General features: G+C 37.6%; 1 pseudogene; it reads left to right on the top strand.

Annotated features, from left to right (window-relative positions):
- Positions 1 to 39944: 39944 nt before the first annotated feature.
- On the top strand, positions 39945 to 43473 carry LOC133814861 (kinesin-like protein KIN-UA; annotated as a pseudogene).
- The last annotated feature ends 28616 nt before the right edge of the window (positions 43474 to 72089 follow it).

The raw sequence follows: 72089 nt of genomic DNA, 5'->3' as shown, positions 1-72089 counted from the left end.
TATGGAAAACATGGACTTGAACCAAACCAATTTTTCCAAGTCTACGTTGTCTTGGCTCTCTCTGGCTAGCTTGACAACCTAAATAACCTTGCCAAATTCTCAGCATTTGACAACTTCCCAAGGAGTGCCTCTCTCTTCGATCAGACTGACTCAAGATCAAACTCCTCGGGGAAGGCGGCATAGTACTTGTTTAACTCCTCCAGTGCGATAGTTTTCTCCTGCTATACCTATGCGAGCACATCCTCAGTTTTCTTTAGGAGCTCCAAATAATGGAAGAGCTCTTGATGGAGATGCTTATTGTCCCGCATCAAGCCCATCACAGCCTCGGTCTTTTGGAGAGTTAAAAGGGTCATCTGCATATAGGAAATATAAAGATGTAAGATTAAGTAGTCAACATAGGGGAATCCCTCAGCAGAGGCAAGACCAAGGATGTTAATGTTACCTAATAGTCATCATTGATTGGCTGTGTGACAATGGGCTATGTTTTTCTTGCACAACTGGGCCAACCTACGAGCAGCGATGCAGCTCATAATATCTTTCACTATTTAGAGAAGTCCCAAGGCCAAGGGCTTGATCTCCTCCCCATGGTCTTGGAGGTAGTGGCTCCACTAATCAGAATAGGAAGACTGTAGACACCTCTAGTACCCCCAGCTCAGATAAGAGGTTCTGGGGTACTCAAGGCGGCTGTCAAGGTGGGAGCAAGACAATGTAGGAGACATCATTTAGCATGCTAAGGCATGTTTCCTCTGTGGATTGATGGCTCATCTACTAAAAGATTGCCCACATAGTATTTACACTGACCCAGCTTGAGTATTTACACTGACCCAAACAGAGGCTGAGGCTAGTCCCTCCGTAGATACAAGTCATATTTCTAATGATGACTCTATGTATTCAATTTTGATTGATTCTAGTGCTAGTCACTCATTTGTATCTATTAAAGTGATAAACAAGCTTAGTAGACCCTGTGATGTGTATATTGTGGGGTTTGGGACTTTGTTTCCTGCAAGGGAATTAATAATCTCTGGGAGGTGGATTAGGTCTTTACTAGTGAAAGTGGATAGTAGAGAATTATCTGTGGATTTGATCGAGTTAGAAATGAAGGATTTTGACATAATATTTGGCATGGATTGGTTAGCCAATTATGGGGCAACCATAGATTGTAAAAGGAAGATGATGAATTTTGAGCCTGAGGGAGAGGACTCATTTATGTTTGTGGGTGCTATGAATGTACCTCGCTTTCCAATGTTCTCAATGTTGAAGGCTAGAGGCTTATTAGAGGAAGGATGTATAGGAAGGCTAACACATTAGATACTATTGTCCGTATTTTCACCTCCCGACATGTAGCAACTAATAGTGACTGGCTCGGACATTTTTAGACACCTTCAGGGTATGTTACCCCCTGAGGTCTCTCTTCAAAGCGAGGGTTCTCACAGGTGAGGCCACCTATCTATGCCAGTTGGTGGGCCGTGAGTGCCTTAAAGGTAGATTATCCCTCTGAGGTCTGCCCTCAGAGCTGAGGGTTCTCCAGGTGGAGCAACGTCATAAATATCTTTCCTCCCTCAGTTGTCCCCCAGGTCCGAGGTTCTAGTTCTCGGACCTAAGATAGATGCCAGGTGTCAGCCAATGCGGGTTTCCAGTGCCAAAAGATCACCTGACACCCATTTTGGCGATCCGTCCACGACCTTCGGTTGTACGATTCGAAAATTCTCATTCCCACTATGTCGTCTGAGATGGAGAAGTGTGTGCACGCCCTGATAGTACATGGGGCATGTTCCCCATAAGGCAAGTAGCTTTCTGCGGTGGGCCCTGCATATCTCGCTTGGGTCATGGTTTCTATTCAATGCAGCCCAATGCATTAAAGTCGTATTAATCACCAAATAATAGGAAGAATGTGTATTAATTACAAATGATTAGTATTAAGGGGCTCAAAAATTTTTATAGAAAGAGAGCCTTGTCCTCATATTAATATAAACGCTGCCTAAGAAACTCCATTGGAGATAGCTTTAGCAAGCTTCCAATCCCCTTTATACCAGAGACTCGTGGACTAGGGCTTTTTTATAGCCTGAACCACGAAAAAATTGTTGTGATCCTGTTGTTTATTTCTTTAATCTCTCATCTATAAGTTGATAGCGAAAAAGGCAGTAAACAGATACCACTAAGGTTGTAACAGTTGGACCAGAGGAGACCAAATTATTCTGTGGATTCCTGGATGTGTTCCCAGAAGATTTTCCTAGATTGCCATGCATCGAGAGATTGAGTTTGTAATAGAATTGGCACCTAGAACACAATTGATATCCAAGGCACCCTACAGAATGGCACCGACAAAATTGAAGGAATTGAAGGTTTATTTACAAGAGTTTCTTTATTTGGGGTTTATTAGACCAAGCTTCTCTCCGTGGGGTGCACCATTGTTGTTTGTAAAGAAGAAGGATGGGTCGTTGAGAATGTGTATTGAAAATCGAGAGTTGAATAAGATGACATCAAGAATAAGTATCCATTGCCAAGGATTGATGACTTGTTGTTGGTTTTTATAGATCAAATCAAAGATTATACGCAGCGGAACAACAATCAAAATTGTTAATTTAACTCCACAAGATTTCTAGATCTACTTCTTCACATACATATATATATATATATTGAATCAAAGATACGAATAGAAAATTACCTCAAGTCCTTCCTTCCGGCTATCTTTTTGTATGGAAAAAATCATTGAGATCTCATACCAAGATCTTCCAAAATGTTCTCAGCACACAAAGAACGAGTGTGGGCTCGCTATACAAAAATAATAGGCAAGATCTGATAAAGTTTGGACCTAAGTTTGTGAAGAACAGTGACCTATGCTTGTATCACTGTTCTCTTTCTCTCAGAGAGATTTCACGATATATTTTCTATCCCTGAAAACTATCGTTCTGAAAACTGATATCCTATATTTAATATATCCAATATATAAAAAATAAAATATTAGTTATTTTTAACAATTTGAAAATAACTAATCAATTATCAGATTTTGTTTAAATAATAATATTTTAATCATATTACAATATCTCATTATTTATTTAATATTTAAATAACTAAAATTGTGGAACCAAGAAAATTCCATGAGCTTCTTATGCATGTAGCACAGTGACTGTGCACCGTGCTACACGTGTACCACATGCCAAGGAAGGCATGTGATTTTTCCTAATTTTTCTTATTATTTAAATACCAAAAATCCGAAAAATAAATTAATTATATTTTTTTAATAAAATAATTAATTAATTACACATAATTATACATTAATTATGTTTAGTGCATTATAAATATACTTTTACAGAAATCTTATTCTAAACTGTCCATTGATATAACCATCTTACAATAGTTCAACCCTCTAATTAATTAGTTCATAAATTACAATGGAATAATTACCATTTTACCTTTCTAATTTACTTCTTATTCCTTAAGTACCATTAATTCACTAATGAATAATTAATCTATATCTAATTATAGATTTGAGCTCAAAATCATTCAATTCCAGAACTAACCCATAAGGGAACTAATATACGATCTGTTAGGAAATATTAGATTTTGTATTGTTGATACATGTTCCTAGTCATCCATGATATTAAATCTCCAAAACAAAAGTCATTAGCCTCATTCTACGAAAAGACCTTGACGAATGAATCAAAAGATTTAATAAACATGAATAGGAGTTCAAGAACACTCAGGATTTAGGTTGATCTATAAATGATCATCAGTTATGATATGAATTACAAGTCTTTATTATTAAATAGTTTTTGCATAAATATTTTTATTCATATCGGCCCATGTCATATATAAACATATTATATAAAGCACCTTTACCGAGATGTCTTACAACATCAATAATCTGAATCTAGATTATTTGTATCAACATGATACTCAGCAAACCGTACTTACAACCCCAGTTAAAGAATTCCATAACTTCAATTTGTTGTTGTTAACTATTTTTATTCATTCAAGTGATCTTAATTCTCTCGTACTAATAAAAGATCACATCCTCAAAAATGAATATGGAATTTTTCTGATATTTACAAAATTATTCAAACAATAATTTAATAATCTAAATATAACAATAATAAACCATTGTATTTATTTATTCATCGAAATAATAAATGTCTTTTACATGATTTTAGGACATACTCCTAACAATCTCCCACTTGTTTTTAGAGCAAGTATCGCATTTCTCTCAATCTCATATTATGTACATGACCCTCGAATTGCTTTGCAGGAAGCGTCTTCGTAAACGGGTCTGCCAGGTTGTGTTTTGATGCGATTTTCATAATGGACACATCTCCTCTATTTACGATTTCTCTGACTAAGTGGTATTTGCGCTCTATATGCTTTCCTCTCTTGTGGATTCTTGGTTCTTTAGAATTAGCCATTGCTTCACTGTTGTCACAGTAAAGAACAAGTGGTTTCTCCACTTCTGGAACCACTTCCAGATTCGTGTAGAACTTTTTCAGCCAAACAGCTTCTTTAGCTGCTATGTATTCAGTTTCCACAGTTGAATCAGCTATACTGGATTCCTTAATGCTTCTCTAGACAACTGCTCCACTACCAAGAGTGAATACTGACCCAGAAGTAGACTTTCTACTATCCTTGTCAGATTGAAAATCTGAGTCAATGTATACAGTAGGTTCAAGGTCACTACCCGAATATACTAGTATATAGTTCCTCGTTCTCCTGAGATACTTGAGAATATGTTTCACCACAATTCAGTGTTCCAAACCTGGATTCGACTGATAACAACTCACAATCCCTACTGCATAACATATGTCAGGTCTAGTACATAACATTGCATGGATTAGGCTCCCTACAACTGATGCATAGGGATACTTTCTCATGTCCTCTTGCTCTTGTGGTGTCTTTGGACACTAATCTTTGCAAAGAGTAATTCCATGTTTGGTCGGCAATTGACCCTTTTTGGAATTTTCCATAGAGAATCTTTCAAGCACTTTATCAACATAATTTGCTTGTGAAAGTGCCAAGAACTTGTTCTTTCTATCTCTTAGAGTTTTAATGCCTAGAACATAGCTCGATTCTCCTAAATCTTTGATTTGGAATTTGTCAACCAACCATTTCTTTTCATTTGATAATGTCTCTACATCATTCCCAATGAGTAGGATATCATCAACGTAAAGAACTAAGAAATGACAACTTTCCCTTTGATGTATTTATAAGCACATGTTTCGTCAACATTTTGTTCGAAATCATATGTTTTAATAGTTTCATCAAATGTTAAGTTCCAAGATCTTGATGTTTGTTTCAATCCATAAATGGATTTCAACAACTTGCATACCTTTTAATCTTGATCCTTCTTAATAAACCCTTCTAGTTGTTCCATATATATCGTTTCATCAAGTTGGCCATTCAGAAAGGTTGTCTTGACGTCCATTTGCCATATCTCGTAATCATAGATGGCAGCTATGGATAAAAGTATGTGAATGGACTTAAGCATGGATACAGGAGAAAATGTTTATTCATAGTCTACACCTTCTCTTTGTGTGTAGCCTTTGGCCATAATCCTTGCTTTATAAGTCTCTACCTTTCCATCTGCACCCCTTTTCTTCTTGTAGATCCATTTACATCCAATGGCATTAACATTGTCAAGCAGATCTACAAGTTCCCAGACTGAATTGGAATACATTGATTCCATTTCTCAATTCATGGCAGCTTGCCACTTGTCAACATCAGGGTCTTCCATTGCTTCTTTACAAGTCAATGGATCGGCCTTTTCAGTATCTGATATAAGAACGTGTGCCTCATGTTCATAGCAAATAGGTTGTCTCACAGTCCTCCCACTACGACGTTGCAGTGGTTTTTTCTTTTTAGGAATTGTGGTTTCTTTGGTTGTTTTATCGTTAACTGATGAAGAAGATGTAGATGAAATTTTATCTGTCATTAGTTCCTCTAAAACTACTTTGCTCCGAGGCTTAAAATCATTCATGTAGTCATGTTCTAAAAAGGTTGCATTCATCGAAACAAATACCTTTTGATCACTTGGACTATAGAAATATCCACCTCTTGTTTCTGGAGCATAGCCCACAAATATACACACTTCATACCTTGAATCCAGTTTTCCAAATTTAGGTTTTAGCACATGAGCAGGACAACCCCAAATATGGAAATTTCGTAAACTAGGTTTATTTCCATTCCATAATTCTAGTGATGTCTTTGTCACAGATTTGAACGGAACTACATTCAAAATGTAATTAGCTGTTTGAAGTACATATCCCCAAAACGATAAGGGAAGTGAAGAGTAGCTTAACATAGACATGACCATGTCCAACAAGGTTTGGTTTCTTCTCTCTGAAACTCCATTTTGTTGTGGTGTTCCAGGTGCTATGAGTTGGGATAGAATACCATGCTCCAGCAAGAAATCTTTGAATTCAGAATCCAAATATTCATCACCACGGTCAGATCGGAGTGTCTTTAAAGATTTACCTAATTGCTTCTCAGCTAAGGCTTTGAAGTGTTTAAACCTATCAAAAGTTTCTGACTTCTTAAGCATTAGGTAAACATGACCATATCTAGAATAGTCGTCAGTAAATGTGATAAAATATTCACAACCACCTCGAGCTTGAATGTTAATTGGACCACATACATCACTATGTATAAGCTCTAGTGGTTCTTTGGCTCTATTTCCCTTCGAAGTGAAAGGTCGGTTAGTCAATTTTCCTTCTAAACAAGATTCAAAAACTGGTAGGGTTCCAAATGTTAGTTCCTTCAAGGGTCCATCTATAGCTAACCGGTTTATCTTATCTAGACTAATATGACCTAATCTTAAGTGCCAAAGATACGTGTCATTTTCTTTAGAAACCTTTTGTCTTCTGTTACTTTGTGGAATAGCTACTTTAAATAATTCAGAATTATTGAGCGATTTTTCAATTGGATTAAGCATGTACAGTCCGTCCTTTTGTTTTGCATGAAAAATATTGTTCCCATTCCTTGAAATAAAAATCATATTATTATTAAAAGAAATGCCAAATTTTTGTTCATGTAACAAAGATAAAGAATTAATGTTTCTAGTAATTTCAGGAATAAATAAAACATTATTCAAAACTAGAAAATTGTTCTTAAAACTTATACGGACTGTTCCACATGCTTTAGCTGAAACAAGCGCTCCACTTCCCACTCTCATAGTCATCTCTCCTTGCTCCAACTGCTTTGCTGACTCAAGCATCTGCAAACAAGAACAAACATGGTTAGTGGAACCAGAATCAACTATCCATGATAATTTATCTTGTTCAACCATACAAGCTTCGAGTACAAGTAAATCTAATTTACCTTTCTTTTTCTCTTTCAGCTCGGCGAGATACTTTGGACAGTTTCTCTTCCAATGACCTTCGACATTACAATGGAAACACTTTCCTTTAGGTGCCTTTTGTTTGGGGTCATTGTTCTTTTTGTTCTCGGGTGCCTTGGATGACTTCTTTGCCTTTTTCGGATTTTCCTTTTTAGGTTTGCAGTCATTGTTATTGCTTTTCCTTTTCTTCTTAGAAGAAGATAGTTTTGCTTCAGCTTGATTTGAGATTGTCTTGTTCAAAGACTCAAAAGTTTTTAATTCATTTAACAATTGTGACATGTTAAATTCTAATTTATTCATGACATAATTTGTTGTGAATGTAGAAAAAGCAGGAGTTAAAGACTCAAGTATAATGCTTACTTGTGTCTTTTCGTCCATGAATGCTCCGTGCGTCTCAGCTTCATGGAGTACACTGATCATGTTCAAAACATGCTCACGCACAGATTGTCCTTTCTTCATCTTAGCATTCATGTAGGTTCTAGTAGCCTCATGACGACTTTGATCAGATGGACGCCCAAACATTTCCTTAAGAGATTTTAGTATCTCAAAAGTGAGTTTCCATGGATTCATGCTTTGTTCGTAAGACATCACTCATGCTTACAAGCATATAGCACTTAGCTTTGTTTTTGGATTGAATCCATGCATCGAATTTATCCCGAACATGTTTCGGGGCATTGGCGCCAGGTTCTTCAGGACATTCCTCATTTAGGACAAACTTGTGGTTTTCGCTAACCAACAACAGATTCATATTTGATTTCCATTTTATGAAGTTATCACCAGTTAATTTTTCTTATGCGATTAAAGCAATGATGAGATTACCAGAGATAGACATATTCTGAATAAATAAATAAAATACAAATATTATTATTATATTTAGAAAAATAAAAATCAAAGTTTCAGAAATTAAACGTCACAATTAAAACACATAAAAAAAATTAATTTCCACGATAAAACCTTCTAACAATTAAAGTGCCGCCTTAGGGTCAGTCAAATTAATCTTCGAGAATTTATAAGATGTTCTTATCTTTATTGTTTAAAACTTAAAATAACTCATTATTTTCTCATTTAAACAATAAAGTACCACTTAGTTTGTCAAGTTATGATTATCCACTGCAAAAGATTAATCATAACTTTGTGAGTGTAACCCATTATTTCGGAGTTCATGACTTAACTTAGGACATGCCGCCTTAGGGTCGATCAAACCTAAAATACATCATTAGTTCCTATCTTTGTAAGAAATATAACCTTGCTATTGACATGTCTAGACACCTTCCTTAGGGAGACGAAAACAAAGTCGTCGCGAGGCGCTATTCACATCTCACGGTGTTATATTAATAACGGAGACCATGGGTTATGTTTGAGATATCAACCCTCTCCCACTCACTATTTTGAAATAAGTGTTTTAACCTAATTAATTCCAAATTAATTATAGATTCTTCAAACTTTATGAAGATAATTAAAATTGGAAAGAAAGCGAGTTTCTAGGTCCATATCCAATTTTAAATTACCAATTATGTTCATCTAAACTTTACTAAAAAATAATTTTAAAATAAAGTTGGTTTAAAGAAATTAAGTCATAAAGACTTAAAATCGGTGTGATATTTTACCAAGTTTTTAAAGAATAAAACTAAGTAATTTATATGCAATTGGTTTCGCAAAAAAATTCATATAAACATAGGACAATCCTAATAATCATATTTCTACCAATGCGATGCATGATAATGATTGTGTGAGTTTTTTATGTATGGCACAAAATGCATGAACAGTTATCAATCACATGAAAACAATTATTTAAATAAATAAATAACCAATAAATGTTCAACCAGGTGCTTTTGGGTATTTCTAATTTTACAACCTCTTTATAAAATTAAATTAAAATAAAATAAAAATGCCTTGATCTCCATCGGGCTTCTTTACTTTACTTTCGGTAGGATATGTGTCGTTGTTGGTCCAGAATAATAATAAGAAATCAATTTTCTAATTATCTTGATTAATTAAAACAAAACTTTTAAATAATCAATATTTTATTTTCCATTTTATTAAAACAACTTTTAATTAAAAAATTGAAATAAATTTAATTAAAATATGTTATTTAGAAAAATAAATTTTTAAATGAAATTTTCAAAAAATTTTGTTAGGATAACAAAATTATCTCATTATTTAAATATAAAATTTCTAATAAATAGGATATTTAATATTTAAAAATTTAAAAATAACATAATAATTTCAGAAAATTAACGAAAAATTCTGGACCAGCAAGACAAGGACATGTGACACCATTTAGTGTTGCTGGGGCCCATTTGTACGGACCTTTCCGTATGGTCCCTACGAACGTCCGTACGACATCCTCGGCAGCGGCTCGGAGGGTGGCCTCGAAGGAACAGTGGCTGAATTCTGAATCCCGGGCCTCGTTTCGACTTTGTGTGATTGGAATTACAATTTTATGGTGTCAAAAACCAAATAAAATTACATAAATCCTATGCCCTTTAATGGCTTACACAATGATCTAATCATAAACAAATCCTAACCCAAAAACACCATACAATTAACGATTCAACATTCCCATGCTTCAATCATATTAAGCCATCCATTCATTCATCAAAAATAAATAAATGCATAAAACTAAACCCACACAGATTAAACATATATATATGTGAAGATTGCTCTAGTACTATTTGTTAGTTTTTATAGATCAAATCAGAGATTATACGCAGCGGAACAACAATCAAAATTGTTAATTTGACCCCACAAGATTTCTAGATCTACTTCTTCACATACATATATATATATTGAATCAAAGTTACGAATAGAAAACTACCTCAAGTCCTTCCTTGCTGCTATCTTTTTGTATGGCAAAAATCATTGAGATCTCACACCAAGATCTTCCAAAATGTTCTCAGCACACAAAGAACGAGTGTGGGCTCGCTATACAAAATTAATAGGCAAAATCTATTTATCAGATGTTCTGAACACATGATATCTGATAAAGTTTGGACCTAAGTTTGTGAAGAATAGTGACCTATGCTTGTATCACTGTTCTCTTTCTCTCAGAGAGATTTCACGATATATTTTCTATCCCTGAAAAGTATCGTTCTGAAAAAATGATATCCTATATTTAATATATCCAATATATTAAAAATAAAATATTAGTTATTTTTAACAATTTGAAAATAACTAATCAGTTGTCAGATTTTGTTTAAATAATAATATTTTAATCATATTACAATATCTCATTATTTATTTAATATTTAAATAACTAAAATTGTGGAACCAAGAAAATTCCATGAGCTTCTTATGCGTGTAGCACAGTGACTGTGCGCCGTGCTACACGTGTACCACATGCCAAGGAAGAGATGTGATTTTTCCCAAATTTTCTTATTATTTAAATACCAAAAATCCCAAAAATAAATTAATTATATTTTTTAAATCAAATAATTAATTAATTACACATAATTATACATTAATTATGCTTAGTGCATAGAAAAATATTTTATTTATCAAATAAGTCATTTTGCCTATTCTTATATTTATCTTTGTCAGTGTTTGTTTGAGTCATTTCGGGGACCATGGACCTATAATATTAGGCTCCAATAAATTGAAACTGAATAATTAAACTCTTTAATTATAATAGTTAATTTATTAATTATGATATTTCTCCACTATAAATTCAGAATTGCACTCTTTATGTTATAAATATACTTTTACAGAAATCTTATTCTAAGATGTCCATTGATATAACCATCTTACAATAATTCAACACTCTAATTAATTAGTTCATAAATTAGAATGGAATAATGACCATTTTACCTTTCTAATTTACTTCTTATTCTTTAAGTACCATTAATTCACTAGTGAATAATTAGTCTATAATCTAATTATAAATTTGAGCTCAAAATCATTCAGTTCTAGAATTAACCCTTAAGGGAACTAATATACGATTCATTAGGAAAGATTAGATTCTGTATTGTTGATACATGTTCCCAGCCATCCATGATATTAAATCTCCAAAACAAAAGTCAATAGCCTCATTCTATGAAGAAACCTTAACGAATGAATCAAAAGATTTAATAAACATGAATAGGAGTTCATGAACACTCAGGATTTAGGTTGATCTATAAATGATCATCAGTTATGATATGAATTACAAGTCTTTATTATTAAATGGGTTTTGGATAAATACTTTTATTCATATCGGTCCATGTCATATATAATCATATTATATAAAGCACCTTTACCGAGATGTCTTACCACATCAATAATCCGAATCTATATTATTTGTATCAACATGATACTCTGAAAACCGTACTTACAACCCTAATGAAAGAATTCCATAACTTCAATTTGTTGTTGTTGACTATTTTTATTCATTCATGTGATCTTAATTCTCTAGTACTAATACAAGATCACATCCTCAATAATGAATATGGAATTTTTCTGATATTTACAAAATTAGTCAAACAATAATTTAATAATCTAAATATAACAATAATAAACCATTGTATTTATTTATTCATCGATATAATAAATGTCTTTTACATGCTTTTATGACATATTCCTAACACTTGTTTGATCAGTTGCAAGACAAGACAGTGTTCTCATAGTTTGTTCTTTGTTCTTGTTATCCAAAAAACTGGCATAGATGACGTGGCAGGTGATTCCTGGACACGTGGCTGACACTTGGAGGAACTCTGCTAGGATATCGACCAGAAGACACATTATAAGCAGTGAGCGGCCTAGTCTTACCTGTGACCAATCTGGTCAATGGTTCCGCATGCAACATGATGTTTCCGTAAAGATTTTTGTAAATCTCAAAATTGACTCCCACAATCTCTTGAGTATCTGATTATATAGGAGAGAATATCTGTAACAAATTCATGTAATCCCCCTTGAGCCTATAAATAGAAAAAGATAGCTCAAGGAGGGGACTTCTCTTTTGGCTTTCGAATCATTTGAGACTAGAGTAATCATATTTGAGATATTGTATTGTTCTTCAGAGGTTAGTGAAACTCATTGAACCCTAGTTCTTTGATCACTCCTTTGATACTCACATCAATTACAATCTAAGTGGACGTAGGTTATTACCAGTTCCTGGGGCCGAACCACTATAAAATATCGTGTTCTTATTACTTTCATCATCACGTTCTTTTCAACGCATTCATCCACGTCAAGCGCATTTTGACTCCGTGTCAGTCAACCAAAATCAGGGTCAACATTCTGGTGCTTTCATTGAGAGCTTGATATATCACCGTTGAAAAAACCAATGGCAAAAACTGCAAGGAAAACTGGACAGGGGTCTGCCACTGCACCATCAAACCCGCCTCCTCCTCCTCCTCCTGCAAGCGTGGCTGAGGATGAGCCACATTTGGACTTTGAGGAAGAGGAAATGGATGACGCGACGCTAAAGAGTACTCTGGGGGCGTTGCATGAAGAGCTGGCCAGCCTGAGGGCCAATCAAGAAAGTACTGCCGAAATCATGGCGCTGCAGCAGCAAGAGATTGAACGGCAGCACGCAGAGTTAAGTGAAAGGCAGGCGGAGATGGACCGACGCCAGAGCGAAGCCATGGCAGCCCTCAAGGCAGCCTTGCAATTGGCTAGGAATCAGGCCGCACCTGTCTCGCAGCCTGATCAACCTGCGAATGGGCCACCCCACAGGGGTCCCAATCCTAGTCCGCCTATCCAACCCTCGAGCCCACAAAGGGCTGAGCACCCTCGGGTGCCTCATGACGATGTCCCACAGGACCCTGAGGCACAACCTCCATCCCAAGTTGGTCGCGACAATCCCCCGCATCAGAGGCAGAATAGGACCGAGCATCTGACTCGCAGTCCTAGAAGCCATAGGGGCGATGAGCCGAACCTTCCGAACATAGCTCAAAATCCTCCTGGCAACAGGAGGAACTTAGAGTTAGGCTCTGCGGTCCGGGGTCCCCCACGGCATGATAATGCACGGGGACATAACGACCAGCGCAGGCCACCCTCTAACGCTCGGGACGCTTCAACCCGGGATGGAAATCGAGGGAACAGCCGATCCCACCATAGCCAATCAAGATTCAGAGATGGCCATGGGTATAATGAAGCTGACTCAGGCAAAGGAAATGCCAGTTGAAGGAATGAAGAAAGAGGTGGAGGCAGGAGCCAGATACCTCACGATGACCAACCCAATAGACGGGATGCTGGGGGGCAATCCAGGCAAAATAATGTCTTCAACCGGCTCGGAGCTAGCGAGCAGCGGATAAGAGACGAGGACTTGAGAGATGTACTTAACGATTGTCATGAGCGGCATGGCGAGAACATCCCCCCAGCAACAGAAGCCACGGCGATTCCTGTCGCTGTGCAGGCCCAGATAGATGCCCCAACTAGGCGGTACAACAGTTGGTCTGGGGAAGAACATCTCATATCGACCACGACAGGAGGAAAGGCACTCCTTTCGTCCAGAGGATAGCAATGGCAGAGACTCCTAGCAAGTTTAAAATGCCTACGCTTCTGAACTTTGATGGGTACGGTGACCCGGTATCTCACGTCAATAAGTTTGAGATACAAATGGACATTCAGAAAGTGTCTGAAGATGCTTGGTGCAGGATCTTCCTTGCAACACTTTCTGATGCCGCACAGGAGTGGTTTTTTAAATTCCCTCCTGCAAGCATAGTTTCCTGGGCGATGTTCGTAAGGGAGTTTTACGGACAATTCTACGCCGGTCGTGTGCATCCGACCGAGGCAAACCAGCTGGTTGAAATTCGCCAGTAGGATAGAGAATCGCTGAAGGACTACATCCAGCGCTTTATGCGAGCAGCAGCTAGAGCAAAAATAGTGGGGGACGAAGGCAAAATGATGGCCATAACCGCAGGGGTTAGGCGTCGCTCCCCCCTCTAGAAGAGCCTCCGCAAAGATGGGGTTAGAACTACCCAGGAATTCTTGGATCGGGCTGATCGTTACATCAAGCTCGAAGATGCCATAGCCGACGATGGAAAGCCTACAAGAAAGGATAAGAAGGCTGTCAAGGCCACCAAAGTTGCCAATAGGTCTAAACCTAACGGCAACGACAAAGGCAACGGGAACGGTAACAACAATGGCAAGAGTGGTGGAAAACGGCCGCACAATGAGCCTTCCACCTCCGACAATAAACGAGCCAAGGGTAACCGTTATGAACCTTGGTTCACTAACTACACTACCCTTATTGAGTCTCGGGGAGAGGTTTATCAGGCCACGAGTTCCAGTGTGCCTTATAAGAAGCCTGCCGTCATTCGAAAGGATATTTCGAAAAGAGACACTACCAGGTTCTGTCGTTATCATAACAACTACGAACATGACACCAATGAATGGAACCATCTGAAAGACGAAATCGAGTTCCTTATTAGACAAGGACACTTGAGAAAATACATACGGGCCTCAGGAAATTCCCAACGAGAAGCTCCAGGTGTCAACGAGCAAGCGCCCGCACGCCAACGCTCGCCACCTTTGCAGCCTGCCCCTATGACTGGCACACTCTTAATCATTTGTGGAGGCCCGCACCTCGCAGAAAATAGCAGAAAGGCCAGGGAACGATACACTCGGACTCTACGCCACGACCAGGACATCGAGATGATGACTGTGGAGGACCGTGCGCCAAAAAAGGCTCGGTCAGAAGAGGGTGAAATAACCTTCTCTGATAGCGATGCCCAGGATGTCCGGTTTCCACATTCCGATCCGCTGGTCGTGGATATCCAAATGGCCAACATGATGGTGAAAAGGGTGCTGGTCGATACAGGAAGTTCAGTGAATATCCTGTATAAGTCTTCACTGGAACGCATGAAATTGTCCGTTAAGGACCTGGAGCCTTGCAACCAAACAATATACAGCTTCTCTGGTGAGGGACTCGCCCACGCCGGATCAATCAGACTACCAGTGACGACAGGTACAGCGCCTGCTACCAGGACATTACTCGCTACTTTCGTAGTAGTCGATTGTCCTTCAGCGTACAATGCCGTCATTGGGAGGCCTATACTGGTTGATCTACGGGCCGTCATCTCTATGTGGCACTTAGCCATTAAGTTCTCGACAGACGCAGGGGTAGGATGCGTGTTGGGAAACCAGAGGGAAGCAAAAGAGTGCTACAATGCCTCAGTCACAAAGGCGAAAAAGGGAACATCAAAGAGCACTACCTCAAATAGGTTGCAAATGGCAATTGATACATAATCCCAATCTGGTGATGAGGTCACCAAATAGGGTGTTGCCCAAAGGGAGGATAGTGATCTAGATCCTCGCTTTGGGGTTTTTGAAGAGAACGTTGGACCCGTCGAGGACCTGGAAGAGGTCCAACTCGACGAAAATGACCCGACCAGAGTCGTGAAGGTCAGGAAAAACCTAGAACCAACCACGAATAATGCACTGGTTGAATTTTTGCGAAAAAAACTAGGAAATCTTCTCCTGGTCGCATAAAGACATGGCTGGGATAGACCCTGCAGTTATCAGCCATGTCCTAAACATAGACAAGACTTTTCCACCCATGCAACAAAAAAGAAGGCTGCTCGATAAGGATCGATCGAGAGCCTTAAAAGAAGAAGTTGAAAGATTAAAGGAGAATGGGGTTCATCAGGGTGGCATTTTATCCATCGTGGGTCTCCAATCCAGTGCTGGTTCCCAAGCCTAACGGCAAATGGCGAACCTGTGTCGATTTTACAGACCTCAATAAAGCCTGCCCAAAGGATTGCTTCCCACTCCCAAGAATCGACCAGCTGGTCGATGCTACCGCAGGACACGAGATCCTCTCGTTCATGGATTCATATTCAGGCTACAATCAGATTAGCATGCATCCCCCTGATGAGGATCACACCAGCATTCAGACCGATACGGGCTTATACTGTTATAAAGTAATGTCCTTCGGACTGAAAAACGCAGGTGCGACTTACCAGCGACTAGTCAACCACATGTTTAAAGAGCTGATGGGAGTAAACATGGAGGTATACGTGGACGACATGCTGGTAAAGTCTAAAAAGGCATAAGGACATGTGAAGGATTTACAAGAATGTTTTGATGTATTGAACAAGTACCAGATGAAACTAAAACCTCTCAAAAGTTCCTTCGGAGTTGGATCAGGGAAGTTTTTGGGGTTCATTGTAAATTCAAGAGGAATCGAGGCCAACCCCAACAAGATAAAAGCCCTAATCGACATGAAATCGCCAGAGAGAATCAAAGATGTACAAAGTCTAACTGGGAGAATCGCAGCCCTGAGTAGATTTATTTCGAAGTCAACGGACAAATGTGTCCCTTTTTTCAATCTACTTAGGGGCAATAAGAAGTTTGAATGGACATGAGACTGCGAGCAAGCTTTTCAAGCCTTGAAAGCACATATGGCACAGCCTCCCGTTTTATCCAAGCCAATCGAAGGAGAAGCTTTGTTCATTTACCTGGCGATCATGGAAGTTGCTGCGAGTGTAGTACTAGTACGAGAGGAAGAAGGCGTACAAAAAGCGGTGTACTATGTGAGCAAGAGGCTGATCGGGGCAGAACTGAGATATCCACCCATCGAAAGGTTAGCATATTGCTTAATCCTGGCCTCAAGGAAACTACGCCCTTACTTCCAAGCCCATCCCATCACAGTTTTAACCGACCAGCCCCTTCGGTAAGTCCTCCAAAAACCAGAGGCGGCTGGGCACTTATTAAAATGGGCAGTCGAACTAGGGCAGTTCAATATCACATATTCACCGTGAGAAATAGTAAAAGGACAAGTCTTGGCTGATCTTATTGCAGAGTTCACCGAACTCCCAGACAGCGAACAGTGCGCATGAGCCTCAAGAGAAAGCTCCTTCGTGGAAGTTATTCACGGATGGGTCGTCCAATGAATCCCACGCAGGAGTGGGAGTGATATTGATAACGCCGGAAGGGCATCGATTTCACTACGCCATTAGGTTCTACTTCACCGCGTCAAATAATGAAGCCGAATACGAAGCCCTCCTCGCTGGACTGAGAATGGCCAAAGACATGGGCATAAAGACGCTTGATATTTACAGCAATTCACAGTTGGTGGTGAATCAAGTTCTAGGGAAATATCAAGCATGGGGCTTAAAAATGGTGGCATACTTGAATAAAACCAAAGACCTGCTAGCCCAGCTCACGAAGTATACCCTCCAGCAAATACCACGGGATCAAAATTCAAACGCAGACGCCTTAGCCAAACTCGCGAGCGCGAAAGATGCTGACACTTTGAACATTGTGCCAGTAGAAAGATTGAGTGAGCCAAGCATACAAGTGGTTGAAGCCAGTATGGAAATTCGAATGGAGGATACGTGGATGGCACCTTACTTGGAGTATCTGACAAACAGTGTGTTACCAACAGATAGAAACAAAGCCAGAACTCTACAAAGGCAGGCCGCTAGGTACATACTGGTCGATGGTGTTATGTACCAAAGAGGATATTCAATGCCACTACTCAGATGCATTACACCAGAAAAGGCTAAGGAACTAATGAAAGAGGTGCATGAAGGCTTCTGTGGAGATCACACTGGGGGGCAGAGTTTGGCAAAGAAAATTCTAAGGCAAGGCTACTTCTGGCCAACTATGAATGAAGATCCGATGGAGTTTGTTCGAAGATGCGATAAATGTCAAAGGTTCTCCAAAATTCCACGAGCAGCTCCAAATGAGTTGAAACAGATGCAGAGTCCGTGGCCTTTTGCAGTATGGGGGATAGATTTTATTGGATCCTTACCCACGGGAAAAGGTGGAGTGAAGTACGCAGTTGTGGCAGTTGATTACTTCACCAAATGAGCCGAAGCTGAACCACTCGCTACCATAACGACCAAGAAAGTTCTTGATTTTGTCATTAAGAACATTGTTTGTCGGTATGGTTTGCCTCGAAAGATCGTTTCAGACAACGGAACCCAATTTGACAGTGACTTATTCACCGACTTCTGCGAAAGGCACAGAGTTATTAAAAGCTTTTCTTCAGTTGCGCATCCCCAAGCAAACGGGCAGGTCGAGGCCGTGAATAAAACTCTTAAGGACACCCTGAAGAAGAGGCTTGAAGACGCTAAAGGAGCATGGCCAGAGCAGCTGCCTGAAGTCCTCTGGTCGTATAGAACGTCTCACTGAATAGCGACAGGTCATACCCCATTTTCCTTAGCCTACGGATATGAGGCTATGTTACCTATCGAGTTAGATCCCCCCTCACATCGACGCATAACATACGACCAGGACCAGAATAGCCAACTGATGATGGAGTCCCTAGACTCGATTGATGAGATACAGGAGAAAGCCCAACTCCGAGTTGCTGCATACCAGCAAAAGGTCGCCCGGTACTTCAACTCAAAAGTAAAAGAAAGAAAATTCAACGTCGGTGACTTGGTGCTACGACGAGTTTTCTTAAATACCCACGACCCCAATGCTGGAGTACTCGGACCTAATTGGGAAGGACCTTACCAGATTGAAGAAGTCCTTTATCCGGGCACCTACAAACTTGCACGCCTAAACGGAGATCTCGTTCCATGTTATTGGAATGGAGAACACCTGTGCAAGTATTATCAGTGAACAGTCCTTTTTAAAGGACTGGCTTGTATTAATTTTACTTTTTACAAGTTTCGCAGAAAGGGTTAGCCACGTTGTATGGCTAATCGCTTATATATGTAAGATCCTTTTTTTTAGGATCACTCGTAAAGACATGTTCAGTCCATTTTTAATACGAGATTATAAGGGACTGTGCGCAGCCAGTCATTCTTGCCAACCTATGTAAATTTATTTTTACAAGTATTTGTTCATTACGTGTGTTGTTTTGCTGTATTACAAGTATTACGTTTCCTACCGAGCAGAAATGTTCGAATAGGTCGTGGTCAAGGCAAGTGACCCAGGACCTAAAGCTCCTCGATCACTTGGAGGGCATATAAGGCACATCGATAGCAAAGCGTACCATGAGGTATGTAAACACATGAACAAAATAAGTGAAAGCATGCTAGGGTACTTAGAGTATTTTTCAAAATTCATATTTTGTTAAATCAAACCAAAGTACTATGCTAAGTTCGGTCATACGGACAGATGTTATAGTAAATGAAAATATTATAACATTATAATGCAATCTTTTACACCGCAAGCATTACTGCTTGGATGTAATTGTTCGAATAAAAGGAAAGTTTGCTGCCCATACAACAAATCCAAAAAAGATAGTCTTTACATCACGACCCGTGGGTCGTGTAATTGAAGAAAAATAAAAAGAAAATAAGTTTAAGGAGCAGTACGAGCAGGAGGGTCTTGCTTAGCAGTCTGGTTGGCCTCATCCTCAACAACTCCTCCTTCCTCTACGCCAGCGGCCGGTTGGATTCTTGTGGAAGCAGGGATCCTTGCTCTTTCCTCTTCTTCAGCCAATCGAGCAGTGCAGCGGGCCAGCTCAGCATTCCTGATATCTTCTTAAAGCTAGTCAAAGTTAGCGCCCTGGTTGTGTTTCCAGAAGTTATAGAAACACCGAAGCGTCGCATTCTTATACCTTTCCAGATTCTTGGCGTTGGCAAGCTTCAACTGCTCTATTTGGCTCTCAATATCAGCCATGGCCTTGTCCTTGGCAAGACTCTCATCTTTGAGTCTCTTACATTCGCGATATTGGACTCGGCTGGCCTCCTGGTACTCCTCCCTCTGCTTCCTCAAAGCTGCCTTCGAAGCTTCGACCTTCGCCAGCTTTGCCACCGTAGCGTCCTTCTGCTGGGTGACCACCTCCAACTCCCTAGCATGCCTGGCTTCTGCAGCCTGAAGCTCCTCCACAGCTTTTGCCTGGTACCTCTCGATGGCCTTTGCCCGAACTTGGTCGATGGTAGCCTGGGCACGGGTATGAGCAGCAGTTGCAGTCAGCAAAGCCTGTGGACAAAGGATAAAGTTAGAATCTGTTGCAAAAAATAAAAGACTAAGGCTAAAGAGATAAGAAGCACTTACGCTGGCCATTTCATTTAGGGCCCTGTTCAGAATCTGGTCGACCCCCATTTTCTCTGCCTCAGCCATCGCATCCTTACAATGATCGTACTTCACGATGTGTGCGAGGCGGTCCTTGGCTGCTCGCAAGGCACGTTTCGAGAGTTTGGCCCCAAGAGCTTCGTCCCGCTGGGTTTGTTCTTTGGCGGCTGCAGGTGGAGGGTTCGTCATAGCAGGCGGGGTTTCCTTCTTGACAGGAACCGAAGGCTGGGAAAAAGTTTGCCCAGTGGGCGCATCCTTGGGAGGATCTTCTATTCGACTCTTTTTGGCAGGAGATCCTTGGCTCGATTCGCCGTTATGCCTCCTGGACGTCTTTCGCCGAACCAGAGGGACCTCTACTTCCTCCTCAGTCTGGTATAAGTCAAAGACATTGGGAGTGGCCATATCTACATACAAATGAACATATGCAAATGATAAGATAAAGGCAGATAAGAACTCTTTATAAAACAGAAAAGAGGTCACAAAGTTTAATACCCGAGCTACAACTAATGGTCGCTATACTATTGACTCTATTAGTCACACACTCACTATCTGGCACGAAGAAGTCTGGCCCTAGATTTGGAGCATACGTAAAGTTGCCCTCCCCGTCAAACAAGTGACAGGGAATTGGCAAGCTATTTAAAAGCAAAATAACTGTACCATTTTCATCAGAGGATTCCGCCAAGTTCACAACAGATTCTGTTGCCTTTTGTTTCCCCTTGCCTTGGGTTGCAAAAGGCCTTTCTGCGGAAGGATTGCCCGTGGATTCCCTGATGGTAACCCCCGTCGGCCTCCTTCGCAGAGGGGACGCAGGGGGTTGCTGCTCGAGAACCCCCTCGGCAGTGGCATCTGCAACCATGGGTCCTCTTGTTTCATGGTGAGGAGCCAGGAGGCCAGATAGACTCAACTTTTCATCAGTAACCAGGGACTTAACGCTTTTTTCTGCGTCTGTCATCCTGGCCAATGCGGTGGACCTCAACACCATGTCTGGTGTTGGGGTCAGACGTAACCATGGGCCTGAAAGACATAGTGTACTTTAGGAAAAATGAAGGAAAATTCGCTGATGAAAAGTATCGACCAGTAAAAACAATACTTACATCCTCGGGCGAAGCCCAGGTTGTTGCTGATCATGTCCGGCGTAAGGAAGTACTCCTTGATGTACTGCCCCACGTTGGATATGTGCGTGGTGTCACTCAGGAACGTCCAGTTTGTCTCCTGGTGACAAAGATGGAAGAAGCCCGTCCCATACTGTTGAGGGTTGGACTTGAGGTCGAAGAGATAATTGACCTCATGGGGGGTAGGTTCTCGCCATTTTTTAAGTTTGTATAGGATATAGAGTGCAGCCAGCATTCTATATCCATTCAGAGTAATTTGGAAGGGGGCGACACCAAAATAGTCGGCCACCCCCTGATAAAAAGGATGTAGAGGGAGGGTAGCCCCCGCCTCTATATGATACCTAGACCAAGCACTATAAACACCTCCGAGAAGGTTAGCCCTTTGGTCTGCAGCAGGAATCTTGAGATTGACCCCTGTGAGAGGATACTTCCTAAGGTAGTTGGCAAGCATCCGAGGAGTCACTTGGCTGGTCGGGGAGAGATACCACTCGACATCAGGCAGATTCTGATGACGAGGACGGGCTCTAGTTTGGATATTAGGGTCAGGAGCGGGATTTTCTCGACCGCTGGTCGAAGGAACCCTAGCCTGTGAATCAGGCTAGGCAGGAGAGTTTGGGCTATCTTCGGAGTCAGGTCTTTTCTTGCCTAAGGATTTAGAACGAGCCATTTGAGGAGGAGATGGGCGAGGTCTAGGAGAAGATCGTGAAAAAGGGATCTCGTGAATTCTGTCAGTCAGTTATTCTTTGCCTTCGAGCAGCTAGGCAAGAAGATCGTCATCGATGGGCCGTTCACCTCCCCACAAATCTAGCATTAAATTCTGCAAACAAAAGAATGGGGAGGTGAGGATAGAGAATTTTTAAGACTTTTTAGAATAACGCTGTTCGAGTATAAAAGTTAAGCTTTTATATAGCAGCATTCTAACAAAAGCTAAAAAAATTTCACACGAACAGTTTGAGAAATGGATCAAAGGGTGAAAGCAAAAAGTTTTTCGTAAAAGCTTTTTCAACTCCCCTTAGGGCGGGAAAAACCTATTTTTCGGCTGGCCTTAAAATCGAATTTTTACTTCGGTTTTACGTCCTAAAAAGTATGATCCCAACTATCAAACTAACTCGTAACTTTTTTCACCCACAAGACATTCTACTGACAAGCATCTCAACCCAGAAGTAGATAAACTCAAAAACATACAGAAACATGCATTACAAGAATATGAAGCATAAAGGGTCAAAGACTTACCAGAAAGAAGGTCGAGAAAATTAGTAAGAGTTTTCGGAGATCAGGGAACTCTCGAGCTGAGTCTTGAGAACACAGAAGGACGGTCTCTGGAAGAAAATGGAACCTCTGGTTTTAGGGTTTCTTGAAAGAGTAATGGCGTGTGTAAAAAGAAAAAGGGAAATTTGGAGATGTTATATATAAGTTCGTCTGTGGCATTAAAAGGGAGTAATCATTAGTTTCCCCTTTCTCGAAGTATGGGGAAGCGAGATAGCCGTCGAATTATTACTGGGGAAGCGAAAAGACATGATTAGACAAGAGTAGGTTGCTTTTTCCAAGAACACATGAAGGGTTCTGACACGTATGGCGGGGTCACCGAAGGGTCGTTGCCACAAAAGTTTATTTATTGCTCGTAATAAATAAACTTGGGGGGCAAATGTTATCCAAAAAACTGGCATAGATGATGTGGCAGGTGATTCCTGGACACGTGGCTGACACTTGGAGGAACTCTGCTAGCATATCGACCAGAAGACACATTATAAGCAGTAGGCGGCCTAGTCTTACCTGCGACCAGTCTGGTCAATGGTTCCGCATGCAACATGATGTTTCCGTAAAGATTTTTGTAAATCTCAAAATTGACTCCCACAATCTCTTGAGTATCTGATTATTTAGGAGAGAATATCTGTAACCAATTCATGTAATCTCCCTTGAGCCTATAAATAGAAAAAGATAGCTCAAGGAGGGGACTTCACTTTTGGCTTTCGAATCATTTGAGACTAGAGTAATCATATTTGAGATATTGTATTGTTCTTCAGAGGTTAGTGCAACTCATTGAACCCTAGTTCTTTTATCACTCCTTTGATACTCACATCAATAAAAATCTAAGTGGACGTAGGTTATTACCAGTTCCTGGGGCCGAACCACTATAAAATATCGTGTTCTTATTACTTTCGTCATCACGTTCTTTTCAACGCATTCATCCACGTCAAGCGTATTTTGACTCCGTGTCAACAGTTCTGGTTATCACCAAGTGAGGATAAAGGAAGAAGATATTCCATAAATAGCCTTTCTCATGAGGTATGGGCATTATGAATTCTTGGTGATTTCTTTTGGACTAACCAATACCCTAGCGAATTTCATGGATCTGATGAATAGAGTGTTCAAAGATTATCTGCACAAGTTTTTGATTGTGTTTATTGATGACATACTGTTCTACTCCCAGCCAAAATTAGAACGTGAAGAACTCCTCATTTTGGTATTGTAGAGATTGAGAGAACATAAGTTGTATGCAAAGTTCAAGAAGTGCGAGTTCTAGATTCCTTATGTACGTTTCTGGGTCACATTGTGAGTAAGGATGGGATTATGGTTGATCCAGCCAAGACAAAAGTAGTGAAAGATTGGACAAGGCCGAAGAATGCTTCGAAAGTTAGAAGTTTCTTTAGTTTGGCAGGATACTATTGACGCTTCATTGAGGGATTCTCAAGGATCGTAACACCCTTGACTGAACTAACGCATAAGAATTCGATGTTGGTGTGGACTGATAGAAGTGAAAACATGTAACGCCCTGGATAGCCAAGACCGCTACACTGTGTATTTATAAGGTGCAGGACTTGCTAATCAAGTCAATTAGTTAAAAACGTGTCACTAAAACCATTAAGGTGTGAGGGTTAAAAAAATTTGGTTTCAAAAGATATTTACCATATAATTAAATATTTACATATGGGATCCCAAAAGAAAGTGTTTAAAAGTCTAATTACAAAACTTCCAGTGTACAGACAACTACCAGCCTTTCTAAAGGCAAAATAGAAGTTTATGGTATTCTTGTCCCTGTCTCCCCTTAATCGTGGTAGCTGAGTAGCTGATCATGTACATTCTGCTCTCAGAGCTCTCCAAATCAGGGTTGATCAAGCTTGCCCTTGCCTTTACCTGCACCAAGTAGCACCCGTGAGCCAAGGCCCGGCAAGAAAACATATCATATTACATAACACGAAATAATCATATTTGGATACCCCTTTAAGCACGTTCATACACTTAACATATCACAATATTCACAAAGCATGGAGGTTCAACCAAAGATTCAGATAATCACCACCCAACTATTCAGCATAACAATCCACCAAACAACAATAACAAACAAATCATATATTAGCCAGGGTTGACACCTAAAGTCGTACCCTCTGCTTACCCCACTGGCTCCGGCCCGCTTAAACCGAGCTCAGTGCATAACAAGCTGTCCTCAGCTACCAGTGGCCGAGCTGCGCCCTATGCGCTAGTGTAAACTTTTGCACTCTTAGGCTGTTGGTTTATTGTTTACATGGAATAATACTATCCTTTGCAAAGCATACAAGAAAGGGAACCCTTAGTCCCATTATAATTCCACAACTGGGTGCAATTTTCTTACCTTTAATTTCCAAGTTCACTGATTACGAGCGATGCCTCTCGAGCACGATCTGCTTCCCGATCCCTAGCTTAATACCTAGCCACAACCAAGATAGGGAGTACTATTAATAATCGCGTTAATATTTCTGGATGGAGTTCTAGCTTCCGGTACATCGAATTCCACTAAACACGGTGGTGGAATCGATCCCGAGCACCCTAGGCTAGGTCCCTGCCCTTGAAACCTCCAAAAGATCAAAGATGCCCTTAAGGGCTGCGGCCCTTGAAACCTAGCCACAGCCCGCCCCTAAAATAGAGGCTAAGCCTCTCTGAAGATAGACACGCGTCGTGGCCCTGCTCTGAGGCGCCGCGGCGCTTCCCCACTGCAGAGCCTCCTTGGCTCTTCCTTGCTTCGCAGGGCCGCAGCGCTCTAGAACAGAGTCGCGACCCTACCCTTCGTGCCTAGAAAATCCACCATTTCTAACATCCCAACCTTATTCAAAACCACCCCAAAGCACCCTAATTCCAAAACCCATTAATCACAAGACTTTTGACATGATTCTAACAGCATAATCCAACAGAAATCCTGCTTAAGAACCCATTAAAATCCCATTTCGATTTATGAAACCCAGCAACTAAAGAACTCAAAAACCAATCATGCAAACTTAGAATTTAAGCTCTAGACTACAAATTGAAGCTTACCTCCTTTGATGAACCACTTCCTTAACAGATTCCTGAGCCAAAATCCAAGCTTCTCAGCTTTAATTCAATCCTTAACATCAAACCATAAACACTTTTAATACTCAGTCAAAACTCAAAATTATAGTAATCAAGAGTATATTTCAGTCCTTACCTTAGTCATGGTGAAGTTTCCTTAGCTAGAGCTGAGCTAATCCCTCAAACTTCAGCTCAAATCACAAGATTTCCAACTGAATTCCCTTAGGTTTCTATAGCCTTCTTGAGAGAAAAAAGAGAAGAGAGGAGAAGAAATGTTAAAGGGTCGGTTTGGGTTTTTGTTCCACTGACTTCTATTTTTCTTAGTCTAATCTTAGTCAATTAAATCAATCCTGACGCTCGGGGTACCGAAAACGTCCCCGAGGGCAAAATGGTAAAATTCCCCAATATCCCCGCCTAAGCTTCCTAACCTCAAATATATCTCCATATATTTATTTCCATAACCCGAGAACCCAAATAATCATCTAGTACCCAAAACACCCCTTGACTTGCCACAAGTCAAACATTAAGCCCCATTGTGACTTCCCGCTAACTAGCTCCCTAGGATTGCCTCGAGTCGCATGCTGCAGACTTACCCACATAATAATGTGGTTCTCACAGATATAACATATAACCACATTTTCATACACATAGCCATATAAACATGTTTATCATATAATCACATGTTAATCTAATAAATTCACACATAAGCCAATTATGCCCTCTCGGCACATTAACCAAGGCCCTTAAGCCATATTAGTGAATTTGGGTCTTTACTAAAAAACTTCCAGGAGTTGAAACAATGGTTGATCATTGCACCAGTACTCAGTCTTCCTCAAACCAGAAAATTTTTGTAGTTTATTGTGTTCCTCGAAGCAGGGGCTAGGTTGTGTTCTGCTGCATGCTGGAAAGATGATAGCATATGCCTCAAGACAATTGAAAGAGTGCAAGCAGCTGTATCCTACCCATGACCTGGATTTGGCAACAATGGTATTTTCACTTAAGGTGTGGCGACACTAATTTTACGGAGAGAAGTGTGAGATATGCAATTACCATAATAGTTTGAAGTATATCTTCACATAGAAAGATTTGAACATGAGGCAGAGACGTTGGTTAGAACTATTGAAGGATTATTCTTGTGAAATCCTCTATCATCCAGGAAAAGCAAATGTGGTGGTAGATGCCCTAAGTCGAAATGGTCCGGGACAAGTATTTAGCTCGAAGCCGATTTTAGAAAATTGGCTGAGGATATTTCCAGAGCTTGGATAAAGTTTGTCATGGGTCAATTGGAGAATATAACTCTTCAGTCTACACATATTAAGAGGATCAAGGAAGCCCAAATAAATGATCCTCAATTGATAAAGCAGCGGGATTAAGTTTTAGCAAGAAAGCTAAGGACTTTGTTATTTCTGATAATGGTATGTTACGTTATAAGAACCGAGTATGTGTTCCTATGGACAGTGAAATTAGAAAGGATATTCTTGATGAGTCTCATACCACTCCATATTCATTACATCCAGGCACCACAAAGATGTATTAGGATTTGAAATCTTTATATTGGTGGCCAGAAATGAAGAAATAAGTAGTTGAATATATGGCTAAGTGCCTAACTTGTCAGCAATGGGAGGCCAGCGAGGCTATCACAACCTTTGGGAAGCCATTGAGAAAATTAGGACTCAAATTATTACTTCACAGAGTAGACAGAAAAGCTACGCAAATCCAACGTATAGAAACGTGGAGTTCCAAGTTGGGGACTAAGTTTTTCTTCGAGTTTCGTCGATGAAAGGAGTAAAACATTTTGGAAAGAAAGAGAAATGGAGCCTAGGTTTGTTTCACCTTTTGAGATCTTAGAAAGAGTAGGGCAAGTGTCTTATAGATTAGCCTTGCCTCCAGCGTTGTCGGGGATTCACATTGTGTTTCACATTTTGATGTTAAGGAATTATGTTTCAGATGCTCCACATGTGTTGAGTTATGAAACCCTAGAGTTACAGCAGGATCTATCTTATGAAGAGAAAGCAGTACAAATTATGTACATGAAAGATAAAGTCTTACGAAATAAGACTATTTCCTTAGTGAAAGTATTATGGAGGAACAACCAAGTAGAGGAAGCAACTTGGGAGCTAGAGTTGGATATGTGGGACCAGTATCCTGAGCTATTCAGGAAAATTTCAATGACAAAATTTCTATTAAGAGACGATAGTTGTAGTGTCCAAAACTCCTAATGAGGCTTAGTACCTTAATAGCGTGGAGGGCATGAGTGGAATTAATTGATGAATTTTGTTATTATATAATTAAATATGCTTGATTATGTGTATTAATTGTGTTTGAAGACCCGACTTTAAAAAAAATGGTCATTTTTATAATTTTGACCCCTTGAGGGTATATTTGTAAATTATGTGTTATGCGTGTTGTGACCACATTATTATGTGGATATATGTCACTTTCGGCAAGAGTGGCTCCTTTCAAGAGGTAGTAGCGGAAATGTCACAACGAGGTAAATATCCAGCTAAAGTCGAGTCTAGGGGTAATATTGAATTTTTTTCATTTTATGTATACTAGTGGAATAAAATTAATTCATAGAGTATTTATTTTTTATGGTCATTATTTGAAAAATTGGAGATTAGTGGTATAATTAGGAGAATGGGTGAGATTACCGAAATTCCCTTGGAGTTATTTAAGTGTACAATTAAATAAATGGTGCATTTTAGTCATTTTGTCATATAGTTAGTGAAATATGACCATATTCCTTTTATTTCTCATTTTCATGTTATTTCCCCTTCTCCCTCTTCATTCCCCTCCATCAAACACTACACCATAAGCTCTCAAGCTAGGACCAAGTTCTTCAAATTTTCTTTGAGTAGAAAAATGAATTCAAGCTTCAAGAATGAATTTGCAGCAACTAGCTCCATCTTTTCCAATAGAAATCAAGACATAAAAGTGAGGTAAGAGATCCTCACTTTGTTTTTCATTTTTTCTTGAATGGGATTTGGGGGTTTGTTTAATTTTCTAAAGTTTGATGATCCTACGATGTTAGATGGATGTGTGTGTGGTAGAAATGTATTGAGCAACAGATTTAAGCTTTGGAATTAAATAAAAAACCAGATATTTGTTTAGTTTTCTAATTTGGGGATTTTTGGCCTAAATCTGTAACTCTTGTTAGAGATCAAAATTTAAGTGTTTGGAGGGTTCTTAGATAGTTTATTTGTTGTTGTATGTCTATTTTGGGGTCAAAACCTTGCCTAGTTTTTTGTGAAAGCAAGTTTGGGTCGATTTGGAGTTAAGAAAATCACAAGGAAATTCTAGAATTTTGGGTCGTGATTCAAGTTTCTAGGGAACTTGCACGACCGCGCCCAAGGTTGGCGCGACTGCACTAGTGCCTAATTCCTCTAAACTTTTAGTGGGCGCGACCGGGTCTGGTGCCCTGAAATGCCAGTTTTTTATTTTTTTTAAAAAAATTGTTTTGTATGAGATTTATATAGCCTGTTTTGAGGACTTGTTCAGAGGTCCGAGGGATGATTCCACTGCATGTGAGATTGGTTTAGAGGTCTCAAAAGTTAGGTTTCACTATTGAGTACAAAATTAGATTTGATTTATAATGGGCGTACATTGTTTGTTGTGATTAGGAGTCTGAAAGGCTTGAGAAGGGATTGCACTCGAGGTCATCTCATTTCTATCCCTGGACACAAGGTAAGAAAATTTGGCATTTTCACATAGAGCGAGCATTGGCCCTATTATGACCGTGAACGGTTATGACTGTATAATTTAACTTGGTTTAGGGTTGTGTACCCTTATTGAATATTGGTATTTTTTATGCCTAATTGTACTGGGTTTGTTTGTGATTTATCGATATGGACCATATTTGGCTATGATCATGATGAATGTAGGTCGTGATGGCAGGGCCAATATTGGAGTGCGGTATACATTACTCAGCATAGGTCGTAAGCATGGTGCTTAGTAATGCACCTTGTTTGGCATAGGTCGTGTGAAATGTTTATATGGCTAAACTGAATGCATTTATGATCTATGAATCATGTGACTTGTTATATAGGCATATTGTGATTATTGTGTATGCCTTGTGGGACTTTTCTTGTTGGGTCTTGGCTCACGAATGCTCTATAATGTATGTAAGAGAAAAGGGAAGGTAGATCAACCATGAGTTGGAGAGCTTGGTGACGATGCATACATGTTTGGCCTGTTGCACCTAGAGGGTTGAGTCATCTAAGGGACTTGAGTCAAAAAGTTTGATTTGGTCACTTAGGTCGACTCTTTTTTAGGACAATGAGCTGTAAATATGTTTTGTTTAAACGAAATGAGATACCATGTAAACTTTTATGAATGTAATGAAATAGTTTATATCTTTTAATCAAATTTTTCCATTTAACATCCTGTTTAGTTTTAAAACACACTTTTGAGTCCAAACCTCTTGCTTAGCAAGTTAAGCACCAGTTAAACACATAATGTGACAGTCTTGGATTAGTAGGGTATCACACTACTTGTCGATAACAACATGAAGTTGCTCCCAAAAAAAATGGATGCAAGACCTAAGCATCATCAACAACCTTAATGTTGACAACACACCATGAAAAAACTTAAGTGCGAACTAAAAGCGTTTAGACAAAAGTTCAATGTGTAAAAGATAAAATACCAACGTGGCTTGAGGCCTTAAAACCACGAAACCCTCCAACAAGGAAGCCCTTAACGAATGTTAACGTACCATGCCCTTGATCATATACAACGAAATCAAACCCTAACCTACACTATAATCTGGCCATGTAAGCGAGGAAATAGAATCACCAAGAAAATAGTTTGAACAAAAAAAGCATGTACACATGAAAAAAAAAAGCCATATAAAATTACGCAGTAGCATAGGTAAATAAATGTATTTTTTTATATAACAAAATGGGGTGTAAGGGGTTTTCAGTGTGGCTCCCCTCTCTTGGCATTCCCATGAGAGCTCCAACCCCGCCTAGGACTATATGCCAAGACCCTATTTGATGGGTCACCTCCACCTACGATGGGGTGCGTCACCTGAGCCCCATCAACCAACTAGTTCTAAAGGGTGACTAGGTTGGCACACAAAGTGATAAATAAATGTCTTTGCTCCATTAGAAGGCACTTAAAAATGAAAAGTATAAAAAGAGGCCAAAAACTAATCACAGCTCGATAGAGGGGCGGTCTACAACAATAGAAGGGTGGCCCACATCGTTTCCAAGAATGTCTTAAGTAAACACAATAACATTCTAGGGATCAAAGTGGCAAGGAGTAGTCATGACACTATTCTCATGGCCATCCAATGAAGTCGACCCTTGCAAGTAGCCCAAAATTTCAGCTCTTACTCTCCCTAGATAGCTAAGATCTAGGTCATGACATGTCAACCACTTGGAAAATGTGTACTCAAACCCAACCAATTTGACTAAGTCTAAGTTGTCTTGACTCTTGTTTGCTAGCATTATAACCTGAATATCCTGGTGAACGATGCGGGCCTGAAGCTCTGATTCCTAACGCATGATTTTCTTCTTAGCCTTGTAAAAGAAACCAGCATCTTCTCTCCATCCAAAAACTTCCCAGGGAGCATGTCCCTCTTGTACCGGACCAACTCAATTTCAAACTCCTCGGCGACGTCAGCAAGCAGCCTATATAACTCCTCTAGAGGGATAGGTTTCTCCAACTAGCCTACACGAGCACATCCTAAATTTTCTTCAATAGCTCCATATGTAGGTGCTTGGTGTCCCACATCAAGCCATTCACTGCCTCGGTCTTTCATACAGTTAAAAGGATCATTTGCACAGAGGAAAGATAAACATGTAAAATTAAATAGTCAATGTAGGGGAATCCCCTCAGCGAAGGCAAGCCAAAGGAAGTAAATATTACCATAATAGTTGTCACCAATTGGTTGTGTTACAAATGGGCGATGTTTTTCTCACGTAGCTGGGCCTACCTATGAGAGGCGATGCAGCTCATAATATCCCCCAACATTAAGAGATGTCCTGAGGCCAAGAGTGTGATCTCCTCCCCATGGTCTCAGAGGCACTTTTAGAACTCCTCTAGGCCGGAGGGATTCGATGAATTGAGCAAGGGGTTGTGCCTTATCATCTCCATTAGTGCGGAGATCGTAGCATCTGCATGAGCTTTTCCCTTCTAAACCAACTAGATGTGGCCAACATCCAAGAGATGAAGTGGCGCCCAAGCCTATAACGACCCAAAAATACCAACACAAAATGTAATGACACAAAAATACCAACACAACACGTTGCGAAATATAAATTATTTTCATTTAAATAAAAAGACTCAAAAATCCATATAAATGTTTTTTTAGAAAGATGTGTGCGCACACTAAAAATATTAGCAATAATCCTGTAAAAATTGAAAGTGAACAAATAGAGTTTTAAACTTAAAATGAATAGTAATTCAAAGTGCATGTTTTCCCAAAGGTCGGGCCACATGTACATTCTGGAGGTCAATGGCCAAGTCATTGGTTGAGAATAAGATAACTTACCTCTTAAGCATCCTAACAATATCAAAACTAACCCAGATAATGGAAACAAAATTAGTTACAACTCTGCAAAATACCAAACTAGGGAACATATATAGAATAATATTTCTAACCCTAGAAACTGACATAGGAGTTCTCAAATTAATAGTGGAGACCTAAGTCTCAACACTAGTATCACAGGCATAAATCCTGGTCAAAGGTAACTAATGGGTTACGAAGGGCATTAATTCTATCACGGGGTAGCATACTTATCTACTGGCCAAATGTCACAGACTTTAACTGGACAAAAAATAATCATTGTAACGAACTTGAACCAAACCGAATAATGGCCAAATGTCACAGACTTGAAATAGATTGTAAAATATCGCAGGTGGAGCATTAAAACCCCTAGTTATTGTCCCTAAATGAGCCTTTTAACCCTAGTGTAAAAGTCTTATTTCTAGCCAACAGTACACTTGTTAATTTCATGTTCTAGTCCCGTAAATCAAAGATTGACTTACAAGTTGTCCTTAGCTGCGTGTGAGAAAAATCCTTCCACTGACAATCCCGTCCTGTTTAGCCAATATTGTATTTAGCATACAATATACCCAAATTAATTATGAAAATTATAGTAGATTAAACTACTTTGGGCGTTAAGGTCATTCTAGAATAACTAGTACAGGTATAAAAGTTCTTACTCGATTTAAACCATAAAGCAGTATTCTAAGTTCCCATAAATATTCCAACCCTAGGGCTAGTTTTTAAACATCGAACTTCAAGTTTATTTTCTTGACCCATTTCCACTATTGACCTAGCCGGATTAAATATCTTGGAAACGTGTCAACTTTACAAAATTAACCTTTTTTGATAATTTACTAAGAAACTTATTAATTTTTATTAGATTAATTAATTTGTAACCCTTTAAGGAATAAGTTAATTTTATTTGATTGATAATGAAAAAGATGATTATATAGTTAAATGCTTTTTTTAAAAGTCCTAGAGAAGATTTAATTTGAATAGAAAGTAAATTATCCTTAATTTCTTAAAAATTAGGGCTTTCGACTCTTTTTATTTTCTTTAAATAAAATTATTAAATTTATAAAAATATTATTTCTTATATCCATACTAACCCATTTAATTATTAAGAATAAAAATAAATGTAAACTTAACTTTTGCTTCAAAATCCCTGATTTTACTAAGTGTCAAAACTGTTTTGTTTTGTGATAATTTCATAAATTTGAGAGGTTATATCTTGAAAACCTTATCACTAAAAATTATCATCTTCTGCAGAATCAAACTTGGCTATACTAAGAAGTCCCGTGTTCATTTTTATACAAAAATATACATTTTTACTTTGTGAAAATTATTGTCAAAAAGTGTTGAATGAAACTGTCGACTACAAGAAAAAATGCTTTTAATAACACCAAAAATTTGTTATCAAAACATACCATAACACTTTTTGATGTGTTAAGACCGACTATGTTATCGTAGGTCGGGGTACTTTACATAACACTTTATCATTGTTATATAGATGTGTTATCATACTGTCAACGATAACACACTTTCTGTGTTATTTTAATAAATAGATAAGTGTTTAATTATAATATTTATAGTCGATTATATAACAAATTTCAATACTTATAAATTTGTGTTATACTACACTTTAGTATAACACATTTTTTGTGTTATAATACACTTTAGTATAACACATTATTTGTGTTATATAATGAAGTTTGCATAACAAAATTCTTTACTTATAAAAAGTGTTATTGTAATAGATATTATAACACATTTTTTGTATTATTTTAATATTTAGATAAGTTTAAATTCTCATTATATATTCATTTATATAACACTAATTTATTCTATTATATTTTTATTTTTTATTTATATAATTAAAATTAGCTTTCTAATATATACTAGCATCATCAAATAAGCTTGATTTTCAAATAACAAAAAGTAAAAACATTCAACATTGTATTAACAATCCACAAATTAGTTTAAAATAGTCAACATTATCATCAACAACAAAATGTTCTGTAAGTATTCAAGTAGTCTTAAATATTCAACATATTGAAAAGTTACTACTTTCAGCACAAAATATTCTACAGCTGCCCAACACAAAGCCTTCAAAATTAAGTATCATTTTCTATTTTGCTTGTCACATCTGCAAAATAAACAAAGAAATATTTTATTGTTATTATCTAGCATCACAAATTACTTCAAGAAAAATGCTATGGAAATTATTTCCAAGAGAGGACACCAAATACAAAAGACAATCACAAATGAAAAGCCAAGGAAAATAAAAAATGTGAATACAAAAGAAATGGAAATTCCCTCTGATTTTTCTTTTCCCAAAAAAGAAAAATTTCTATCAAACTTTATAATGTATTTCCAAACTAAAAAAAGTCAAGGACCTAATTTAATTGAACACAGAAATCAAATCCCTTTTATAAAGAATAAACTAAGCAACATTGATGATATAATTGTTCCACAAGTACTATTTTTCTCTACTGTATGCACACAAAACTTGATTAATTAATAGTAAGAAATCAATTATATAGAAAGCTCATTCAATAGAAAAATCAGAACAGTAATTTAAATGCAGATAATACTAACATACATGAATGATCTTGATTATTGTTTTTGAAATCTTAATAGTATAAGCTTAAAATAGATGGATGGCTTTTTTTAAAAGAAATAGAAGGCAATCTTGCATTCCAACCCAAAACAAGCCTACCTAGTGCTTGTTTCATAGGATCTTTCAACCCAAAACAAAAATAATGCAAAATGAGTTGATTATTAATGGAATATAAAGCCAATCATCAATGATGTAATCTGAAGAATATAAAGCTATAATACCTGCAGAAATCTGATTCAGAAACTCATTTCGGCCAAGTTGAGCGGTATCTGATTTTAAACAAGAAACTTGGAGAGTATTGTCTACTATAACATCCTCCAACTCTCACTCTTGCTTTGGCTCGTTCTTTCCATTTCCCATTCCAACTGTTTCATATAGCTTCATAGTTTCTTCATAGGAAATAAGCAACCACAAAAGTCTTTTTTAAAAAATACTTCAAGAAACTATGCTACAAAAAAAAGTTATGCAAAATAATACAACTTCACATATATTCCTGGTGAGAAACCCACCGATTATTCTAATGGCTGAACTCCAAAACTCTGGTAGTGATTCAACATCCCTAGATAGAGTATCTTGTAATTTACAATCTGAAGTAAAGTTTTCAGGCAAGCCATCTGGCAGAGCAGATTCTACAGTGTCCAAAATAACTTTTCACGATTGAGCAGCTTCTGCAAGAAGTACAGGAAGAAAGATTGGGAGTTTGTGAGGATCATAAAAGTTTGCTATTTTAGTAATCTTAAACTTTTTAGATATCTAAGAAATGAAAATCAACAACTAATAATCCAATCATCTTTTCTATCATTTTACTAAATACAATAAAAATATCAGGAAAAGAAAAACTACTTTGACTAGTACTAGACAGCAGCAGCAATAATGTGAAATAGAATTCCAAAGCTATGAACTAAGAATGAAATTACAGTTAGGTAAAGGAAATACCTTCATATCGTCCAAGGCCTTGCAATGATTTTGCTTTGAGAAGAACAACTTCAAGGAGCAGACTAACAGCGTGCATGGACATAGGTGGGACAGAATCACTCTGTGAACGCCGTCTATTTTGTTCACATCTTCTAGAAATGGATCCTTTCATCCTAGGAGTCACTGCAACAATGTCTATTCCTTCAAATACATGAAGTACAGCTTCTATGTTACCCTTTTGATACTCAAGTCTTCCTAGTATAGCTCTTGCTTCCTATAAACCATGAAACCAAAATAAATCATCATCCAAACTGATTTGCCAAAATAAATAAGTTTAAAAACAACTCCTTAGTAATTTGCCTCAACTTTATGACATTGTAAACTGTACCATCCCAAGACTAAAAAAACTCAAAAACAATAATGCTATTTTTGTAACAGTATACCAATATTTTAATCAAACTGATTTCTTGACTCTTCCTTTCGATATAAAATTATACACAGGAACAATGTTAGAACAAAAAAGTAAAAAGCCAAGGATTTCTCCCATTTTTATTTCTTAATAAAATATCTCTCATATAACATATAAGAGACTCCAAGTCAAGTGTGAAGTCAGATACCCCATGTCTAATTACACCCGAATTTATTACTGCTCATTAACACACATCTTTCACACACAACCTCAAAAGGTTTTCAGTCTCGACACACCCAAATTTATTATTTTCATTAGTTTATTTTATAAACTTAGACTATATAATTTTTAGTTTATAAATATTATTCATAAATGTATATTAATTATTAATGATATCTAACTCCAACCATTTAATACTATTACTATAAAATACAAAAAAAAAGAGTTTATTATATATTTATACTATTACTATTACTATATAATATATTTATACTATTATTATATATTCATGTATTGATATATGCAACAAGGACTACTTGAAGAACACTTGGGAAAAGGAACAAACACTTTCTAACAGTAACAGAGTAAGAAGAATCAAATGTAATATATTAACAAAGAGATTTCAAACTCAAATTTCTTACTCAAGATTCAAACAAAAAAAAATTCGATAGATATTACTTGCTTGTCAACTTTAGGCAAACATATATTGGCAAAACTAGCTCACAAGAATAACAGTAACACAGTAAGAAGATTCAAATGTAATAATGCACAAGAATCTGAGATTACACCATTAGTCTTTATTAAGCATCAACAATATGAGATTACACCCTATACACACTTGAGAAGAACTAGCACACTCAAATTATAACAATTCACACATAATAGAAGTCCTGAAGAAACTCTCTCACAAAGCTAGTTCTCTCTTTCTTAAAGTCTAATCTCTAAAAAATAATATATTATAGAATGAGGTATATGCCATTCTCTTTGGTTTTCCTTTGTTAAGATTTTTAGAGAACTTTTCATCCTCTGAAAAACAACTATCAGTGTAATTTACTATTAATACAGTTAGAAGAATAGTCTATCAAAAAACTTGATCTTGAACAAATTTCCATAAAACAATATGTATTAGAATAGTGAAAATAAAATATTATCAGTCAAAAGTTCTTAATTACAAGTGCCAAATGTACAACCACACATATTCTTTATCAATAATATTAACCACTTGTCAATTGAAAACATGCCAACAAATAATGTCATATTCTAGTTGTTGTATTATAAACCCCTGCAAAAACAGATTACAAACACACAGAAAAATGGCTAACAATATCAAAGAAAAAGTCAGCTGAGAGGAATTTAATCAAACACACCAGAAACGCCCAAGTTTTCTTGGTTCGGACTTAACCAAATCAGGTTAGTCCTACAACCAAGCCAACAGAGGTCCTTAGTCAAATTCACTATCAAACATGAGATTACACACTCAAGGCACACAATGACAAGAAGTTTTCTCAAGTAAGTCATATTCTGTTATATTCCACACTAGTAGGTAACACTATAGTCAAGTAAGTCAACTAGTCATCTCAACAAGTTTAATATCACTTGTATCAGCATACATAAAATAATTTCTATTTAAGAAAGCCACTTTGTGGAATAATTAGAGTAAACATATCTTTCTAGTGTTGTTAGAAAGCTGGCTTATAAAGTTAGTTATGGTAGTTATATCCTACACTTTGTATAAATGTTCCAGCTGTCTTATAAAGCTAGTTGGGTATTGTGAGGAAGAAAAAAAACTCAAGAGAAGAAGAGTGAAAACAGAGAAAAAAAGCTGAGATGTGATATTCATTCTTGCAAGGTTGAGTTCTGTAATGGTGTGTGTGCTTTCTTACTTTCTTTTCTGGTTTCTTACAGTGATCATAAGGTGTTTGTGTGTGTTGTTTAATTCTTTAACTGAGCTTTTTGTTTCTTATTGAAAACATTTGAGGGCTTGGAATTGGTGAAGTGATATCTAAACAAATGCATCAAGTTCATTAAATTTTTAAATGTAGAACATCATATTGCAGCTTAGATGTAGTAAATCTTAGAAGAGAAATAGAAGAAGCAACACTTTTAATAACCCATGCTGCTAAACAAGCTCATTATCCAAATTCATCTCTACAGAGTTTAAAGGTTCTAAAAAGCTTGTCTCTCTGATATGAAAGCTTCTGCAGTTCACAAATGTCATTTTCAAGCATATCTTCATTACAATATTTTGCCATTCAGAACAGGTGTTATACATTCTCAATGTGCATAGAAGTGCCAAAAAAAAAGCTTCAAACCAACTTTTTAAATATGTTTTAGGGACAGTAAAAATAGAAAGTGGAAGTATACATTCCAAAAAAAAAATCACCATATTCCATTACACCAGTTGATTATATATTTAGATAGGAAATAACTTGGCTTAAAATACACACTATGTAATGCATAATACATCAAATTATAACATAGACAGAGTATCCTTAGAACACTTGAAACTATTTGCTAACTAAATTATGGTTTGGTTTTACAATTCTCAACCTAACTTGCTTATTCCCACCATCATAATTAGGATGCAAGTTAATGATATAGCAACTAAAAAAACAATAACCTTTTCAAGCAAAAGTTTGTGCAACCTGTTTGACATTACTATCAAGGTACTCGGTGCATTCAGTACTTCATATTGAAAGATTAAAATTTTAAATATAAATGTAAACATAAATCTAAAAGGGATTAAATAGACCTTGTTAAACTAATATTCTAGAGGCAAACACAAGTGCAAAACTAAGAAACAAACCTAAGAAAAAGAAAAGACACAATAATTATTAGATTTCAATTTATAATCTAGCTATTCGATAGTCAATTACAAACTAAAATGACATTTTGTTAATAAAATAATCAAGAAAAACTATGTGCAATATATATATATCTTTATTTTTTAAAAAAAATTATATCTCAAACCCAAAATAAAATACTTTTTTTAATTTATTTTTCTTAAACAGTTGCTCATTTCCTAGTCTAAATGGCCCCTGGTTTTGCCTCATTCCCTTTGACAAACACAATATTTATAAATATGTTATCTCTCATTCCCCACCTTCCTCCAACACTGTTACTTCCAATCCAAACCAAAAAAATACTCATTCTTTCTTTCTTTTACCAAATACCCAGAATTTTTCTTCATCAAATCTCATCTGGGTCTGTCCTAAATTGACCAAAAAAAGCATGGAGTTTGAGCAAGGGAGGGGTGAGGTTAGGCCTATGGTGTGGCACGTGAGTTGGGTATGTGAAAAAGGGGATAGTGAAGAGGGAAAATGGGCGCGTGAAGAGGCATATGATGAAGACCCCAAATTGCTGCCCAAAGGTTCCTGTGGCTGCTCTTCAGGAATTGTTCCTTTCTTACTGTGAAGCTTTCAAAGGACCAAACACCATTCCTTTTGGGGTGTACTTGATAGAGCATCATAAACAGTCCATATAAAACAAGACTTCCAGTTTAGAAAGAAAAGAACACAGCATCATAAACAGTCCAAACAGAGAATTCCCATTTTAGAAAGAAAAGAAAAAACAAGACTTCTAGTTTCTCAAAAAGTCCATAAAAAATATCATCACAGCAGAGAACCAAACAAAATGCATCATGGATAAGAACCCAACACCAAAAAATTATAACTGAAATAAAGCATTAAAAAAGAATAGTACACAATTTGGGTACTTGTCTTACTGAGCTGATTTATAAGCTGAAACCATGCATAACTCCTATAGATCCTATAAGGTATAAGGCAAGGTTAGTTGCCAAGGGTTACTCACAATCTGAGGGAATTGATTGTTCATAAATTTTTTCACCTGTTATCAAGCTTAAAAATGTAAGAATGATGCTTGCTTTAGCTGTGAAATTTGATTGGGAGGTAGAACAAATGAATGTTAAAACAGCCTTCTTGAATGGAAAGTTGGAAGAGACTATTTTAATGGAGCAACCCGAAGGATTCAAAGCTGAATCTAAGTTGGAAAATTTGGTGTGTTCACTTAAGAGGTCCTTGTATGGCCTTAAACAATCACCAAGGCAATGGTACAAAAGATTTGATGAAGTGATGTCTAAAATTGGTTTCAAAAGGTTAGCCAATGATACATGTCTCTATGTTCGCTTAAGACTCTGATACATTCGAGTTTGATGAGGTGCTAACTGAGTTTGCATCACAAAAACGTGTTTATGAAGTTGTGGAAAAACCTGTTGCGGAGATGCATCTACATCAAATTTTCTTTCATTATTAGTGTTGTACTTATGCATAGCACTTTAATAATACAAACTATATTTTTGTAGATATTTCATTAAGTAACATGGAACTTTGCAATTCTCTTTTCCCAGAGTGTCCTAGATGGTTATAATGGGACAGTCATGGCATATAGGCAGACTGGTACAAGTAAAACATATACTCTTGGAAGACTTGGAGAAGAAGGCACAACTGCTCGTGGTATAATGATGCGCGCAATGGAGGACATTTTAGCAGATATTTCTCTAGAGATTGATTCTGTGTCAGTTTCATATTTGCAGGTTGTTATATTTTGAGGCAAATTCTTTTCTTTTTTTTTTATATATATATACATAGTCATAATCTTATGTATATTCCTTGTCAGATATTTGATTTCATAAACAATCAAACTTGTTTTGTGCTTTGATTAATTTGTAATATTTTCCAAATGATCCTAGTTTTTTTTCTTTCCATCTATGCTTGCAGCTTTATATGGAAACTATACAGGACCTTCTTGATCCTGCAAATGATAACATTTCCATAGTGGAAGACCCCAAAACTGGAGATGTTTCTCTACCAGGGGCTACAATAATTGAAATTTGGGACCATATGAGTTTTATGGAACTATTAAGACTTGGAGAGGCTCACTGTTTTGCTGCAAATACAAAATTGAACACAAAATCTTCTCTATTTTGATGGTAATACTTAATGTGTAATTTTTGGTACTTCAATGGATCCGAATTTTAAAAGTTTTAAATTGTTTAAGGTGGAGCATTAACAATCGCATAAACTACTCATGTAAATGTGAAGAGGCACGTGAAAGGAAGAGATTCAACTCTTTTGAATGAAAATGGTAACATCTCCTACATAAGTAAAACTCTAAAGGCTCCTTTAGTTTGGAAGGGCAAGTTAGTTGTAGTCGATCTAGCTGGTTCAAAGCTTATTGATAAGTTAGGTATGAGTGTTTGAATTTCTTATAACAAAATGAGTCTTTTTGTATTGTTTTCTTTGTTGACTAGCCTTTATTCATAGGAACAACTTACATTTAGCAACATTTATACCAACTTAAGAAGGAATTTGATTACAAATATTTATCCAGAAGGCTAGATATACAATTAGATAAACTTATTATGGAACATGAAAGGTAGCATAAAGCATTTAAGGATGAAATTGAGAGAATAATCAGAGGCACAAAATCATATTTTTGAGACTGAAAGGAATTATGCAGAAGCCTTGGAAGTAAATATTTGTGTTAATATTATCCAAAAGCATCATGTTCCTTTGAAAATTTTGGCATGTTTATTTGTCTCTTCAAGTGTGTTCCTTCATGTGTTAAATTTTCTTAAAAGCTAATTGGTCTTAATAGCTTTTCATTTTATTATTTTTTATAAGCAAAAAAAGTAGCTCAGGTTTCCTTGTTTTTTTTAATACATGAACTTTTGATCTGATAAGTGCCTATAGTAGTTTTAATTGTTGTAATCCTCATTTTTTGTATTTGGAGAAGGAAATATTAAAGTATCAGAAAGATTACATGGAATCCATAAAGAAGCTTGAAGAGCAATTGATGATGAATCAGTGAAACCTTGGCAGTGACAAAATCGCAAATGGAGAGAATGATAATGGCACTGATGTGACATCTAACAAAGAGGTAATTATATCAAATGAGAAAAAGAGCTTCCTATATAATTGTTTCTGAATGATACCTCTATTATCATCACAGAAGTTTGAAAAATAAAGCATCAAATCAAACAACACATTTTGCTTATTCTGTACTCTGATTCACCATAAAGCGTGTTTGGCACACTGATGTCTTTAAGGATGTAATAATTATACATGTCTAATTCAACTAGAACAAAAACAAACACTGAAATAAATGGTGGGAATTTATTAAATATAAAGTATTCACTATTGCTTTTGATCATCTCAATATCTCAATCATTAAAAAATTGGCTTATATAGTGATGAATATGTTGCTTTATTATAACGTCTTAAACTTAATATTTGGAATAATAGATAACTGTAGCAGATCTATTTAGAAATGGATGTGTGGCCTATCTTAAATTATCACTTAGGCTTTTGATTTTCATGCCATATCTGGTCTCTTCTTTCACTCTCCAATTCAACTAACATTTTAAATTATGTTGTAATGTGTCTCTGGAAGTTTGTTTCACAGAATTTGTCTGCTCTAGAGGAAGTTGTTGAACTCAAAAAAATGCTTTAGAAAGAAACTCTTCTAAGGAAGAATGTTGAAGAGGAAATTAATATTCTAAAATATCAACTTTCTCAATGGATAAGGTCAAAGGTATGTTTCTTCCTCTCTTCTTATAACTCTAATTCGTTAATGCCTTCATGGTATCAGTTATTTCAAGTTACTCTCCTTATTATTCTTAGGATATCAGTTAGTTCAATAAGACTATAACAAACTATATTCTTAGGTATTAAATACTTGAAGTAGTTAATATATATATATCTCTGATATCTATTAAATCACTACTTATGGAATAAAATTTCAGATTTTGGGAACCATTGAAGCTTCTGATGATCATTCAGTCTACAAGAAAAAGAGAAAACACTGGCAAAACTCTGGCAAAATGATAAAGATAAGGTGTATTATCTATCCATATATAATATCAACTATTTATTTCTATGTTGCATGTTGGTATTTAATGCATTATATGACAGGTAAAGTGCAAGTTTTTACTGTTTGCCCTGAAACAAGCTATAGCTAGTAATAAATTTATAGTTATGATGAAACTTAGTCTGAGCCTCAATTGGTGATTTTATTGGAAATCTTGCACTGGCTGAATACAATGAGATGTATTGGTTATACTTAGTGACTCTATAAGAAGCTAGCAAGAAAATTTTCCTTGGCTCGATTCTTTTTTTTTTTTATGACTTAATTTGCATTATGAGTACATATCAGTTTCTACCGGCTTCAGTCATCATTTCTTATATAATTAATATGATTTATTTCTCTCTTTTTCAGGAAAAAGTTTGTGAAATATATGGTGGTGGTAATAATCCTCGTTACAAACTTTTGCTTGTAACTTGTTCTGTATGTAACTTGTTGTTGTGTTGCAAGTCTTAATAGTTGAACACTTTTCTTTTGTTTGACTTATAGATCAAGACAGAGCTATGTGAATCTGTTTGAACACAAGCCTTAATGGGAATACATACACGTGCAAGATTTCCCTTGTATTTTGCGAGAATATTTTGTCCTCAGATATTGTTGGCTTGCTTTAGTAGTATAAATCATGTATGAATATAATATTTATGTCCTTTAATATTAGTAGTGCTTTAATATTGTTGTTGGGCTCCACAAACAAGCTTTCAAATAAAATACAAAGAACAAAGCTGTAACGACCCCAAATTCACTAATAAGGCTTAAGGGCCTTGATTAGTGTGCCAGGAGGGCGTAAATGGGATTAGAGTGAATAATATTTATTTGAATGTGATATCATGTGATTGATAGTGCTTAAATGATATTATGTGATAATATGAAATAAATATGTTGTATATGTGGGAACCACATTATTATGTGGATACTTCTGTAGCCGGCGACTCGAGGCGATCCTAGGGCTAGATAGCGGGAAAAGTCACAACGGGGCATTATAATTGACTTTGGACAAGTCAGAGGTATTTTAGGTATCGGGTAGCGATTTAGACTATCGGGTGATGGAAATAAATATATGGAGATATATTTAAGGTTAGAGAGTTTAGGCAAGAATATTGGGGAAATTTACTATTTTGCCCTCGGGGATGTCTTCGGTACCCTGAGCTTTGGGATTAGTCTAATAACCTAAGGATGTACTTGGAAAGACTTAGAAAATACTAGACAGAAAGTGTAAACCAACCCTCTCAGCCTTCTCTCTCTTCTCTCTCTTAAGGAAGAAGAACAACTCTGAATTTTCAAGAGAATCAAGGTGAATATTTGGGGAATTGAGGGGAATAATCTGGAGGATTAGCTCAGGAACTGATCAAGGATTGAAATAGAGCCAAGGTAAGCTTTGAATTTTCGTTTCTATGGTTGGGAATTTTGAGAAAATGGCTGAGATTTTAATTGTTGTGGTTTTGGTATTCAAGGTTGGATTTGAGGCTGGAATCTTTGAAGTTAGGTCAGGGAACTCTTGGAGAAGTGATTTTGCAGCTGAGGTAAGCTCTAATCCAAGGTTTGATGGTTGAATTCTAGTATCTCCATGGCTGGTTTTGTGTTCTTGGGTTAGAAGGTTTCAGTAATTGAAATGGGTTTTTTATGGGTTTCTAGCCTAGGATTCATCTTGTGGGATGTTTGTGGATAGTTGAGTTAAGGATTTGGGGTGGTTTTGAGTGAGTTTGCATGAGGTTTGAAAGCTAAAAATGGTGATTTTTCTGGGTTCGAAGGGTCGGGCCGCGGCATGGTTCTTGGTGAGCCGCGGCCCTTGGAAGTTGAGTTGTGCTGAGGAAGGAGGGCGGGCCGCGGCATGGCATAAGGAATGTCATGCCCCTTACTTGTTGTTGTGCCTTAAGTGGGCTCTGTTTGGGGCCATGCCGTGGCATGGATGGCCCATGCCGGGGCTCTTAAGGGATTTTGAGATTTTAGGCTTGGGAATTTAACCTAGGGTGCTCGGGATTCAATCTTTTACCATATTTGATGAAGTTCAATGTTCCGAGGACTAGAACTTGGTTTAGAAACTCATTTAAGATTGTTAATGGTATCATTCATCATGGTTGTGACTAGGTGCTAAGCTAGGGCTCGGGGATTAGATCGCGCTCAAGGAGTATCGCCCGTAACTAATTCATCTAGAAGCCAAAGGTAAGAAAACTACACCCAGTTGAATATTTGAATGGGACTAAGGGCTCCCTGATATATATATGATTGAAAGAATGGTATTATGCCATGTAAATTGTAAACCAACGGCCTAACTGTGCCACGGTTAACTTGTGCAATTGGCACGGCTTGGACACTGGTATCCGAGGACAGCTTATTATGCACTGAGCTCGGTTTAAGCGGGCCGGAGTCAGTGGGTTAAACAGAGGGTGCGACCTAAGGTGTCGACCCTAGTATTTGTGTTAATTGATTATTATATTTGGCTATGAATGTGATTAATGAGAGTGTTGAATAATCTAAGTATAGATGAAGTTATTTGTACCTTGAAGTATGCTTATATGCTATGGATTGAATATTTGAACATGCTTATTAGAATACTTGTTTGATAATATTGTATATGCTGTGTATGTTGTTTTCTTGCTGGGCCTTGGTTCACGGGTGCTGCGTGGTGCAGGTAAAGGCAAGGGCAGGATTGTTCAACCCTAAATGGAGAGCTCTGTAGGGTGACTGTACATGTCAGGCCGCTCATCTGCCACGGTTGAGGAGATTACAGGGACGAGAGGACCAGAACCTTGTATTTTGCCTTAGTGTGGCTAATGGTTACTCCCAACTGCTGAATTTTGTAAACCTTTCAACGTTGTACTTTTGGGGTTCCCTTCTGTAAATTGTTTATAATCTATAAAATGTTTCTTTTGCGGCCAAAATGTTTTTTAGCCCTAGAACACTTTAGCTAATGACACGTTTTGACTAAACGACTTGGTTAGCAAGTCTCACACCTTTATTAACACACAGTGTAATGGTCTTGGCTATCCAGAGCGTTACAAAAGCATCATAATATGTTTAGATTTTTTTGTTCACTTTTTAAGTGAAACATGGAGGTTTTTTCAAATTTTAACTAAAACTTTTAACTAAAAGTTTATTTTGATACCAAGTAAAAAAATTCACACACCACACAATAAGTTTTCTTCCTTATGTCACCGCAACACACAAACAAATTTTCTAGAACCTACTTCTTTAAGACACACAAGTTTTCAACATTCCGTTATCACCGCAGCACACAATTTTCATCTCAGAACCTACTTCTCTACGAATGAATATTTAAGATATTCAAACTCCTCTAACATTTGTATGATATTAATAATAGAGTTAAGAGAACATAATTTCGTACCTCTTGCAATTAATAATCAAGTTAATTAACTTTGCAATACTCCTTGCCAATTCGATCCACGACCTAAAGAATATAATCAATACCTAAAAGATTAATACAAAATTAAAATTAAATGATACAATAAGTAAAAAATTCTTTTATATATTAATTTTTGGGTATATATGGTTATCATATTATTATAAGGACTAAAGAAAAGAATTTTAAAAAACTTAACTAACGAATTATTTATATATATATAAACTGAAACTGCAAGTGTAGAAGACTTACATTCACAACAACTGCAAGTGAAAGTGATATAAATATAAATTATTTGTCATGATCTTACAACATTCATACTAGTTTCTCTATCTTTTAAAATACTTTACAAAAATTCTATTTTTTTTTCACTTTAACATTTTACATTACACTATACATCAGATTCATTTTTTTCTCTACATCATTTAAATATTATAATTTTTTCAAAATTTCTAATTCATAAAATAAAAAAAATAAAAACATATAATATAAGAAAGAGATGAGTGAGTAATTAATTAAAAATTATATAGCTAATGAATAGTGCATATGTAAAATACATATGCATTTTACTTTCATCCGATAGAGTTAAGTTTTAGCTCTTTTTTAGCTATATTTTAGCTATTCTAATGTGAGTGTTCCTAGTAATTTTACGTAAGAGCTTTGATAATCTGTTAGTTAAATGGGCTTCACTTTGAATGGCCCAGATAGATTGCATTTCCTTTTGGTTTTATTTCCATATTGAATCTCTAAGCATTATAGATAAGTACACAAAAAGATACACCTTGTTTTTCAAATATTCAAGATTTGTAGACAGGGCCTGAATCAAAGCATTTCTATCCTATTGTGAAGAATTTAAACCAGTCAGTCATAATGGATTGGTAAATAACATGTACCAGAATGCATGGAAAATCAAACTTGCTACTGTTAGAAGCCATTTTTGTGGATTAATGGTACTCACATACCTTGATCCAGAGTGAAGAACAATCAAAGTTTGTCAGAAGCCATTTATGTGCATTCATGATAAATGAGTCAGCTTCTTCAACACCATCAATGAAGTGGCAATATTCTAGACATATACAATCACTTCCAGCATATGCAGCATCCATATGGAACTATATTCCATGGCTCTAAAATGGCCACATTACAACTACTGTAAGATTGTGTAAACATTTAGTTTTCTTTAGTCTAATTATCTGAACTTTTCAATTGTCCCAAGTGACCTAAGTTGCCATTATCCATGTTTTGTTTTAGATGTTAGGAAATGAAATATATATACTCAGTTAGTTGCAGAGGAAAACAAACGAAATTACCAACAAAAATAGAAAAAGCAAATATACTTACCAAAAAATTATCGAGGTCTTGACGGTCATGGTGGGAAAGGTTAGAAGAATGAGCAAGCGAAGCTAAGAGCGGAGCAAGTGGTGGGACTGAGAATGCTGTGCATTGATCAACGACAGCTGATCGATCAGTGTAGCCACATGGAGACAAGACACGTGAGCTGCCAAGATCCGTTCATACAAAGGGTGAGTCGCGATCTCCGCCTTCAAGTGACCGTCTTGGTCGCTGGAGATCGAAACATCGCCGCCTCCACCTCCGTTCAGACCACCACCTGAACTAATGTTCATGTTGCCAACACCACTCAACATTCCCAGCCCTGCTTCTTGCATTGGTACACCCTCTTCAAATTTGAAGAAAAAAAATCGAAGGAGAGAGGGAGAGAAGAACAAAGAAGGGTTTTATGGATATTCAACCTTATTATGTGTATGTGTATATATATTGGGATCTGAGACGCAAAACTTTCTGCACCAATTCTGAGAGATACAAAGATTTTTCATACATAGAGAAAGATAGGGTTTTTTTTTCTTCTCACTTTTTCTTTTTGTTTTTGTTGGGTTCTGTTTCGTTTGATGTTTTTGAGAAAAGTGAGTTCAGAGAGTTGAGAAGAGAAGGGAGCAAAATGGAGAAGCCGAACGACTAGAAACAGAGTGAATGAGAGATAGAGAAAGACGACAAAGAGAGAGGAGATTTGAGGGATGGAGGAGATTTGAAGCCGAACGACTGAAAACGAAGCAGGGATTGACTTCGGAGACACCGTAGCCAAAGAAGAAAGCGTGGGAGTTCGAACAATGTAATTAAAAAGGAATTAGCTAGGAAAAAAATATAACTTTTACAAGTTATAGGCGAGCTCCCAAAATAAATTACCTCCTTTTTTTTCTTTTACCATATATATACATATATATAAGTCTATCATAATACTTTTTCAGAAGTATTATTTTCTTATGTTATGAAAAGGGGTATTTGGTGTAGTCCAAGTTAAAATCATGACTTTCTTAAACTTAAGTAAAACAGAAAATCCAATTTGCTTTACTATTTTGGTTTGATTTTTCTTAGGTCCATATTAGGATATGTTAAGAATGTCCATGATATAAATTAAGTCAAAAAGAAAATTTTTACTTGGTGAAAATGTTCACAAAAGTAACTGCCGAGAGAGCATTATTTTTTAAAAACCTTAATTTTTCTAAACTTTGGAAAAACAAAACTCCTAGCCTTTTCATTATTTTACATGAAACTTAACTAGTTTCATTAAAAATATAGCAAGAGTGTTTAGTTCAAAAATCAGTCAAAAATACTTTATTTTGCATATAGAACTCGTTGTCCAAAGTTGGTTACATGCAAAGTTTTTAAAACCACTTCCACATATTACACCACATTTTTGGATGTTTTTATACACTATGAGCATTTTTATACACAAAATTTGTAGACTTTGTTTATATATAAAAAAAAACTCCATATTTATTATCATGCCACTTAGTATTTTTGCAATTTTTTCCACATTTCGTATTTTTAGTATTTTTTTTTTAAAAAAAATCTTACGTATTTTTGTGAATTTTCTGAAATTAAATGTGTAACACTCCTATATTTTATAGTTTATGGAATTAATTTCCAAGATTTCCATTTTTGGCTAAATAAGCATTTTTTTTAACAAAAATGGACATTTAAAATTATTTTTACAGAAATTTTACTTTCAATACCATTTTATTCGAGAATTTACCCGATTAGGGTTTCTATTTTGGTCTGAGACCAAAATTCTAAGTTTGGCCAAAACCACGCATTTCACACATTGGCTACTAGTAGGTACTCTAAAAGTGGGGTGTTACAAAGCCTTCGTCCTGACGCCAGCAGCTCCAGATACCGAAGAAGTTAGGTGTTGCAATAGGTACTCTAAAAGTGGGGTGTTAAAAGTGGGGTGTTGCAGTAAGGGTGCAAGGAGAATATTCACTTAAGAACTCCCTGGAAGGTCTCTTACACTATCGGGCATCGAGAGCGGCACACCTAGCCGACTGCAGGCTCCCCACCATGTTCATTTCTTCTGCAACCCATGGAAAAAACAATAATTAGTAATGGCAAGTGTAATAGACAAACAAAAATAAGCAATAAGAAATTGAGCCCCACCATCGAGGACTTACTTGGGCTTAGAGATTCCCTCGTTAGGTGAGGGGATTTCAGAAAATTCTTAATTCGTCGCTTGCTAGGTCTATGAATACATTGCCCTCCTCTGAGGATAATATCTCATTAACCATAGCCACCATGGTATTGAGGAGAATCATGAAGTCCAATCCTTCTTCAACATTTGTCTGTAGGAATCATTGGAGTTGTATTGGTGGAACTATCCTGCCATCATTCCCATAGTCTCATTCACAACTACGATTCCTGCGAGAGATCTGGGCTCGTAATGATCTAGAACATCGTCGATCCGATCAAGGTAATCAATATGTTGCTTCTCTCACTATCGACGGGGAAGGTACCGGGTGTAACGTCTTGCGTTTTCGGGTACCTTCTCGGGTCTGGATTTTTTCTCTGAGTTTTATTTTAAATAATATTATATTTTTTTGGAAATTATTCCATGAGTTATTGTTAGCCAAATTATGAATTTTGTTATGTAAAAGTCAAGATAAGATTTTCAGTCTTGGACCGACACGAAAACCATGATCGGGTAAAAATCTCGGAAAATAAAATGAAAAACTATGGCAAATATATTTTGGGCATAAAATACATTCATAAAAATTAATGTTTGGTAAAAAAATAATAAACATAAAGGAAAATGGAAATTTTAGGGCATTTTGTGTTAAATGCTTAATTTTACCGAAATGGGGAATTTTATTCCATGAATGGACCTTAGGTTAAATTTTATTGTATGATTAATTAAATAAATGTGAGAGACATTTAATTTAATTATTATGTGTTAAGTTTTGTGATAAAAACTTAATAAGAGTGAAAACGGTTATAGGAAGTCAAATTGAATTTTTCTTCTTGGAAAATATTTATTAACCTTTATATAAAAAAAATATGATTACATATATAACAAAAGGGGTGGCCAGCCATGTGATATAGTTTAATTAGGTGGACCAAATTTTCTAAGATTAATCCCAATTTAAATATAAGAGTTAAGGCTTCAAGTGGATGGTAAAAAACAAACACTCAAGTGTTTAGATATTTTCATGATATACTCTTCTAACCTTCCCCAACCGACCCCACTCTCTCTCACTATCATTTTTTTGAAAACTCTCTCAAGTTTTCTCTCCATCTTCAACCTCAAGAACACTAAGGAGGCTTGGAAGCATTTAAGCTTTTGTCTAGGAAGGGTTTTCCCTAAGGTAAAGTTTCAATAAACTATACTTTTGTAAAGTTTTAATCATAGATTTTCAAATACCTAATTATCTATGTTGTTGGGGGAAGTTGGTTAAGGTTTTGAAAGGTTTTTTAAGGAGCCAAAACTAATAGGAAGATCCAAACCCTAAGCAAACAACAAAGAGGTAAAAAATTTACTTTTTATGGTTGTTATTGTATGGTTTTTAGTTTTAAGAATTATTTTGTATAGTTAATGCTTAAAGTTTCTTTTTGGTGATGTAATAAGGTTATGGTAGTTGTTTTATAATTTTTATGATGCTTATGTGTTGATTTTTGAAAATAGAGACCAAAACCCCCAAGGGTTTTGTTAGAAACTTTAAAACAAAATACATGTTTTGAGCTATGACTTCCACGGGGTCAAGCACCCACATTATATTGATTTTGTAAAATTTAATTATACTGTGATGTTTTTGATATTGAGTACATAAAATTGAGCTTTTGAAAAACTCAAAAATGTTTAAAAATTAGTGAGTTATGCTATTTCAAAGTTTAGGTAAAAAACTGTTTTTTTCGTATTCTTAATTTTGGGACTAAGTTTGGACAGCCACTGTATAGGGAAAATGAATCCAGCCTTTTCTAAAATTTGGTGGACATATTATTGGACTAACCTAGTATTGCACTGTAAAATTTTGTAAGAAATACTAAACGGTTTGAAAATTATTAAGCGTCAAAGTTTGGAAAAAATAAGGACGTGAAAATAAGGTCATTTTTACCACATTGTTGGAAAATAATTTCACCAATAAAAAATGCTCCTTTTGATCCAAGATTTTACAAAGACATAAATGGCATACCAAAAATAGAATTGGGAAATTTTGGTAACAATTGGGTAAGTAAATTTCAAGTTATGACCTAACAAAGTATGTAGTTAAAAATGTGAAAAATAGGGTTTTCACACTTAGTGGAAAAATGAGATTTTGGAACTTAAGGTAAAAAGTAATATTTTGTTTATTGCAATACAAAAACTTGGTGAGTCTTGAAAATATATTTTGACCTAAAATACCACTTTGAGTTTAGTGGAAATTATTTTTATTAAAGAATTTTTATTCTTTCTAAAAATAAAAGAATTTATTTATTAATAAGTTAATAAATTAAAAGAGGGTTTAAAACCCTATATTTTTAGAAAATAATTGGGTGAATTATTTTCTAGTAAGTAAACTTGATTAATTGACTTAGAAAAGATTAACTAGTCAAGATGAGAAATTTTTAACAGGTTTTCCTAATTAAGACAAATTAGGAAATTTTCTTAAAACGGTTTTTAGAGATTAAAACCTTAAGAAAAATAAGAGGAAAATTAAGAATTTATTTTCTTTAAAAATAATTAAGGAATTTAATTAGTATTTTCTGGATATAACACCGGCTGAAATCTTCCATATATTTAACTGACTTGTTGAAAGTACTGGTTAATAGCGATGCATTTAAAGAACAAGATTTTTAGCCGGTTGTGCGAAAATATTATTGTGATACCTGAGCCTAGGTATCGAGACTGTTATACCCAAAAATTGGAGATCAATAACGTGGAAATAAAGGTGACAAGTGGCAGTGCATGATCAGTAAAAGACACATTAATAGTTAATAAATACATTGACTCCTCAGAGTTGTGAAAAAGCGACCCGGTAGACTGACGGAGAATTTGGACTGCTTGAAAGATGTCATAGCCAAGCCAAGTGCATCCTAGGAGGCTAAGGAGAATGCATCCTAGGAGAGCTAAGGAAAGTGCATCCTAGGAGGCTAAGGAGAATGCATCCTAGGAGAGCTAAGGAGAGTGCATCCTAGGAGAGCTAAGGAGAGTGCATCCTAGGAGGCTAAGGAGAATGCATCCTAGGAGAGCTAAGGAGAGTGCATCTGAGGAGAACTCAAGAGAGTGGTCCTAGGAGACCCCAAGAGAGTGGTCCGAGGAGAAACATGGCATGCTAGAGTAGAGTGCCATGTTAGAGGAGAGAAGTGCATGTCCACCATGCACAAGTCCTACCACCATGCACGTCCGACCCACAAAAACATGTCCTACCACCATGCACATGTCCGACCAGCACTTGCATGGGTGGTCAGTAGGAGGTGGATCAAATAGCTAGAGGAGGACTAAGTCAAGATTCCTAGAAACAACTTCAACAAGATATGCGGGAATCTCTCATTCTTCCCACAAATGGGGGGTTTGTTACATTTTGAATTTTGAATGTTTCTTTGTAATTTAAATGTAATAAATATAATAAAATATCCCGGTTCTAGGGGATACCGTATGTATGACCCTAAGCATATAAATAGATGGCTTGTGGGATGAGAGAGGGGCTTCTTCTGCTTCTTCTTTCTAGAGAGAGAAAATTTGGGTCTGAGTATTCTAGAGAGAGAAAGTGTTGATATTTGAGAGAACCCTTGTATTTTTGCAATCTGTACTGAAGAAACTCAGTTGGCTCAGTCCATCTGATCTTGAGTACAGATCTATAAATCACAACTCTAAGTGGATTAGGCTATTACCGACAGTCGGGGCTGAACCACTATAAAATCTCTTGTGTTATTTACTTTTCTTGATTTAACCGTCTGCGTCATTTAAATTCTCTTGAAGGCTTGTCGTTATTGACGTTCTCACGTCGTTGGCTAAAAACACAGTCAACAGAGACCATAGGGTAGGTCTCCCCGAGACTTAGGGTTTAGTCTCAAATATTTTTGTATGAATTTCATTAATGGGTTTAAAACCAAATAGGGATTATTTATCCTTACAAATGATTTTTATTAAAACGACCAAACTGCCCAAAATAATAATAATAATAATAAATTATGAGTGCCATAATTAATCCAAGTATATTGTACGAATAACTACAGTATTGGCTAGCGGAACTGGACTGAACGTTGGAGGGTGAAATCCTATTGAGAGCTAAGGACTCCAAGTAAGTCAACTTATATTGTGTGGCTGCAACATGAAACGACTATTGTATTGTATGTTAGTATAAGGACACATGCACATATATACACTGTCGTAGAAAGTTGCTTAGAGACATTAGTCTAGTGAGTGCTGATTTGGAAAATATGATCGGTAGATATCCGTCATATCCTAGACGGATGATCCCTGTCACACTGCTTGATTTTATTATGTCTGGTTCATTACCACGACGAGTGGCCAAGAGGTGAGGATTGCTGGTTAAACCCAGGGGCGCCAAAATGAATGGGACCTAGGGGCCCTCATGCTTACTTAATTAGTGAACGGTTAGAACCCGAGCAAGTGCTCTGATAAGTTATTCCCGGATAACAGCCGTGAATATTGGCCATTCAGTGAGAGTGCCTAGAGATACTAGGGGTTTCCAAGTTTGAGAGAGGTTGAACACCCTAGGGGGCAACTGCTCACCAACACCACTGATTAACATAGAAGTCTCTGTAAAACTCTGTAAATTCAATTACACTCTTGGATAAGTAGCGATGCCCTGGGTAATATGATAGTTACCCTTGATGGGGATATTTATTGGCTAAATCTTAGTGTTGACACTCAGTTCTCTCTTACAGATTGGCATTTATGTTGGAGGGCGTGTTACGCCCAAATTGTTGGAAATTGTTGAGCATTGGTCTCTAATTATATTGTGATATATTATATCTGTTTGCTCTGGGATTTTCTGAGTGCAAGTATTTATTTGTTGATAAGAAATAGTTGTGATATAATATCTCTGCTTGCTCTGGGATTTTCTGAGTGCAGGAATTTATCTGGTTATATGATATAATTTTTCATTGGTTATCAGGCATGACCATAAGTTTTCCAGGATGCTTTTGCGTTCTTAAAATTGATTGTGTAGGGTCCGGATGGATCCGGAACCCTAATTCTCTGCATACTTTTGTTTTACGGTTGAACTTACTAAGTGTTTTCGCTTACCTAGTTGTTTCATGTTGTAGGTAAGAACAAGGGCAAGGCAAAGCAGTGAGCGCTGGAGTCTACCTTGCGAATGTACATGTGGACCGACCTTTTGGGAAGTCGTTTTATTTTTGGAAATGTTGTGTAATTTTCCTAAACTAGGCTCACTCTACTCTTTATAAAATATGTTTGTAATTAAATGTTAAGTATGGCCATACGACTTTTTAAAAAGTTTTTTTTTTATACATGAGACATTTTGTTAAATGAAAACATTTATATTTTCATATTATCGAGTCTTGAAAATCCAGGTCGTTACACCGAGGTCGATGATGCCTAAAGAAGGGAGAAAAAATGCACATGACCAGGCCTATGACCTTCGTTAATAGTCTTGGGAAAGTGAATAATAAGGTTCTCACCTTGTTCCTCGACCTCTATTTGTCTGAAGGTTTGTAAGCATTGTTGAGGCCTCTCCATGCAGACAACCATGAAAGCCTCGTCGACCCCTTTAACTATTTCCACGACTAGCTCTACTACCCCTCAACTTCCACTACAACAACCTTCCCCAAATTGAATGCCTCTTCAACATCTCTTATAAGAGGGATTTTAGAAGAGATCTCAGCAGCTTCATCCATGTCGTCATTCGACTGGTTGACGTGGGGTGCATCCAAGTCAGCGATGCCCTCCTCAATCACTACGGGATAGATTTGGCAATCCTTCCATCGTAGATGTACGAGTCCCAACATATTCAACTTCTCAACGCTCTGGTTAGAGCTACTAAGTCCCACCCCCGAGGAGAGCAGTAGTATTCAATTTTAATGTATCCATCACCTCATGAGAAAGGAAGGAAATAGCCTTGGCCCTCGCACGGTACTCGTCAGGTCGGGCATAGGGTCCTGTCATCAGATAGCTTAGTCATCAAGGACATATAGGAAAAAGTACAAAATTGTAAGCAAAAGAGGAGAAAGAGCGACCATATCTGCTCTATTGAAGGCTAAACGCAGCTTGGGATTATTCTAACAATCACACTTGGTGGTGAAGAAAGACTTTTTCTTAGCATTTCGGGGACGGTTCAAGTTGTTGTGCAAGGTTTGATACGGGATGGGCCACTTTGTCAGGACAAAAAATCCATCATTCTCTCTACCTTTCCTTCTCTTGGGAGTGGATTTGAGGTGAGAGTGGTAGTGGATCTCCTTTGGACTTGGCACCACCCAGTTTTTCTCCTTGGACAATACATAAAGGGCGACAAGGAGTTAGTAGGCATTCGAAATAATCTGGGAGTGAGCGATATGAAGCCATACGAGCATGTCAATAAAATATTGGTTCAATGGGAGAGTAGCTCCCACTTCCAGATGGGTCTGACTCTATGCTCCATACCCATTGTAAGAGTAGCAGGCCTGTTTAGCTCGGTCGGCAAGCCCGTTCATGAAGTTCCAAAATAGCTCTCAACAGTCGAGAGAGCATCTATAGGGCATGTTTGCAACACCAAAAATTCTGACTCGAAATGAGTTACGGTCGAAGGGGTGGTCCTCGAATTTATCTTAGGTCCTCGTACTTTTGCGGGGCACGATGTCTCCCTCCATTCCATTCTTTTGTCCATTATGCTCAGGATCACTATGGAAACCCCAACTGAAGTAGACGGATGCTCGAACGCCTCAATGATTGTAATGTAATCTGTGAAGCCTCGTCTCCTCCCCTTTGTAGTTCTCAATACTCCCTAGTGGAAGTTTCCCTCTCCCGCGACTCATGCTACAACTGCAAATTCCTACTTGTATGGATAGAAAATATGAAGCCCGAGAAAAATAGCGGGACATTCGAGTCCTCAAAAAACTAGAGAATCATGACTCAAACTAAACCCTAAATCGTGAAAATCAATGATTCCAAAGTCGGGAGAATCCCTTCCCCCCAAAAAAATACAATCTAGATAAAATGACTTTACCCATACTCAACACAGGAAATTACAAGCATAGCCTAGAGAAGACAGGGAACGAGAGATTTACGTGGTAAGTACTTCGTGAAGACTTGGAACATTGTTTTCTCTCGAAGAAAACACCGATCATCGACCTTGAATCACCTTGTGAAGGTGTGAGGGTAACCTATAGGCTCCACGCTGAGTGATTGGAAAGGATAGTTCATCTCGGCAAACCTTTTTCGCTGGTTTGAGAACAAAAGTTGCAAAAAAACAGCTTGGAGAATATGAAATGTGAGGGGCGGGGAGCCTAAGGGTCTTTTCAATAAAGAAAACCTAAATTTAAAATTTTGAAATCTGGCGCCCACAGAAATTGAATCCTCGAAGGCACTCGAGTGCCAACATTTAATTTCCTTGGGACTCGCCTCTTTGAGACTCCCATCGACGAGACGTTTGGACTTCTCAAATGTGACACATGTCTTCACATATAATTATCGTAAAAAAGTAGTGATCACTCGGGATCCAAAAAGTGTCCCACATGCAATTAACTTCGATGGGTGGAAACCATTCCAAAGGTGACACATGTTCCACTTTAGACGGAGTAAGCCACTCGAGATGGGTTGTCGGTCACCACGTCTCGAGATAGCAAGAAGTCTCCACTGCACTTATGCGTTAGAGACTTGGGGGGAAAATGTTGCGTACGTTTCTTGCAATGCGATGACATGTCAACCCTCCTAGGATACATGGTGGTAACACACCCAGAAGTCCTCGAGTAGGCGACTATCCCTCAAACTAACCTTCCGATAAATTCTCGATAGCTTACTTCAAGGACTATTTTGCAGGACTGCGTGTTCACCAACTTCTGTGATGGTAATGCACCACCTTCTCTTGAACATTATTAGTCAAGTAGTGGCATAACCACAACGTTGTCCCTGTGTATTTACCATGCACACTTGAACCACTCCCTTGCCCTAAAAGGACATTCGTGAGGCTAAAGCAACCAAGCTAGCCTCACCATATCAAGCACCAATCTATCGAGATAGTGTCAAGTGTCATGCATCTAGCTTGTAACTCCCACCTAATCTAATACTTAATATTAATTGTATCATTTAGCTAATTAATATATTCCCCTCCTACCATACTATAAATAGGGCAAAAATGGGTCATTTGTAAAGGATCTAAAACCCTAGTTTCATCCTAAGCTTTTAGCTTAGAGAAAAAATTATTCCTTATGACTAAGTGGTAATCAAAAGGAACTCATATCTTATGTAAAGTTCTAGAGCAATTCAAGTGACTCGTGGACTAGGCCTCATTAACGGCTAAACTACGTAAAATTTCGTGTCTATTTCTTTCTACTTTCTCAAATCTCTTATTTTATAAAGTTGATGAAAAACTGCATCTACACACCTCATGAGTGTAAAATAATTAATTATTAATCCAACTAAATGGGCCTAAATTTATTTAATCTTTTACTTGACCAAATTCTATACGTAGGTGAACATAAAATATTTAATTGATCAATTACATTTATCAAACTTTAATATTAATAAAAAAAATTAATTAAAGTTTGTTCTCTTAAAAAAGCTTAACTAAATGCTTGCTTTTAGAGTGGTCTGATTACCAAGTTCAACTAACTTAGTAGTTTACATGTAATTGATTTCTCTAAAATAATTCATATAAACAAATAAGACAATTTTAAATAATCATGTTTCTACATATGAGATACATGATTAATAAAATTTTGTGGGTTTCATGTATGGCATTTACTAATGCATGATCATGTTATCAATCACATCAATAAATATTTTATTTAAATAAATACAATAGATAAATAAATAATGATAAACCGAGTAGCTATTGAGTATTTTGAAATTTACAATCTTTTAAAAAATAGAAATGTTGTTTTCATAAAGGGCTTCATAAATTACATCGATACAAAAAATTATTCTTCTCCGCTTGATTCCCGTCTTCATAATCATTAGGCTTAAAGTAAACCGAATTAATTAAAAAAACTTTTATAATTAATTTATTCAATTAAAAATATTTTTTTTGTTAAATAACCTATAAATGATTATTTAAATTTGGACCAAAAATATCACAGCCAAATAAAATATATTTTATTTTTCAAATATAATTTAAAATAAGATAATTAATTACTAGGGCAAAGAAGTCATGTTTGGGGCATCTAGGCATGTATGCGATTACAACTCCTACTTTTTTCTTGTGTACAGAATTTTCACAACACAATTTAAAAAATAAATTATAAAAATTCATATGCCCCAGAATTGGCTTAACAGGATTTATAAAAAGTAAAACACAAAGCCTAAACCAATAATCACCATATAATAAATAATTCATCATTCAACTATACATTTAAAAAACAAAGTCATTCATTCATACATATCATCGTGTGTATATATATATATATATGGGTGCACTTTTAATAGTTACTACCCATGGATGGCTACTTTAATATTAACCATTGAATTAATATCAATGGTCCATATTTATAGTTGTTTCTTAATATTTCTAAAATAAATTTTGATTTTTTAAAATTTTTTGAAGGGTTACCTGATGAAAAATGTGTACTTATTATGAAAATATAATATTGTAAACTTTTAATTTTTAAAATGCATGTCAATTTCTAAATATAGCTAGTGCCTCTCATTGGTTGAAAACAACATTAATTATGACAAAAAAATAATAACTAAATTCAAAATTAACGTGAAAAAAAATATTTACCTGTTGTTGACTTACTATACCAAGTCACTATGTTGTCACATCATCATAATTGTTAGTACCCATCTATGGGTAGTAACCATTGAGAAGTCTTCCATATATATATATATTTATATTTATATACCGCTTAGGTACCAATTGTTTGTATTAAGTGTGTAAATTAGAGTGTTCGAGAGAAGGTGTTACCAAAAAAATTTATCAATACCATGCGAGGATCATATATATATATATATATATTAAATCATAGATTACAAAAGTCACATCCTCTTGTAGCAACCAAGAATCATTGATATCTTTTAGTAATCAATAACGAATATCCAATTGACGTAGTATGATTGTGAACACCACGATCTTCCAAGTCAATCCTCAAACACACCAGGACGTGTGTGAGACGTAGAATATATACGCCAAATTTTTATCTCTAGATGTACTCAAGGATGTGGAGATTTGGAGAAGGATGAACTTTTCCTTTTGAGAGAAAAATATTTCCATATATTTTCAGGCTTGTGAAACTTATCTCTTATATAACCTAGAAGAATATCTATATATAGTCTAGGTGTAATCATATTAGGGTAACGTTTTATTTATTTAATTAATATTTTAATCAAATAAAAATACTAATTAAATAATTAATTAATAAAATAAAATATTCAAATTGTAACTAACAGAATTTGAACCATTCAAAGTGGGATCCACACCATTGGCATGCGCTGGTCATATGGCACGGGTTGGTGCTCCCCAATTTTTATAATTTATTTATTCAATTAATAAAGATAAAATATTTATACATTTAAATAATATATTATTTCAAATATGCAAAAATATGATTTAGTTCAAAATTAACTTTATCTCATGATTTAATTATCTTATAATAAGGTAACATTATTCTCTCTCAATATTAATTAATTCAAGACGAATTAATATTTTATTTAACTAATATATAGTTTTTAAATAAACTACATTGTGTGATTGTATGTACACATTTGAACAATGGCTATGCCATAGACCGTCAAGAGTTTGGGACGTCTGCTATTGTGGGCATTAATTTGTGTTTATTGTCTGATGGTTGATAATAAATGAATGATGACATGATGTGATGATTGAAATAATGATATGATTAGTGAATAAGAGGATTTATGTGAAACTTTTACTTCCTTAAAGAGTGTTAACTCATTACAGTTACTCTGTGCTGCATGAAGTATGAAATGAATGTCAATTGTTGTTGTGGTTGTTAGGGTGATGAGCTGATATTGTTCAAGAAGGAAAGCTGTATACCTGGGTGGTTTATAAAACCATATGATGATCGAAGGGGGAGAAGTCTCCAGATTTACAAAGTTTCATTTAAGATGTTTTAGCATCTATGTAACGAAGTCAAATAATTATTTATTATGATGCATTAAATATAATTTTTATTTTAAACAAGGACTGCACTCAATTATTGCATGTTTTAATGGTCTTTTAGTAAAATATTTGGTTTTATATTTTCTAATGTGTTAAGGTTTACTTAAAATGATAGAACCTTTATAAGGTATAAAGTTTTCTGGCATTACATCAATGATCAAAATAAGATGTTCTCACCCCCATTTTTTTGGTCTAGCATCCTTCTTAATTCTATTCCTCTCATTTTGAACAGGATTTGTTAATTATATTCTTTAATTCAATTTATATAATTTTTAATAGAATTAATCAAGTATCTTCTTTAATTCTATTTCCACCATTTTGAATGGAATTTTTAACTCTATTGGTTGTTCTTCTTTTGAACCTTAGGGAATTGTAATCATCAGTTTAATCAAAGCAAAATTTCGTCTATCTTGTTACTATTAGTTGCACAACTAATAGATTTGTGTGCTTCATAAGAGGTTTTGTTAGCTAGGAAAAACCCTATGATCCTCTCTTGAATTCATTTGCCAATATCTTTTTAGCCAAAATAATCATATTCACACGTTTTATCGAGCGATTCTTCTCTCTTCATTAAAACACAGTTGTCACACTTCATTTATGATACTTCTTCCAATCTCAATCATTCAATCCTTATGTATCGACTAAATGTAAATTGTTACATTTTATGCACTATATGGGTTGGTTCAATTCGTCTCACTTACCTCCATGTTCCAATCTTGAATGCTAATTGTGGTGAGGTTTCATCAATCATTATTTGTTCAACACAAAATTCATTCTATTACAAATTTTAACCTTCTCACATCAAACTTTCATAGTGTTATCCTTGTTTCCTGCCCGCACACGTGGCCCCTTACACTGCCTATAAATATGAACAGTTGTGCACTGTGAAAAGGATCTGATTTTTCTCGTGTCAGCATACATTCTGCTCAAATTCAGAGAAAACTTCATTACTAAAGCTCCTTAAGCTCAAATACAATAGACTCATGGACTAAGGCTCTTTAACGCCCCAACCATGTAAAATCCATTGTGCGATTATGTTTAATCCTTTATGCTTAAGCTCTCTTATCCTTTATAATTCTAGTTTCTGGAAAACTCGATAAACATTTTGGTGCTTTCATTAAGAGCCGAAGAAAGCTTTTTGAAAAGAAAAAAAAGATATCGAATACCTGCAACAATGGTGAACACGAGACATACTACGTTCAATCCTGCTCACCAAGAACAAGGCAATGGGGAGCCATTGCCTAATCAACCTCTCCCTCAAGGCCAACCTGAGGACACATCCTATCAAATGCCCTAGCCAGATGAGTCCTAGAACTATGAAGACAGGGCAGATTACGAGGAAGGTTACTATGAGGAAAATGAAGGGGGATACCATGATCATGAAGCTGAGGATCCTATGATCCCTGAAGAAGAAATGGACCTCGACCCGAAGGACCGAGAGGTGACTAAACTGAGACAACAAGTCCTGAATCAAAAGGCTAGGACAGCTGAACAGAAAGAAGCCACTCGCCAGATGCAAGAATCCCTCTAGCTCTGCAAGCTTTCATTGCTGCCCAAGGATTGGCAACCAACCCTCCAGTTGTTCCTCCTCCAAGGACATGGTCGTCGGCCCCACCAGTTAGGATCGACGTGCCTGAGAATACGAGACCGATCCCCCCTCCGGGACAAGATCCCAGAGTCGGCCCATCTAACCCGGCTCAAGAAAAAGGGATAGCCCAAGCGGCTGACCCTGTGGGAAAAGCAAACCCCCTGAGGAAAACTCATCTCGTCCCGAAAACCGGGGCCAACCCAGGGTCGCTCCCTAGGAACGAGAAGATGTATCTCGTCCCAGGACGGGATCATCCGATCAATCCACAAGGGATGCGCTCGCAGGGTACCAAGCCCCGGGCAGTCCCTGAACATACCGGATGATAGCAACTTTCCACCACAGCACCTCCGTGAATAAAGATCACCGAGGGCGCCAGCATGCTGACGAGCCAGAAGCTATTAGTTCAGGGGAAGACACATCCCGGATACACCTGCACGACGGTCTAAAAGCCCGAACGGACCAGGCCCGCAAGGAGAAGATTTGCCCCCGAGGGGGAGACCTGAGGAATAACCTCAACGATAGGAGGAACGAGAGGTCCCCCTGGATGAAGAAATGGCCAGACAATTCATGGAACAACTAGCCGCATTAAAGAAAGTCACAAACCGTCTAGTCTGTAAACAAGAGGGAGGAGGTTCTGATTCTGAGGAAGAGGAAAAGGAACTGTGCCCCAAACACATCCTAGATGTGGTGCTCCCTAAGGGTTTCAAAATTTCAAACCCGCCTGCTTACACTGGGAACACAAACCCCAGGACCACTTGTCCCGCTACAATCGGTTGATGACCATAGCCCACGTTTGTGACAACGGTAAATGCTTATGTTTCTCGATCATTATGGTTGGACCCGCAGAAGAGTGCTGGAAGAGACTCATGCCGAGATCTGTCCAATTTTGGTCCGGATTGCAGTCGACGTTCCGCAAGAAATTTGTGGCCGCCGTGAAGATGGACATGCAAATCAGCGCCCTCGTCAACATTAAGCAGCTCCCCATGGAGACTTTGAGGGCCTACATCTAGCGCTTCACGGAAGAAGCCTCAAAATCAAGGTGGATGGTGGATAACGCCTAGTGGCCCTACAATCTGGGATTTGAGTCGGGTCCCCTCTTTGGGATGACATGCAGTGCAATAAGGCGGCCACCTTCGAAGAATTCATAAGGAGGGCATAAGGCTTTATCAACAGGGAGGAGGCCTGAATCCGGGCATTCGGATGGCAGACGGCTCCCCAGCCAAATGCCCAAAGTTTTCCCAGGTACGGGATGCAATATCCCGCCCGTCACTATCCAACACCCCTGGTGACGCCAGGGTCGACGGGTACTCCAAGAATGACCTTCGCAGCCCCAGCACTCTACGGTCCTGCCTCCTTAGAATACGTGTCGACCTAGTCCACCCCGTTTTCTGGATATGCGATGGCACCAGCCAAATACAGTGCTGCTCTCGGCAGCCTAGCCATCCCTAATGGGGGGGACGGAGGCAAACGTAAACCCCTCCCGGGGGAAGAGATCAGGGAAAGGACAGAACTGGTCCGAGCCCTCTAAAAAGGGCAAGAGGGGCTATGAGCGCCAATATTCAGAGTACACCAAGTTAGTGAATTACAGGGAAAACATATACCTGGCCACAAAAAGGATGGTTCATTACTGGAAACCCACCCCCATGTTCAAAGGGGGAAAGAACTCCATGGACACCAGCAATAGGTGTGCATATAACAAAGACGTGCGCCACTCGAATGAGGAGTGTCGTCAGCTGAAAGACGATATCGAGAATTTGATCAAGCTAGGGCATCTCCACCAGTGGGTCAGGATGCCCGTGGGAGTTCCGGGATTGCCAGGAGCTCCCGGACAACCTGCGATCCCGGGTGCACTCGGATCGTACCAACCTCCCCAGGGAGGATACGCGATTGGCCCGGCAGCACAGGCCCCTCAGGGGGCCCCAATTGTGCAGGCACCCAGACCCGGGATGCCTTTCCCCTCCAAAACCGTGCCCCCACAAATAGATGGTTACGTAGCCACCATATTTGGAGGGCCGCACCTAGGGGGACCATCCCGGAATGATAAAAAGTGGTATCTTAGGGAGCTTGACCATGACCGAGAGGTATGCGCCTTGGTCCAGACCCCAGCTCAACGCCCGAAGTTTATGAATTTACCCATCATCTTCATGGAAGAAGATGCCCGGAACATCCACTTCTCGCATCATGACCCTCTGGTCATCGATGCCCAAATCACCAACAAAATGGTGTCCCGAGTGTTGGTGAATGATGGAAGCTCTATCAATACTTTGTTCAAGTCAGCCTTCATCGCAATTAGCTTGACTGAGGCAGATCTGGCCTCATGCCCAACTCATATCTACAGATTCAATGGAGATTCAATACTTCCAATGGGGAAGATCCAATTCCCGTGATGTTGGGGAACAAGGTCCAAGGCTCGTTCAAATTTTGTAGGTTCGTAGTGGTGGATTGCCCCACCGTCTACAAAGCCATCTTTAGTCAGCCCACGCTGGTCGACTTCGGTGCCATCACCTCCATCTTCCACCTCTATATAAAGTTCCTTTGTGACAACGGAGGGGTAGGAATGGTCTAGGGAGACTAGAAGAGCGCCCGGAAGTGTTACAACGTATCCGCCCGACTAATTTATATGGTATGCGAAGAACCTCTTGAGGAGGAAAATGTTGATCCAGTCTCGCCTCCTTCGCAGATTGGGGCGGACCGCGCACTGGAGCCCATGGAAGAAATTAAAGAGGTGTGAGTTAGCGACATCGACCCGAACAATGTAATCCAAGTCGGGAAGAACCTGAATGCAGAGGTCTGGGCTGCCATCATTGCCCGAGTAAAAGAGAACTAGGATGTCCTTGCCTGGTCACACTCGGATTTGACTGGGATCCACCGTAACATCATATGTCACGCTCTGAACATCAACGAGGGCGTGACTGCGGTCCGGCAGAAACGGTGACCTCTAGGGGCGAAGAGGGCAGAGGCCTTAGAAGTTGAGAAGTTATCTTCGATCAACTTCATTCGGGAAGCCTTTTATCCTCTCTGGCTGGCCAATCCGGTGCTGGTGCCCAAGCCAAACGAGACGTGGAGAACCTACATCGACTTCACGGACCTTAACAAGGCCTGCCCCAAAGATTGTTTCCTTCTACCCCGGATCGACCAAATGGTAGATGCAACGTTCGGGTATGAGATATTGAGCTTCATGGATGCCTATTCCGGCTATAACCAAATCTCAATGCACATAGCACACCAGGAACACACTAGCTTCCATACATAAAAAGGGGTATATTGCTACATTGTCATGCCCTTCAGGCTTAAGAATATCGGAGCCACCTATCAAAGGCTCGTAAATAGAATGTTCAAAGCCCACCTGGGAAGGACTATGGAGGTCTACATAGATGACATGCTAGTCAAGTCTAAGACTTCTGGAGGACACGCTGATGATCTGGCAGAAGCGTTCGTCATCATTCGAAAGTGTGGGAAGAAGCTGAACCCCAAGAAGTGCACCTTCGGTGTGGCATCCGAGAAGTTCCTGGGCTTCATAGTAAGCTCTCGAGGGATAGAGGCCAACTTAGACAAGATCATAGCATTGATCGATATGGCTTCGCCACGGAAGCACAAAGACGTTCAGAGCTTGACAAGACGAATAGTTGCCCTAAGCCATTTTGTCTCGAAAGCCACGGACAAGTGCATCCTGTTCTTCAACATCCTTTGGGGAAGCCAAAGGTTTAAATGGTCAGCTGAATATGAAGAGGCTTTCCAGAGGCTGAAAGAGCATTTGGCCCGAGCGCAAATCTTTGCAAAGCCAGTGGATGGGGAGCCGTTGTACCTCTACTTGGTCGTGTCTGAACACGCCATCAGTGCCATGCTCGTACGGGAAGAAGAGAAGGCCCAGCTCCTGGTCTATTATGTAAGCAAGAGGTTATTGGGTGTAGAGTCCAGATACCCACCAATCAAAAAATGGACATTTTGCTTACTAGTTGCATCCCGGAAGCTTAGGCCTTACTTTTAGGCCCACGCCATAGAGTACTAACCAACCATCCCTTACGACAAGTGTTACAAAAACTTGAATCATCGGGAAGACTCCTGAAGTGGGCCATGGAACTAAGTCAATTCGACATTACATATGTCCCCAGGATATCAATCAAGGGGAAGGCTCTGGCCGACTTTATTGTGGAGTGCCCTGGGATCACTGAAGATGACGATCCCATCGACCCCGCAGCACCCTTATAGAAGGTCTTCGTAGATGGGGCCTCAAACAAAAATGGGGCTTGGGTCGGGATCATCTTTGTATCACTGCAAGGACACCAGTTGCAAAGTTCCCTACATTTCCAGTTTGATGTGTCGAACAACAAGCCCAAGCACGAGGCCATATTGGCCGGGTTGCGTCTGGCCCGGTAGGTAGGGGCAGCGAGTCTAGAATTCTATAGCGACTCCCAATTTGTTGTCAAACAAACTCAGGGGAATACCAAATGAAGGGGAAAAAGATGACAGCGTACGTGACGCGAGCCCGAGAACTACTCTAGTCTTTCAAGAAATACTCCATCTGCCAGATCCCTAGGGAAGAAAATGTATTCACAGACACATTGGCAAAACTGGCTACAAATTCTGAGACGGAGCTCTTTGGGCTCGTCCCGATCAACCATCTTCCTGCACTAAGTATTCAAGACCCCACAATAAACACCATAGACTATTCCACATCCTGGATAGGACCTATCATCTGCTACTTAACAACCGGGGGGTTGCCAGCGGACAGGGCAGCAGCTAGGAAGCTTCAATACCAGGCCCCTAGATGTCATGATGGAAGGTAAACTCTATCGTAGAGAATTATCCATGCCATATCTTTGATGCGTGTCCGGGACCAAAATGAGTGCGATCATGCACGAGGTGCACGAAGGTTTCTGTGGAGATAACACAGGCAGACTCAGCTTGTCCAAGAAAATCCTAAGGCTAGGGTATTTCTAGCCAACATTGAAGAAGGATTGTGTCGATTATCTCTACAAGTGAGAACAATTCCAAAGGTATGCGATGATCCTTCTAGCCCCTCCAACGGAAATAACCCTGATGACTAATCCCTGGCCTTTCGTAGTGTGGGGTATCCACCTAGTAGGGTCACTCCCGATTGGGAAAGGTGGTGTAAAGTATGCCATCGTGGATGTCGATTATTACACAAGGCGGGTCGATGCGGAACCAACGAACACCATCACCTCAAAAAAGGCCCTGGACTTCGTCATCAACAACAGTGTGTGCCGATATGGGGTCCCTTACAAAATTGTGCCCGACAATGGGAAGCAATTTGATAGTGTCCACTTCACTGACTTCTGTCAAAGACATGGCATCATCAAAAGCTTCTCCACAGTCATAAGGCCTCAATAAAACGGGCAAATAGAGGCCATGAACAAGATTTTAAAGGGAACATTGAAGAAAAAGCTTCAAGCCTACAAAAAAAAAGTAGCCGGAAGAGTTACCCCGTGTACTATGGGCATACCGGACCACCGAAAGAATGTCTACTGGGCACACTCCCTACTCCATGGTGTACGGATGTGAAGCAGTCATCCCACTAGAAACAATTATCCCGTCTCACCGACGGGACACGTATGATCCTGCCCAGAACCACGCCTTACCCCAAGAATCTTTGGACCTTATTGAAGAAATACGGGAAGAATCCCAGGTTCTCCTGAAGAAGTGTCAAGGAAAGATCGCCAGGCACTTTAACTCTAAAGTTAAGAGCCGAAGGTTTGAAACCGGTGATCTGGTGCTAAGAAGAGTCTTCCCTACAACCCAAGATCCGGGAGTGGGGGTTCTGTGCCCAAACTTGGAAAGACCGTACGAAATCCGGCATGAAGTATGTCCGAGAATGTATCGCTTAAGGCGACTTAATGGAACAGAGGTCCCAAGGGCCTGGAACACAAAACACCTCCGTAAGTACTATCTGTAGTCAGGAGGACATGTTTCTATTTTTAATTTTTCTTTTAAACAATGTACGCCCCAAGGAGATTTCTTATCTAATAAAATAATGTGTACAAAACATCATGAAGAAATATTGTAAAGAAATGAAAGTTCACGTCCCTGTTCACAAACAAGTGACCCAAGACTATAGTCTTCGCTCACTTGGGGGGGGGGGGGGTGTGACCATCTATACGAACAAGTCCAGGAACAAAAACAAAATAGGATGCAAAACACAAAGTTTAGTCCTAATCTGAACCGTACAGACTGGGGGTAGTAGAAACCCAACTCTCAACAAAAGGACGCAAGGCTCAGGCCTAGTCCCAACATGGACATACATGGTCCGGGGGGTACAAACCCAATAGGACACAAGGCTCATGCCTAGTCCCAACCTGGACATGGATGGTTCGGAGGATACAAACCCGATAGGACATAAGGCTAAGGCCTAGTCCCAACTCGGACATACATGGTCTGGGGATATAAAATACCTAAAATTTGGTTGACCGAACGTGGTCCCAAATAACCAAATACATGTCCACGTCTTCTCTATAATGGCCCAAAACCATTGGAACGTGAATTCTAGGTATGAGTTATCTAAATGGCCCAGGTCGTTGGAACCTGACCCATAGATTCAAAATAAGCTAATCAACTAATCTCTAATGGCCCAAGCTGTTAGAACCTGAACACCAGATTCAAGACAAATAAATTTGGTGATAATTATTAACTCCCTAGTGACCCAGGTCGTTGGAACTTGAACAGTAGGGTTAAAGTGAGTTAATAAGTTAAAACCTAAAAAGAGATCTCTGATGGTCCAGGTCGTTGGAGCCCGTATTATAATATCGTGATAATTCACTCCAGGCCGTAAAGACTCGAACATGGGTCCCCATACGAGATAAATGTTTTCTGCAACTTTTCCCCAATGGTCTCGGCCGTTGGAACTAGGACCGAACATTTGACTCATTCATGCAAGGTGGTAAAACACTTAGTGAAGTTTTAACGAATGGAAACGGGAAAACCTTCTGCAAGAAATAAAGTAAAAACGAATATAAAAATTTCTTAGACGCATCTGCATCCATAAAAATGTTACAAAAAAAAAAGAGAAGCCACGAAAAACAAGTTAAAAGGCCCAGGCCTAGGCTTCGCCCTGCTCTGGTGCCTTCGGGTCGGCTCCATCTACTTCATCCTTAGCCATGAGCTCTGTGTCGGCTTTCTCCTTAGCCTTGAACTCAACTCTCTTCGCAGTCGGATCAGGATAGACCAAGAGGTTTATGTTCTTGTCTTGGAGCCAGGCAATGTAGATAGCCTCATCGAAGGTGGATGTATTATTTTAGTATTTAATTCCTTTGTTGTGATGTAATAAGGTATATTATTATGTTTGATGATGCATGCATATTATTTGTGATGGTTTTAGTTGAGGAATCCAAAGTTCTTCTAGGGTTTGCAGCAAAAAAATTAGTCTTGAGTCCCAAAGGGTAAAGCAAAACCTTGAATGTGTTGTTTCTTGAATTTTATGTTACCATGGTATTATTTGGAAATATTAGATAATTTTAGACACTTAAAACGTTCAAAAAGGTTTTGTATTCACAAAGATATGGTCATTTTAAAAAGATGATGGAGTCTGGAAAAATTCATATATTTAGTTTTAGGTCCGATTTTTGAACATCAAGTTCACTAACCAAAATAACTCCATTTTATCTTAAATTTTCCAAGAACCTTCACAATATGTTCAAGGTTTCTTAAAATTTTTGTAAAAAAATACCAAGGGGTTAGAAAATTATAACTTGTCAAAGTTGGTAAGAAAATCTGGATTTTGAAAAATTGGTCAGTTTGACTTCCAAGTTTTGGAAAAGTATTTCACTAAGTAAAAATGATATATTTTACCTAAAATTTGGGAGATAATTCTTGATATATTGAAGTGGAAATCTGGAAAGTTTGGTAAATAATTAATGAGAAAATTTTAAATTATAGATTATCAAAGTTTGAGTTTTTAAACTTAAAATAAACAAGTTTTACACTTGGTAAAAGTAAAGGCGTTGGACCTTGGGAGTTTTAGTCAAAGGTACGAGGTTTACTATCTGATGTGGTCGAGTAAATTTTGAGGACGAAATTGTTATAAGGAGGGGATAGTTGTAACGCCTTAGATAACCAAGACCGTTACACTGTGTGTTTGAAATAGTGCGAGACTTGCTAATCAAGTTATTTAAATAAAAATGTGAATCTAAAGACATAAACAGGTTAGGTTTAAAGAATTTTGGTTATAAACGAATAATTTTCATTAAAATAAGTGTTTGGTACATGGGATCCCAAATCAGGGTTTCAATGACATAATTATAGAATTTCCAAATGTTATAAATATTAAGCCACTCTAATGACAAAATACACATTTTAGGTTTCCGTCCCTGCACAAACACTTATTTAAACCCTGATTTGGGATCCCATGTACCAAACACTTATTTTAATGAAAATTATTCGTTTATAACCAAAATCCTTTAAACCTAACCTGTTTATGTCTTTAGATTCACGTTTTTATTTAAATGGCTTGTTTAGCAAGTCCAGCACTGGTGTTAAACACACTTGGTGACGGACCCTAATTAGCAAGGTGTTACAGTAAAATTGGTCAGGTTGACCTCCGAGTTTTGGAAAAGTATTTCACTAAGTAAAAATGATATTTTTTTACCTAAATATTTGGGAGATAATTCTTGATATATTGAAGTGGTAATGTGAAAACATTGGTAAATAATTAATGAGTAAATTTTAAATTATGGATTGCCAAAGTTTGAGTTTTTAAACTTAAAATAAACAAGTTTTACACTTGGTAAAAATGAGGTTTTTAACATTTAGGGCATGTTTGGAAATAATTGTGTATTACTAGGATAGTAATTACATATTTGAGTAATTACTTTATATTTTAAAATATAAGGTGTGTTTGGATGTCAAATGTTAATTACTTATGAATTCTTATTGTCATTTTTGGAAAGACAGTTAGTAATTACATATAAAAATAATACCATGTAATAAATACTATTTAAAATTGCTATTAATTAGTAATTACACCCAATTCTCGTGGGGGGCTATGAGAATTGGAGAGTGTAATTGGAACCCCTCAATTACCTCCAATGACATAGTTACTCTGTAATTACATGGTTAGACAAACACGCCAAATCAAGTAATTACTCCAAATTACACTCAATTCCAACTATAGGGTGGTCTTCTAAACGCACCCTTAAAGTAAGAAACTTGTTTATGATTTATCTTAAACGTTTTAGGACTCAAAATTTACCACTTTAGCTATGGTTATGATTAGTTTGGAAATTTAAAAAAAAAATTCTTAGCTAATTAATTTATTGAAAAATAAATGTAATCAAACGTATTTTTCTAACTTTAAGTTATGGATTTCTAAAGACTTATAATGGTCATTTTCTTTAAAGTTGTATTCTTCACTAAGTGAAATTACCTCATTTTTCTAAAATAAAGCTAAATTAAAGAATTTTAGAATTTATGAATAAATATTTTTCTTCAAAAGAAAGTTTAAGTATTTAATTAATCTAACTTAATAAAATAGTTAAAGTTTCATTATGTTTTTCGACTGGTGTGTATTAGAATTCAATTAAAACTAAGACCTTAGAGGTTTATTCAGGAAAAACTATTAATAGAGTTGAGCTTAGATACATAAATCATAAGGTAGGTCTCCTCGAGATTTAGA

The sequence above is a fragment of the Humulus lupulus genome, chromosome 2 (assembly GCF_963169125.1).
Source record: "Humulus lupulus chromosome 2, drHumLupu1.1, whole genome shotgun sequence".
Lineage (NCBI taxonomy): Eukaryota > Viridiplantae > Streptophyta > Magnoliopsida > Rosales > Cannabaceae > Humulus > Humulus lupulus.
The sequence above is the reverse complement of the archived record's forward strand: the minus strand, read 5'-3'. Positions and strand labels throughout refer to the sequence as shown.